General features: G+C 32.8%; 1 protein-coding gene and 1 pseudogene across 1 annotated transcript; one reads left to right on the forward strand and one right to left on the reverse strand.

Moving 5' to 3' along the window:
* The first annotated feature begins 20,929 nt into the window (after positions 1-20,929).
* On the forward strand, positions 20,930-41,840 carry LOC142634391 (F-box protein PP2-B11-like; annotated as a pseudogene).
* Positions 41,841-64,202: 22,362 nt separating this feature from the next.
* LOC142633435 (uncharacterized) lies at positions 64,203-68,856 on the reverse strand. Its single transcript, XM_075807678.1, has 2 exons — positions 68,447-68,856; positions 64,203-64,437 (listed from the first exon to the last, which is right to left on the reverse strand). The coding sequence occupies exons 1-2, from the start codon at positions 68,854-68,856 to the stop codon at positions 64,203-64,205; spliced, it is 645 nt and encodes a 214-aa protein (XP_075663793.1).
* Positions 68,857-72,089: the final 3,233 nt, after the last annotated feature.

The raw sequence follows: 72,089 nt of genomic DNA on the forward strand, positions 1-72,089 counted from the left end.
AGGGTGTTTGGAAAATGCTACAACTGTGTATCAATATTTCTCCATCTCATATCTTATTGTAGATTCATCTCTGGACGAAGCCAACAACTTCGTCCATCTGTATTGATAAGGAGAGAAGAGCAGCACCAAAAGCTATAAAGCTAGAGAAGAACAGCACTACCAGGTTCGTCTCTGGATGAAGCCAATGCCTTTGTCTATCGGTATTGAGGAGGAGTTCAAACTGACGATTTTTCACATCATCAGTTTGGCGCCGTCTATAGGAATTTTTTGCAAAGCCATACAATTTCCCTTTTCTTGACAAAAGAATTCCTCTCAATACTAGGTGGATTCCATAGCCCAACAAATTTGCAGGATCTCACGGCTGCTGTGTTGACATCATCTATCTACACAGACAAAGAACTTAACTAAGGATTTTCAGTATCACCAGTAGGGATTGGGTGATTAGCCATCACTTTACTCCTAAGATAAAAGGTCATATGGTTCAAACTCGATCAATGACATCAGTTAATCTAGAAATTGGAAATTCCCCCACTGCCATAGAGAAGTAGCTATAGACGCTTTCAACTGCCATTGAATGACTTACCCAACGGAATGAAGCCCTAGTGCAATAGAATCAGGTGCTGGAAGTACGAATTGAAAAACTGTGAAAGCCATGACCTGAAGCCAGCAACCACCAAGAGTGCAGCAACCATCACCAGTCGAGGAATGATCGTCGTGAGGAAGACGAGGCTGAGAGCAACACACCTAGTACGCGGACCGGAAGAGGAAATGCACCACCTCGCGAACCAGAAGCTAGCAACACACGATGGGAGGTAGAAGGAACCTAGCCAGCACCATTGAATCCCCAAAGTTACAGCCACCAAAGCTGAAAGCAACCATTGAATCCCAAAACCATAGCCATCAAAACTGAAAGAACCAAAGCCTCCAAATTTCCACAAACCCACATAGGATCCAAAAAGAAAAAAATGAAAAGAAATTAGAGATAGAGAGGATAGGCGGCCACCACCACGATAAAACTTGCATCACCAACAAATACCCACCATCAAACAGCCATTAACACCAAACATTGCAATACCCACAGTACGAGAGAGAGAGAGAGAGAGAGAGAGAGAGAGAGAGAGAGAGAGAGAGAGAGAGAGAGAGAGAGAGAGAGAGAGAGAGGTGAGTGTTGGGCTTTGTAGAGCCTAGTTGTGTTTGATCTAGATTATGACTTGGCCTGAAATAAAATTACGATTTTTAATGCATATTTTTATCTATTTTTGCATCTCACACTAGGAATTTTGTGTTTATTCCCTTCAGTGAGGATTTGAATGAGAGGAGAAAGAGGAGAGATCTGGTGAAAACCACGGAACCACCATCACAAACCATGGCCACCACATTTGTTGCCACCAAATCATGAGTGTTGGTGGAGAGAGAGAGAGAGAGAGAGAGAGAGAGGAAAAATTATTTAAAATAATATAACCACCCGTTATGGTAGGGATGTATATTTACAACCTTATTGTTCACAATTGCTAAAAACCTTTAGCAATACCCACTTGAGTAAAGCATCATTTTGGCTTATGAGGATGTAGAATAGCATGTTAGGGGTGTTACACCCCAATGCTAATGCTCTAATTATGGATTTGCTATCATTTTTTTTTTCCTTTTTATGTCACGTGGACAATATAATTAGACTAATATAATAAACCTAGTTTCAAATATTTTTTTAAGAAGATAGTTTAAATTCTATTGCCTAACATATGCTTTAACCATATGACTCACATACTTATTACATGTCATATCGTGCTTTCACCACGTGGAACATTATAAGTAAATTAAAATTATTGACATTATTTGTCTATGTAATACTCCACTGCTAAAGTTATAGGATGGGTAATAATATTACGCATTACAATTCTAGTACCAAAAAATTCCTAAAAATGTTCATTGAAAAAAAAATTTCTAAAAATATAAAAGAAATTTCATGATTTCTTTGGAATTATTTTAATCAACTACTGTTATTTTTTATTTTAATAATAAAAGTTAGGTTATACATGTTACGCTATAGCATGTGATTCACTGTAAGTGTATAAGTTGTCTATGTGTATCTATTAATAGCACCATGTGCCGAGCTTAGTAACATGAGCTTGTAACTAAGTGGAGCATTAAAGTAGTTGAGCCTAAGGTGTAATTGGTTAAGTGGGAGATGTGGCTCTATTGGTACCTCCTTGAGGTCATGGGATTCCGTATTAGCTTGCCCCCTCGCTCTTGGGTTCAAGGGCACTCCCATCCACCACGAGTGGGTAGCTCTCAATATCAAATCAACAGCATGTGGTTTTCATATTGAGGACTTTGGTACCAATCGTCCTCATCACTTGTTGTATGCAATTAAACCAAAATGAAAAAAAAAGAAGAAAAGAAGTTCAATAGTCTTTTAAGATAACTAGCTCCCTTTTAATACATCATCTATATCTATATATATCTAAAAGCTGAAGCATAGTAGTTATTGTTGCTACATTTCTGTTGAGCCACATCAGCGGCCATATCATCCACTTTTTTTTTTTTTTAATACTTTTTCCCTTCTTTTTTAACTTTTATTCTTCCTATTTTCAATAAAAAAAAAAAAACTCTTCTTCTCCCTATTAGTCACTGTTACACTTTCTCCAACCTTTGCCCTTCCTCTTTGCCTCTTTATATCCCCACTATTCTCTACTTTACACTTCTTTCATTACTATCTCTTTTTTTATATATTTTGACTCTTCTTCTCCTTATTTTATTTTGTATAAATTTGGTACCATTTCTCCCATATAATTCACATTTTCCCCACAAAATAACTGTGAGCACTCTTTCTCTCTTGGTGGATTTTTGTTCTTTCTTATAAATTTTTTTTATGGGTCTTTCTTATAATTTTGATTATGGTTGATTTTTTTTTTGAATATTTTTTTTTGGTTAATACATAGTTTTTTTATTTTTTATTTTTTGAATATTTGGTTTGGGTTAATACATAGTTTTTTTTTTTTTTGGAAATATGAATTTTAGTTTCTATCAAAACACAATCTACATGACTATAGTTCTTTTTCTTTTTCTTTGTCCTTCGTGATGAAAATTTAGATAATTGAGCAGTGTTGCCTTTTCTCTGCATTGTTGAGCACCGCCTAGATGGTGGGGAAATGAAAGAACCAAGCTACTCCACTATAGTAGAGAGTACTTGGAAATGGAAAATTAATGAATGACACGAGAGACTGAAAGAATAGATGAAAGGCTAACCAAATAGAAGATGCTCAAAGCGCAATAATGTTTAGTTTGGTAGAATTTTATATTATTATTACTATTTTCTTAAAAATAAGCTGGAGGACTATCTCTGGTCAATGAAGTCCATCCGGTACATGTTTAGTTCACATTGATCTCTTCTCCACTTTTACCAAGTAATGATCTTTTTTATACGGGAACATACAGCCCAAAAACTCTATTACATACAATTTTACACACGTCCTTAAAATGCAATGAAATCTATTTTTTAGGGTGTGTGTAAAATTGTGTGTAATAGACGCTCCATTTGTTTTGAAGTAAAATATTTTTTCGGATATCAGTAAAACATTGGATTTGAAATGTTGTTTTTGAATTTATTTTTTGTTGTGTACAATTAAAAAAAAATGAATTTATTAGAGAGATTCTACAGCATGCAAACAAAATTAACGTATATACTTGATATAGAGTGAAAAAGAGCTTGGTAAATTCAAGGATCCATATATGCCTAAACAATAGGAGTTTCTAAGTAGGTTTATTTTTTTTATTCTTTTTTCTATGGCTAAGAATACGAGTTCCTTTCCAAAGTAATATTGCTGATCATGGATTGAAAACTTTGATCATTCTTTTTCATTTCCATTTTTCTCTTTCATCTTAATGTAATTACCGTAGTATGTCCAGACTTATCTTTATTTTTGTTATTGAATTAATAATGTTCTATTTTAGGTATCTAGCTATTTACTTTAGTTGTTTTCAGAGTTTAAGCAAAGAACAATTTTCTAACCGTAGTCATGTCAAATTGCTAGAATATATTGGGTAGGACAATGTTAACAGAACCAAAAAAAAAAAAAAAAGTGTTTAAAATGTAAGAGTGTGCTTTTTTATAATAACTAGCAGCAAACTCACGTGATGCATAGGAATATTATTAATGATTATTTTGTGGTTAAACTTATTTTAAAGTAAAAAATTTATAATAATAATAATAATAATAATAATAATAATAATAATTCATTAAAGATCATTTTGTGAATAGGCAAAAGAAAATTCTTTACAAATAAGTTAATAAACTACCATTACTAAAAAAACAAAAAGCCCAAAGATATATAACGTAACGTATTAAATTATTCAAACAAAATCTTTTAAAGAAATCATTTAAATCAACCATCAAATATATGACATACCCTAGAAGCTTTATAATTAAATAATGTAGAGTAAACATGTGTAAAGTTGTAATTTACAACTATGTGTTTTGTTGGCTTTAATTCCGTGCCAAATTTGATTGTAATTTTTATTCAATCTTTTATACCTTGTAATTATTGTGGGATTTAATTGTAAGGGTTGTGTGATAGAGAGAGAGTGTGTGAAGACTTAAGCAATTGAAGACAGAAGAGTTTTCGCGGGTATCTCACGACTAAGCATCCCGCGAAATGATGAATGTGTCTGGCACATGACCGGAATGCGAAGAGTCAGGACAGATGGAGACAGTTGTGTTTCGCGAGTAACTCGCGAGTAAGGTCTTTCCGTGAGACACTCGCGAAACATTCTGTTTTGCTAGTTTGTACTATCTGATACACACTTTTTGTACCCGCACTATATATTGTGAGAGACCGCGCTCTCGGCCCGTTTATGGAGTGTTGGGCCAAACCCACATGAATGGGTGGAGTCGTGTTATTGCCTCTCAAAATGGAGGTTCGACTAGTTATATTTTCCCCTTTAGATTAAGGGTTTTACAATGGAGTCGTTACTTATTTAATTATTGGGAAAAATAAGAAAACCAAAACTGAATTTACATTGATCATAGGAAAATTACATGGCTTTGGTCCTAGATACAATCTAAGATAAAGTACATAGCTTTGTTTCCTAAGTACAATCTAAAAATTGAAAATTACAAGGATAAACATTGGTCTATCAACTCCTGATCTAAGTTTGGAGGCTATGTTACAAGGTGGGAATATGTTAGGCACCCATCTTGCTCGGTGAAACCGGACTTTTAGATTATGGTTGCCAACATTCATATCACATCATCCAATATGTTATCAATCAATTTGCATGTTAAATTTAAAGTGTGTGCATGTGATAAACCCTAATTCAATTTATTAAGCATTTCATTTGGATTGAAAAATAAATTCTAATGAATGCGTGTGGATGGTGATATCCTAGATTCAACAATTTAAAAGAATTATTAAACAAACATATTTTTCATGTTTTTGATGTGGATTTAAGATCGAAAATAATGTTATGCATGAATATGTGATGAACAACTAAGAACATGTGAAGAACATATAAGAACAATTAAAGACATTCAAACATATTCAAATGAATTTAAATGATTATTACCATGCTTTAATCTTAAACTCTCATTATGGCAACACAAAAAAACAATTAGGGAAATGAATTATACTTTCATGCAAGATCCATATGGTGGATGAGGAGACTTTTGAGGGAGGTCCTAGGGTGGAGGAAAAGAATAGTTAGGAGAGAAAGGGTGAGTCTCACTTAATACCTTGAGTCTCAAGAAGACCAAGATATGACAAGACCACTCAAATTCACTAGAACTCAAGAGAGGGAAAGAGTGGATTTTTTTGTTTTTGTTTTTCTTGGAATGAAGGAGAGGGGGGGTTTATATAGTAGCAGTGGAGGAAATATGAATGGAAAGCCATTAATGAGAGTTGACAAAGAATCATGAACCTAAACCTCATTTTAAATTTCGGGGAAATCTAGAGCATTAAATGTAGAGATTGGTGGGAGTGAGGAGCAAGCCAAAATTCGGTTTTCCCGTAGCTGCTGTAACAGCATGTAGAGCCAACTTCGAAAAATCATATCTGACTCAATTCTGATCGGAATTGTCTCGTTCTTGTGCTCAAATTGAAACCCCGGATGTCTAGTTTCTGGGAAAATTAACCTCATTTACAGATTCAAAATATTCTGATAGATATTGATGAAATGGTGAGCAGAGGTCATTTGTTTAAAAATAATTTCAGCACAATTAGCATTAATAGGTCCCAAATTAGTTTCCAATTAACATTAATAGGCTCCAATCACTCCCATTTCAGACTTAATTAGTTCCAAATTTACCCTAAGTAAAAGATAATTGCACAAATTACTCATTGAATAATTAATGTTTAACTATTTTTTTTAATTAGGTGTGTGCAACCCTACCATAAGATGTAGTACTAACCAATCAAATTGTGACACATCATTGATTATACTTATAACCAATTGAAATCAATAATTCATAATCACATATAGTCGTACTCAATTTGTGGTAGTGCATCTTAGCCATTAAAACTTGATTTGATAATAACTTTCAATCTGGTGGTCCGATTAGGGCTTATGACCATTTGATTTGATCGTTACAACATCAAGATCAATTTGGTGAAATGAGATTAAGGATCTAATGACTAGAATCAAGATGCATATTTCCAAGGCAAAATTACCCTTTTACGCCGAGGACTTCGGATTCCTCTTCGATAACACATCGATGTGTTGTCTTTGTGTTTGCATCCTTCTTCCCTACTCTTTTACATTCTATTATACTGCTGTGTTGTTATGATTATGGATTAGAGTAGCTTGTTTGTTTATCCGCTCGCTTTTACACTATTCCGCACTTAGTATTAAGTTAGTGTAAAATCAATTGAGCCGTAATCTTAATTTGGGGGTCTAAATAGCTCTTGTGTTTTCACACATTTTAGAGCTTTCAACATGGTTTTACAAAAACAATGAATTTAAATTGGCATACTATGAATAATAATAAAAAAATAGGAAATGAAAAGCAAACAAATATTTGTGTAAATTGTTGTGCGCTTGAATATTACTCTTATACTTGTGGACTCCATACTATGGTATGTTCATATGTTCACATACATCTAGATGAGTAAGAATGTAACTATTATTTGGGCTACATCATCTACTTATTTTCTACCTCTTTATTTTTTATTTTTTTATTTTTTTTGAACTTTAATTCTACCTATTCTAAAAAAAAAAAAAAAAAAAAAAAAAACTCTTCTTCTCCCTATTAATCACGGTTACACTTCCTCCAACCCTTCCCTTTCCTCTTTGCTTCTTTATCTCCCCACTACTCTCTACTCTACCATTACACTTCCTTCCCTTTCTCTTTCTTATATTTTGACTCTTATTCTCCCCATTTTGTTTTGTATAAATTTAATATCATTTCTTCCATTTAATCCATATTTTTCCCGCAAAATATCTCTCTCTCTCTCTCTGGTGGATTTTTGTTCTTTCTTATAATTCTGATTAAGGCCTTTTTTTTTGAATATTTGTTTTCGTATTGTGCTTTTTAATTTCCCATTAATAGTAATGGTTAAATTTTGGTTTGAGTTAATACATATATATATTTTTTTTCAGAAATAGAAATTTGAGTTTCTATCAAAACACAATCTACATGATTATGAATTTGAATATGCCTACCAATTGTTTGAGAAATAAATTATTATAAAGTCTAACTTTTATTCCTTTAATTTCATTTTAATTTTATTAAGATAGCATTGTAATTTTGTGATGAATTTTTATTATTATGATAATCTCTTTATTCCTTAAGAGATGAAAAATTTGAATAATAAATTTGAAACTTATAAAATTTAGTTGTATATTAGGCAAATATAACACATTACAACATAAGTTAGAAGAATATGGTTCACCTTAAAAAATATTAATCAGACAAAAAAATAATAATAGAATGATATATTTGTAGAGATAAAAAGATAAAATAAAATAAATAAAATAAAAACCTGTAGAAATATTTTTTATAAAAAAATAAATAATATTTGAATTAATTGTTACTCTTGATATATTATAGCCCATTACATAATATTTATATATTCCCACGCATCGTGTGGGTCTGGGGTTTGGGGCTACTTTTAATTAAACTCAAGTGATGTGAAATTAGCAACTAAAAAGTAACATACACTAACAACCAAAAATACTACTACACAAATCACATCATACTTGATATATGCTCTTGTATTACATTATAAGTCTACATAGACAATCAACTTCACAACATTATTCACAACCATTGAGTTGGCAGGTAGTGATTCATGTACATTAAAAAATGTATTTTTATGGACCTATATGCTAGTTATGCACCAAATATAATTTATCACTTTAATAGGTTGTGAGATTTTTTGTGTCTCTATTATTACCCATGTAATTATTAATGTTATTTTCACACAATTGGGGACTACAACTTTGCTATGGACACAACTTATTCCACAATTTTTCCACAACTTGTTAAGATGCCAAGTTGTGAGTGGTGGACAGTTGCTTTGACATGGACTCACCACCATCATCACTTTTATTTTCCACTACTAATTACAACTTATCACTTTAGCAAGTTGTAAAACAAAGTTTGATTTTAAAAGATAAGCATCTCTTAATCACTCATTTTCTTTTCTCTAACTTTTCAACATTTGAGAAATTTATTGTATTCCTGTTTGATTTTCTATGTATATTTTTATTTTGACTAGTGTAAGCTCATCATAGTCTTCTTCTTCTTTTTTTTCTTTTTTTTTTAAAAACTTTTTTATTGTAAGCTCCTTATATTTTGTACTTTAAATTTTGTCTTTTTTACTTTAAAATATTTGAAGATAACTGTTTTGGCGATTAAAAGATAAACCATCAAATTACAGTTAAGTAATTAATATAACACATAAGGACACTATTTGACCTAAAAGTTTAAACCTATAAATTTGTGTCCAACTATGTTATATTAATCATTTAATCTTCTCATTTTTATTCAATATAGGTCTCCACTCACATATGTATACCCAACAACATCATTTTCTATATAATTAAAGTTGGTCTTAGAAATCATAATTACTTCAAGTCACTATATATCTTCAATTTTGAAATAAGTGTTTTACACTTTTATTAATTATTAAAATACTTTTATTGTAGATTAAAATATATTACTACAAATTTACTCTTCATAAAACACTATCATTAAATCCCAAGAGATTTAAAAATATACTTCAACTAAAAATTCTATAAAAAAAATTTCAAGTAATTTAAAATAAATTTAATATAATTTTCATTAGATATCATAATTTTATGTTTTAATATAAAAGAGAATGAGGAGGTCATTGTTTGGATAGAAAAATGCCCATCTTTTCTCTTTCCAATTGTACAACATGATATTCAATGAATAAGATCTACTATCATTGCATTTTAAAATAATAATAATAATAATAATAATAATAATAATAATAATAATAATAATAATAATAATAATAAAAGAGTTTACACAACACATATTGTGCTTGCGTGAAGTAACTTAATTTATGTATGTTTTACACATTGTAAAATTAATATATTTTTGTCATATAACTAATTAATTATTTAGGGAAAATTACAACTTACTCGCCTGTGATTTAGTCTAAATTTAAGTTGTCAACCTGTGATTTGTAATTTGAAACTTTACCCACTTGGGGTTTGACCGAAATTTAAGTTGCCTACCTATGATTTGGAATTCAATGATCCAAGTGTTCCGCTAGATTATTTTTGATCTTATTTGATCTTGTATTTTTTTTTTTTTGGAGGGGAGAGACATAAAAGTGGAGCAAAATTACATATTTAGCCATGTTTTTAATAGATGTGGGTTACAGAACTCTAATTGAGCTAATCTCAGATGGATAAAGTGTCAAATTTTAAACCATAAGTAAACAACTTAAATTTCGACCAAACCACAGGTGGGTAAGTTGTAAATTTCACCCTTTGAGATTAGCCACTTTTGTCAAAGCATCTTTCTATGTTCTCCTTGAAACATTCTTCATGTTTAGCTAAAGCTTGTCCAAAATTATTTGTGTATTTTCGTACATCAGATGGATCCACATTATAAAAAACTGGTAAAACTATCATTCCTATCTTGTTAATGCAACTAATGATATTTGCAAGTTCATCAAAGCACTATGTTGAAGATGCATAGTCTTTTGAGAGAATGACAATAGCAAACCTTGATTCTTCTATTGCTTTCAAGAGTTGTGGTGAAATTAATTTTCCTACTTCAAGTTTATTATCATCATTGAAGGTGTAAATGCCCCTCTCTTCCAAGGCAGCATATAGATGGCTAGTAAAACCCTTGTGGGTATCCTCACCTCTAAAACTGAGGAAGACATCATATTTCCATTGTGGTGTTGAAGAAGATCATGATGGTGAAGATGAGATTTCTTCCGTACTCGTAAAAGCCATTGGAAATACACTGAAAAATCTTGAACCACAATAAAAAAAGTACATTCAATTAAAATTCAATTTTTTTTTTATAGGAGAATAAAATGATTTTATGTAGAATTTTAATTTCAATGACGCGTCCATTTAGTTTTGTCAAAAGAATACAAATTATATCAGATTTACGATTAAAAAGCTTAGCTTCAAATTAATATGTTTGGAATTATATTGTTCTAACCTACTATGTAGTAATTAAAAAGACTATTGATGTGTGGTTTCAGGCACATATTTTTTTTTGATTTAAATAATACACATAAATAATCTTATAAATTGTTACTATTTTTTGAGAAACTTATGAGTTGACATTTAAAGAGTTAAAAAAAAATAGCTCCAAAAATATTTGTAGTCAAGCATTGTTAGCTTTTTATATTATAATAGTAAAAAAAGAAAAAAAAAAAAAACTTATGTTATTCGACAATCACAATTGCTACAGGAAAACACAAACACCCGACAATTTTTTTGTTCCTCCACTTTCCCTATGCATTCTCATCTTTCAAATAGAAATTGAACACAAACTAAATATAATTTTACGTTCCATTTAACCATGTTTGTTTCATGGTAAAATTTAGTTATATACTTAAAAAAAGTTTTCTATTGACTATAAATTTTTTTGTAAAATTTTATAAAACATAGATTTTATAATTTTATAAAACAATTATACTAAAAAAAATATTGGTAAAATATTTTACAAAAACAGAAAGTTGCTCTCCCTCTCATCTGGTGGCTAGGCTGCCGATCTACCGATGGCGGTTTGTAGTTAAAAAATTTATGCCACACTAAACCCTTAAAAATATTTTAACTGAAAATGTTATCAAATGTAAAATGTACAAACCGTTAACAAAGAAAAATTCACACAAGCATTGCATAAGAAGAGAAGAGAGAGGACCTTGGGGATGCCGAGTGGATCACTGTCAAGGTCGAGGAGATCTAGAGACTCAAATGATTGATCGTAAAAAACTTGCTGTACGTACATGTGCTCTTTTAAGAAGAAAAAATAATTATAGAGACAGACTGTATGTTTTTTATTTTTATTTTTTGATATAAGATAGAATTCTACTCTAACCTAATTTAAATGTATATGTGTGTGAAACTCACTTCTGGAGACTTGAACCCCGGCCCTTGCCCCTCACACCCCACAAGTACTTATACTTGTGAAGTGACCATCGATATCGCACTAAGGGTGTGCGGTGGTGAGACAGACTGTATGCTAAAAGGAAACTATGCTGGCATTGAGGAAAAGAGAGAACTTTTAGAGAGTAATGGTGACAACTTTAAATGAAGTCATAGTCCACTTGTTGGATCCGATTAATGATTGAGCTTTCTTTAATATCCCCGCATTTACTCCACTCAAATTTAAAAATATACAACTGTTTTATCGTTTTTCATGATTTCATCACGTTAAAATCTCTGAAAATGACATAAAATCAAATGTTAGGCTTATTTGTATTTAATCTGATTTGTGACCCGACTCCACTTAAAAAGCTTCATAGTTTTAAATAGGAGATTTTTTGAGATTTAATTCATAGAATGGAGGCCATTTTTGGCCTTGTTGTTTAATTTGATGTATTTATTTGGTGAAACTACATTATTGGTCTTTAAAGTTTGCCCTATTGGTTCTTGAAATTTGCCCTATTAGCATAATTGGTCCTTAAAATTTCAAGTAAGTACTATTAATCTTTGAAGTTAAAAAAAATGAGTTTTATTAATCTCTGCATTATCTTCAGTTAGTATTCTTAACAGAAGACTAATGTGTCAATTTTTAAAGTGATGTGACAAATTTTTTTATTATTAAAAAACTAGACATTAGCACCAACTCACCATTTGACTTGTCAAACACTTTCAACTCCTATCAAATTAAACTGCCCAAACAATCCAAATCACTTCAACCGCTGTTGGCTTCCATTCGAAAAACCAAATACCAATCTAAAGACCACTGCAAACACTATTGCAAAATATAATCTTCTTGAACCCATCGCATTTGACAAATAAATTGCCAAAACTGAACAATTTTTATTTCTTTTTAAAAATATCAATCAACAAATTTAGTTTTGATTGATTTGGCACGCAGCTTAGATAGCTGCCAAGAAAACCAAAAATCCAGCCAAACTCCAACGACTCAATCTTGGGCAATTCTCATATCCTTGTTAAGATTAAAGGCCCATAATCCCAAAAGACTCCAGAGGCTTCCAAGTTCGACAAGGGCCCTCTCATTTCTCATGAAGGCAACTTGGCTTGCGAGAACAATTGTCCCATCGTGGTCTCTAATTTTGAGTTCAATGACTCTGACTCCACCAATTTTGATAAGTCAACCGGTTTAAGAAGATTTGGATTTTGTGATGGTATTTGTAGCAGTGTGGAATTTGGTTTTGGTAAGGAGGCAGGCGGAAGATTGTGGTTGAGGGGACTTGGGTTGTTTGACAACTCAGATTGTGATGTGTAAATAATTTAAAAAAAAATTTCAATTAAAAAATGTCTAGTCACTAATTTATTAGCCACATAAGCAACACAACTAATGGTAGTTAACAGATGGATTAGTACTGCTCACTTTTAAAACTTAAGGGATCAATAGCGCTCACTTGAAACTTGATAAATCAATAAAGTAGACTTTAGGAACCAATAATGCATTTTGCTTATTTATTTGTCACTTCAGATTAGGATTTGCTGTATTGAAAAATGTATTACTGTCTTTGTACTTTTTTCTCTTTAACATTGTGAAATTGTTACAACTCTATAGACGTAAGCACATTGCTAAACCAAGTAAATTTTGTATCATGTGATTATTTCTTTGTGAATTTTCTTTCTCTATTTTCCCGTCTCTCACTGATGTAGAATTCATTTTAAATTCCAACATCAATAACTAAATATTATTTTTATATTGAGATAACTTAATGAAGGTGACATTTTAACAAATAAAATTGTTGACCAATTAGGCTCTTTCAATAATGACTACGCGATAGAATGCTTAACAATATATGAGTTTACGGTAAGGTGGTCAGTGGTCACTTTTTTTTGGTTAAGCAAGCACCGAACACAGACACAACAATCCCTTTCTCTTGGACTTTTGTGTTGACCAATTAATGTTGTGAGATGTGATTTATGAGACGACGCATTTTCGGAAAGGGCAAATTAGAACACATGTGAGTGTGAGAGAGTCCATGATGTTTTATGTTAAAGCGATTAGCTATGTTATTTTATGTCCAGCAATGAAGTCCAGCTCAATGTCCATTAAGTTTATCAACAAAAAACAAAAAGCTCAATGTCCACTAAACATTTCAATAAAATCAACGGCCTGCATATTGCAATGTTATTTTATGTTATTTATAGATCTACAATATTGTCATAAAAACAAATCATAGATGACAATATGTTACTCTTTTATTTTTTTTATTTTTTATTTATTATTATTAGAAATCTGGAGAAAAACTTTATTAGACCAAAACATGATACAAATTTGTTACATCTTTGAGCACTTGGTCAGCAATAATGGGCGGAGTATCTTCTACCCATATTTTACAATCCACATAGATTTGGCCATCCTAGCCATCACATGAGCTGCTACATTTCCTTTTCTGCTAATATGGGATGCAGTCCACGCTTTAAAGCAGCTAAGGCTTTGCAAACAGCCCTCAATTATTTTCTGGATAGACCACGGGCAAGCCTCAGGATTTAGCAAGGCTTTGATAACAACTTGGGTGTCTCCTTCAATTATGATCTCCCACAACCCCAGCTCCCATGCTAGCTGGACCCCTTCCTGCATTGCCCTTGCCTCTGTTTCCAAGGCCTTCAGCGGTAGCTCCACCCGTTTGCTCATAGCTCCCATCAACAGCCCCCCTTCATTCCTTATGACCACCCCCACCCCGCAGCTTCCGGACTCCATAAAAACAGCCCCATCCACATTTATTTTATACCAACCACACCTAGGGGGAGACCAGAGAGACTTAGGAGGAAATGAAGGCTTACTTGGGCTGTGATTTTTCTGCCTAAACTCCTTTACATATTCTGAAACTTCTTTTGTAATTCTGCCTGCATCCTTACGCAAACCCCCGTGCTTAAGTGCATTTTTGTGGTTCCAAAGGCTCCAAGCCGTGGCTGCAAAAGTATCCCAATCAATGGCTGGTTTTCTCTCTTTAATTTCCCATACTATGTCTAGGAACTTTTGAGGCTGGTTGGGTATTGCTGGCAGCTTGAGCCTTGAATTACCCCAGACCTCATCAGCAAACTTGCACCCCCACAATACATGCCCTGCTGATTCACCCATCCCACAAAGCTCACAGCCAACCTCAATGTTTATTCCTTTCGCTTTTAGACGTTGCTTTGTTGGGAGGATGTCCCTACACGATCTCCACATAAATTGCTTGATTTTGTTGGGGCATTCTAGCTTCCAAATTAGGTTCCAAAGGGATCTCATCTTATGGTTTTCCGACACACCCCCAGCATCCACTTTGAGACACCTCTCCTTCAATTAAACTAGTGAATTTCCATTAGCTCAATTAGTAAAATCTTTCATCGTCCAATAAGAATTTTAAAGCTCAAATCAAGATTTTGAATTCCATACCCTTCCGGCCAGAATTGCCGGAATATTTCGTTTGGTGTTGCTTCAAATTTTGGACTGTACTGGCCTAAACTGGTGTGCCTGCTGAAATTTCGGCATTCCGGCCGAAATGCTTGTTCCGGACCGAAATAAGGAGCTGGCCTTATTTACTGCTCCTACGCACTTGATCTCATCAATGGAGGTGAAGAATTGATCAACTCTTGACTTGCAGAGAGAAGATTTGCATGATATGGTGAGAAGGTAGACGCTAAAGAAGTTGAAATAGAGGAGAAGAGAGTTGTGTGAGAGTGTACTGTAAATGTCATTGTGAAAAATAAAAAGAAGACGATGAAGTTAAGGTAAGGTCAGAGAAGGAACAAATGAGAAGCGGAAAGTAAATTAAAAACAAAAAAGTAGGGGAGATCCAGGGAGTCACGTGGGAGGAAATTTCTTGGAAGGAGCATGCTTTACAAAAACCATTACACGCTTGCATTTTTACAGAAGTACCGCTATTTTCTTTATAGAACCAAAAAGTTTGGAATAAACAAACATCCCGAAGCAGTTTGAAATACGAATTTGTGGGTCTTTATGGTTGGGAGATCTTTTAGATTTTATACGGCACTCTACAAAATATATTTCTTTAAATATTAATTATTTTTTAATAATTTAATAGTTTAAATTTTGCCATGTCAGCATTTTACTAAGCCTTAAATCATTAAAGTGTGGTTAAAATTTAAAAAAATCTATTGATAGAGTACTAATCTAAAGGATTTAAATCATTATAGTTGATGGTTAATACTCAATAGAGTTATGCTAGTGCCACAACTTGTGCCACCACTCGCTCACATGGTGAGTTGTGGGTGGTGGAGGGTTGTTCCCACATGGACCCACCATCACCTCTCTACTAACTCGCCACGTGGGTGAGTTGTGGCATAAGTTGTAGCACAAGTTGTGCCACCAGCATAACTCTACTCAATACCTCTTTCCATAGAAGGTAAGAAATCCAAGTGATGCTATTGAAGTTTAAGAATGAAAATTTTTCAAAATGGGTTTGCCAAAGACACCAAAAAATTCAAAGATTTGAAGAGATTTTAAAGATGATGGTAAAAATAAAGTTTAGAAGTCAAGAGAAGTAATTTTCTAAGCAAAAAAATTGGTCGAAATTCCTCAATTTGCAAAAAATCCCAAAAATTCCTCACAATGATAAAAATTGATTTATTTGGCAAAGAAAGAATAAAAAAATTCTTCACTTTGCTAAAATTGTTCATTTTGATAAAAATTGAGCGGATAAAGTTCTCAGTCATCAAAATTCTAATTTGACTTTTCTCTTGTTTGTTGCAGAAAAATTCTAGACTTGAATGAAAGATTGATTAAGTGGATAAAGTTTTCAATCATCAAAATTCTAATTTGCCTTTTTCCTTGTCTGTTGTAGTAAAATTCCAGACTTGAAATACTGATTGAATGGATAAGGGCCTATTTGGTAAGAGTATTTAAATACATATTTTTGTTTTGCAATCCATAAAATGGTGGGTTCCACGCTTGAATTTTGTTTGGCTAATATTTTCTAAATACAGTTTTTTAAAAAATGTATCCTATTTTCCTAGTTTAGAACATGATTTTGAAAACGACTAAGGGGGTGTTTTCAAGATGCAAAAAATGTTTTTAATGACATAATTGTAAATAAATTGAAAACAATGGACCCCACATATTTGTCCAAACTCTTTTATCTCCTAAATTAAGGAGCTTATCTTTATTACACAAAGAATTTTCATACTTCAAATTTGAAAAATATCATTAAAAAAAAAAAAATTACACGATGAGCTTTATTCCCTTATCATTATCCACACATAAAAAAAGCAATCTACAAATTCTACATGTTACTTTTTGTAAATATATATTTTTTAAATCTCAAAAATAGAAATGGTCTCCCAAACAATTATTTTTTGTTTTTAGTATTTTGAAATTGTTCTTAAAAGTGGGAGACAAACACGTATAATATAAAAATTATTATCTGAAAACTAGTTTGAAGTTCAATTTTTTGAAAATTGTTTGGGATAATTACACTTTACCCACCTGTGGTTTGCCTCTAATTCGACTAGCCTACCCGTGGTTTCAATTTTGACACTTTACCCACCTATGATTCCCTCTGTTACAACCTGTAACCCACCTCTGTTAAAATTAAGGGTAAAGAGGTATTTTTGCTCAAGTTTTATGTCTCTCTCCTCTCAAAACAAAAAATAGCACAAAAATGCAAGAGAAAGAAGATCAAAAAGTGGTATTTGTCTTTCTCTCCATTCACACAAATCTTGAACATGAAGAACATACCAAAAAAAAAAAAAAACCCAGATTAACCTACACAAGATCAACCCTAAATCTCCAAGGCGCATGATTAGATTGTTTTGTTACAGAACTCTGCCTTGTATAAATTTCTTAACACATTGTAGAAAATCCAACGCTTGGATATACTTCTCACAACGTTATTTCTCAGCCCAAGTGGCCCAATTGACCCAGCAATGCACTTGTATGGAGCTTCCAAGCTCAGAGTTCAACTCTCACGCATACGCCACTGTGCTTCAAGATTGTGTCCAAAACGGTGACCCAACTTCAGGGAAGGCTCTCCACTCTGAGATTCTGAAAAGAGTTGGCTGTTTAGAATTGTTTGGATACAACATTCTTCTCAACATGTATGTGAAATCCGAGTTATCTTGTGTAGGTTGATCTGGGTTTATTTATTTATTTTTGGGTATGTTCTTCATGTTCAAGATTTGTGTGAATGGAGAGAGAGACAAATACCACTTTTTGATCTTCTTTTTCTTGCATTTTTGTGCTATTTTTTGTTTTGGGAGAAGAGAGACATAAAACTTGAGCAAAAATACCTATTTACCCTTGATTTTAATAGAGGTGGGTTACGGATAAGTAACGGAGAGAATCACAGGTGGGTAAAGTGTCAAAATTGAAGCCACGGGTAGGCAAGTCAAATTAGAGGCAAACCACAAGTAGGTAAAGTGTAATTATCCCAATTTTTTTTTATAATGTTTTGAAAACATAAACAAAAACCCTCCTACCAATCAAGCCCTAAAGTTCTTAATCATCAAAATTCTAATTCGCCTTTTTTTTTTTCTTGTCTGTTGTAGAAAAATTCTAGACTTGAAATACTGATTGAACAAATAAAGTTCTCAATCATCAAAATTCTAATTTGCCTTTTTTCTTGTCTGTTGTAGAAAAATTCTAGATTTGAAAGACTGATTGAGTGAATATAGTTCTCAATCACCATCCATCAGACTTACATACCGGTTGAATATCATTCGAACCTACGCACTTGCTCAACATATCATTCAAACCTATGCACTGTCTCAATATCATTTGGACCAACGCATTGGCTCAACATATCATCGGACCTACACACGAGCTAAATATCATTCGAACCTACTCATCGGCTCAATATCATTCAGACCTATGCACTGGCTCATCATCATTTGAACCTACGTACCGACACAATATCATTTGGACCTACGTACTAGTTCAATATACTTGGATTTACGCACCAACTTATCGTCATTTGGAGTTGCACACCGGATTAGTATCATTTAGGTCTACGTACCGACTTATTATCTCCCGAAATTCTGTATAGGCTCAATATCATTGTGGGTTTAAATTTGCTCGGTATTCTATTCATCTGCGTTCATATGAGAGCAAGCTGAAATGAAAAATAAATAAATAAATATTTTATTTTATTAAATTTTAAGAGTTATTTTTTAATTTTCTAAAGCTTTTTTAGTTATTTAATTATATATAATAAACTAATTTAGTTGGCGCAATTTGATTGGTCCATCTAGCATAATTTGATTGGTCCATCTAGCATACATGATCAGCTTATGTGTCACTTAATGGACACATCAGCACATCACTATCAGAGGGGCTAACTATCCAAATGATCTATAATTTTAGAGGGTAAAATCTAAATTTTGAAACTTCAGGTGTAAAATTTAAAGACCCTCAAACTTTAGGGATATACTTTGTAATTTAGCCAAAAACTTAACATGATTAAATATTTCAAAAATCTAATTGTTGGATTATATATGTTCTTAACATGCATATCAAATTTGGTGCCAACTGGATGTTATTTACTATTCTATCCATAAGATTATTTTTTATTAATAATTTTAGACTATAAAAGTTTGAAATTTAAAATTTTAATTGATGACATTGTTATTGATATGCAATCTTTTGAAAAATTTTCAAACATGAAGGATATAAGAAGAAAATATAATCCAAGAATAGATTTTTTTATTGAGTGGAATTGTAGCCATTGATTACAAATAAGTTTATAGCCATTGATTACAAATTTATTTGATAATAAATTATATTTTTACATGCATAATTATTATGGGTATATTTCATTGTTTAAATGTGGCATGTGATGTCACCTCTATAGGAAAATCATGTTAATGGTTAAGGAACCAAAGACAGGGAGTAATGATTTTTCATAGATTATTAAATTGTTCTAGGCTGTAGATATTAATTGAATATCATCTCTGAATCCTACACTTGTTGTGCTATTATATGATAGGATGATTTACCCTTTCATTGAGGTAGTGACTTTAAGCAGACAAGTGGGTATAATGTAACAAGTACATACATTGAATTGGATCTGAGTGATCATTGAAAGTTAAAAGTTTGTTTAGTCAAAATTTTCCTATTGTCCTCAAACATGAGAGGTTTGTGTATATTTATTTATTATGCACATCACTTTGACAATGTCAACTGGTAATGCTCTTTTTAAAGGCTATATACAGACATATTAGGTTATGTGTGTAATGAGTAAAATATGTAAATGCTCAACAATGAATCCACCAGTCTCTAAAGAAAATAGTATATTCAGTTGATTTTCATATTGAAGTTGGACTAAAAAAAAAAACCAGCCGGTGACTTTTTTTCAAAAGTGTTTTTCATATATGTAATATTGTGTGTGTATATATATATATTAAAAGAGTTTTTCAAAGATATTTTGGAGTTCAATAGAAATTATGAAATCAAGAAATTAAGGGTTACATAAGCTAAGGACATGAAAGTGATATTAATCTAGTAGTGGCTTGTGGGAATATAGTGTGTGGTGGAAGGACATAGATATAAAATTGTAAGTAATGGGACCTCATATGTAATTCTCTAATCTTCAGAGGTTAATTGCAATGTGTTGATGGACATTATTGCAATCTGTAGAAGTTCAAATATTTTCTTGATATGGTTGAGAAAATTAAGGAATAATTTTGAAAGAGTCTTAAGATAAGTCAATAACATTCAAAAAGTTATTGATTGATCCTACAACTGAAGATTAGGATCCCTAAGAGCACTAGCATTGGGGGAGGGGGGGGGGGGTGTAAACACCCCCTAGTTGCTATTTTACAACCTAAAGCCACCCAAAACTCACTCCATCCGAATTTGTAAACTTAAAAAAATTTGCAACCTATGAATAGTAAGGTTGCATATTCATAGGTTGCATATATGCAACCTTACTGTTCATAGGTTGTAAAAAAAAAAATTATTTTAATATGTGGTTGTGTGTGAAGAGAAAAAGTGAGTGGCGAAAAAGAGAGAATAATAATTGTTATTATTTTATTAGGTAGTTTATATTATTTTATTGGGTTGAATGTAAAAATAAAAACTGGGATGTAACGTGAGTTGTAAAATGAGTTGGTAAAATAGATAAAGTAGTGTTTGAGGATGCAAAATAGGTTTTTTTTGCATCCCCGGATGCTAATACTCTAAGGATCCCACATCCAAATTCTCTCTTGGGTTTTACAAGTCTTAGAACAAAAACTACGGTCATAGAGGATAGATAATATTGAATAGAACAAAAACTAGCAATATTCATCTATTAAAGCCAGTGGAATTTATGTGAGGGAGAGAAAGAGAGGCAGAGGAGAAAAGAAAATGATGGAAAAAGAGAAAGAAGGAAAAAGGAATGGTACTCCCAGCGGTGTGGACATTTCAGTATTACCAGAGGAACGCATATCGAACATAATAGCATTGACGAGCCTTAAGGATGTGTGCAGAGCTTGTGCGGCTTCTCCTAAATTCCATGCGGCTGTTGAGTCCAACGCTGTTTGGGACAGATTTTTGCCGTCCGATTATCAAGCCATCATTGCTCGATCATCATCATCATCGGATTTGTTAGGTTCTAAGGATTTATGATCTAAATATTTTAGAACTTCAATGTGTAATGTTGGCAAACCATGATCAAAACTTAGAGTCTAGATTTAGACTACTCAAAGTATGTTTATTGTAAAGTTGGAATCGAGTAATTGCAAAAAATTACTATTCACTTTCTGCAAGGCTTGATCGATGGAAAATTAGACTCGATTGATCGAACCTCGTGCAGAATGTTTTTCTGCAGAATTTTCCAACTTAGCTCAAGCCCATATGACGTTTAGGATTTTATGTTTTTCCTTAAGTATAAAAGGAAAAACCCTAGCCACGTTTTTAGGTGGTTGATATGATGTGTGTGTGTGAATCTTTTGTGAGATCTAGAGGTGTTTGCCTTCATACACATTTAGGGTTATCAAGATCAAGATTGATGTCGAGAGCTTGGTGATCGCTTCAGTTGCTGTTTCAAGAGCTTAAAGAAAAACACAAGTAGGAGTACTTGTGGTTGTTGTGAATCAAGGAAAGAAGTAGTCCGTGGACTCGGAGCTGTCACGTGGTCGTGATAGTAAGGGGTTGTTTGGATGCTTTTTTTTCATCACTCAATTTCTGTCACTCATCACTCATCACTTATCATTCATCACTCATCACTTATCATTCATCACTCATCACTCATCACTTAAAACACCCCACCCCGTTTGGCACCATCACTCACTCGTCATCACTCAATATTTTTCACACTGTTTGTGGGCCCCATACCTGTCACTTGGTCAGAGATATCTTGTTTTGTACCCGCGAAAAAACCTTTCATCCCCATCTTTTTCTCTTTTCTCATTTCCCCTTCCCCCTTCGGCCCTGTCACTCTCCCAAAGCACAAACCCGAACCCAACTAAGATAGAAGACGGGGCCAATCTCCTCCGACATGTAGCGGCGGTGCCGATCTTCCACCTTTTCAACCCACCGTCACCAAGGCTTGATTTTTCATTGATCCCTTAAGTTTTATCGGTGAAATTTGTAAAGATTTTTTGTGGGTATCGTTCTGTTTGAATGGGTATATCAGTTGAATGGGTATTGTTGGTGTTGATCTGTTGAATGGGTATATCGGTTGAATTGGTTTGAATGGGTATTGTTGGTGCCAATCTGTGGGTATATCAGTTGAATGGGTTTGGTGCCTGTAATCTGTGGGTACAAAGACCAAACCCAGAAACCAACGTGAAAAGGAAAGAAAAGAAGGAAAAAAAAAAAAAGGATAAACCAAGCCTAGAAACCCAGTGAAAAGGAATGGAAAAAGAAAAAATGAAAACAATTGCAACTCATCAAAAGCCATTGAAGAAAACCCAGTGAATGGAGATAAGATTTGAGAGTGTGATCTGTGGGAGTGAAGAGCCGTTGTAGAAGACCCATAAAAATGTGTTATGATGAGTTATGGAAACTGAAAACACCTAAAATGTGTTTTCAGTTTCCATAACTCATAACTCAAAAATCAAAGAATTGAGTGATGGAAACAAAAAACTGGAAACAAAGTTATGGTGCTCCCAAATGGATTTCTCGCTATGGGTCCCACCATTTTTGAGTTATGAGTTATGGAAACCGAGTTATGAGTTATGGAAATTGGACATCCAAACAGCCTCTAAGTTTTCTACTTGAGGTAGTAATAGGATGTTAGTGGTCTAAGTCACTACTGTAAAACTTTAATTCTTTCATAGTGGATCTGTTTTACCTTGATGATAGCTAGGTTAAATCCTCCCAAGGTGTTTTACAGATTTGGTTTTCTTGGGTTATCATATCATTGTGTTCTTTATTTTCTGCATTATCTACATGATATGATTTACTTGTGTTGACCTAGATTTGAATAATTTACCTAAGTAATCATTTAGCTAAATAACTAGGTTAATCAACTTGTGTTTTAAGGGGTCTAAAAACGTATAGGATTGCTAGAATTTGTCTTCTAAGAAATAGCTCTACCTCACTCTCTCCGATAACCCCATCCTAATCGATGACTCTAACAAGGTACTATTAACGATCCCATAATATTAATAACTAATCGTTTTATCATTTCAATGTTTGATTTGTCAATGCTATTATTTTTGCTTTAGTAAATTATATATGGGTGATCAATTCAATTTCAAACATGTTAGGTTCTTCATTTTAAGGTTGAAGCAGTCACACTAAATTTATTAAAAAAACAAAAAGACAGTTTCTTCTGTTTTCCACTTCTAGAACTCTTGTTTCTGAATACGTTTAAGGAAAATAAGCATTGTACCCTCCATTTTTTCCCCCGGGAGAATCAAGAGAGGAAAAAAGGTCAGTTCTTAAATATTGGTCCTTGGGAATAGACAACCTGTATAATCATACATATCAACACCAAGAGTTATAGCCTTGTACCTAGGAAACACGGACACTTCATTTATGTGCCACGTTCGTCAGAGACAGAACCAGGATTCGAACTTATTTATGTGCCATATTCGTCAGAGATAAAACTAGGATTTGAACTTAGGAGGGACCGGCCAAAGTCTTTTAGTTGAGAATTTTTACAAATTGGGATATCGACACTAGAGGAGGCAAGGTAACAAGTGACAACATCATTATTAGTTTTCGAATTTTTTTTTTCTTTTACTTTCCCATAATCTACAAATCAACTAAAAGTCCTAGTAATTATAGGAAGTTATTATAGTTTTTAAAAATTGAATTTAACAAAGAATTGAAAAAGAGTAGTTCTTGGTTTTTTGTTCCAAAAGAGATGGAATAGATAGAAATGGTGGCATCATAACTATTATAATTATGTAATTAATATTAGGAAAAATTACAATATACCCACATGTGGTTTGACCAAAATTTAAGTTGCCTACCTATGGTTTGAAATTTGACACTTTACCCACCTAAGGTTTAGCCAAAATTTAAGTTGTCTACCAGTGGTTTGAAATTCCATGATGCAAGTGTTGCACTGGATTTTATTTTTTATTTTTTATTTTTTTATCTTATTTGATCTTGTATTTTTATGTTTTTTGTATTTTTGGAGGAGAGAGATATAAAAGTGGAGCAAAATTACATATTTAGCCATTTTTTTAATAGAGGTGTGTTACCAAACTCTAACTGAGCTAACCTTAGGTGTGTAAAGTGTTAAATTTAAAACCATAGGTAGATAACTTAAATTTTGGCCAAACCACAAATGAGTAAGTTGTAATTTGCCCTTAATATTATAAATACATAAAAATTCGGTTTTATTCTTGTAACATTATTCTATACTCAACCTTTTTTATGCTATATATTAATAACTATAGTTCAAAGTTTAAACCCATGTCAACCACTAAATCAATACACCCAGTAAAATATTAGCTAATTAATAGCAAAAGATATTTTATACATGTAACTGATGCTTGACAGCTTCTCGATAGATAGGGTATCTGTCAAGGTTTATGAAAATAAGTTTTTCAGATCTGATTTCACTCCAATCCATGAATGGATGTTTGGGCTTTCTTTTCTCACAACCCTAAGCATATATAAGGATTGTTTTAAGGGCTGTCATAGCTGATGCAACTCAATGCAAAAGTTTTCATAAGCATATTGTGAACTGAAGACATATGCCCTAGTTCATCTTTTTCTTCAAGAAGTTGTTGTGTTTGTACACCGTAGGGTTTTGTAATCAAGGAGTTTTGTGATCTTCATCGTGTTGATGAACTGAAGAACTTTGCAGCCAACATTTTTCTCAAGTTGGTGAGAAAGCTGCGTACTGAGATTTGCGCATCAAATTGGTTAGTCACGTACTGGGAGCCGTGCATTGAAAATGAGAGATTATCACTACAGAACAAGTCCAATTAGGTATTGGGGTAAGGGTTCAACTGTAGGTTGGTATAAGGTATTGGGATTCCTTTACTTGTAACCGCTTATTGTGATAATAGTGGATTCTCAAGAGTTGTGACCTTAAAATCACTTGGTGGGGTTTTGCCGTGTAGGTTTTCCCCATTCGAAAACAAATCACCATGTCAACTTTATTTTCCGTTGCATATTAACTTAGTTGGTGATTTGTTTGTGCTACCACGCGTATTGCATACAAATTGAATTAATTAATTGACTTGGCTAATTAATTGGTTAATTCTGTTAGGACATATGTGTTTCACATGTTAGGAACATGTCACTATTTTATGTAATTGGCTAATCCTTTAACGCACTTTACTTGTATTTAGGTAGATCTAGAATGTGTTTAATACTTCAAGAAACAAAGTTTCAAGATCAAGTGTTAAAGCCATGCAAGTCTATCCAAGATTCAAGCTAAAAAAGTGTGTCGTTAAAGCTCGACAGCTAGTATCTATTGAGCTTGAAGAGTTGCTCCAGTCCCGTGGCTCGACAGATAGGTTTCTGTCGAGGTTTAAGAAAAACAGATTTTTCTGCTCTGTTTTCTTCCAATTTGTGATTATGTGTTTGAGCTTTCTTTTCTCACAACCCTAGACATATAAAAGAATTATTTTAAAGGCCATCAAAGGTGACACAAGTTGCACAAGTGTTGAGCAAAGTTTGTTCAAGCAAATTGTGGTCGGAGATAGAATTTGCCCTAGTTCATCTTTCTTATGAAGAAGCTGCTGTGTTTGTGCACCGTAAGGTTTTGTAACTGCTTATCTTCTCAATGTTCATCGTGTGATGCACTAAAGAACTTTGCAGCCAACAACCTTCAGTTGTTGATTGAAGTCGCATACTGGATCCGTGCAATTGGTTAGTCACGTACTTGGAGCCGTGCATTGAAAATGAGAGATTTTCAATACAGAACAAGTCCAATTGAGTATTGGGGTAAGAGTTCAACTATAGGTTGGTATAAGGTACTGAGATTCCTTTACTTGTAACTGCTTGTTTTGATAATAGTGGATTCTCGGGAGTGGTGACCTTAAAATCACCCGGTGGGGTTTTTGCCGTGTTGGTTTTCCCCATTCGTAAACAAATCACTGTGTCAATTTTATTTCTGCTGCATTTAGTTTAATTGGTAATTTGTTTGTGCTGCCACGCATATTGTATGTTAATCTGATTAATTAATCAACTTGGCTAATTAATTGGTTAATCTATCACAAGGGGTCAATACGTTTTTGGCCTATCAAATTCATCACAAGGGGTCAACATATTCTTGGCCTATCAAAATTAATACACCCTGGTTGTATTCATAAATTGTATAAATACATATAATTAATACACGGGTGTATTGATTAGCCAATACATGTAATTAATACATGTAACTAATACGAAATTAAAAAAAATACATGTAACTAATACATGTAATCTATATATCATATCATATACTATATATAATAGCAGAAGCTGAGAGAAAGCTGATTCCTTCAATTAAGGAGGTTTGCCATGTAGGTAAAATGCTCATCTAAATTCAGCCACGTATAAGTTAAAAAGTGATAAATTATATTGTTTGGTAACGCTACAACACTGTTTAAGAGCGATACATTATATTGTTTCATTGTCTTAAAACACTGTTAGCCTTTCAGTATAAAAGTAAAATAACTAGTTAAAATACAAAGAAGCCGGGGACACTGAGAGAAACAGAGAAAGAGGCGATGAGGCTTGGGACACGGAGATGAATTAGAGAATAGAGAAGGAGGTAGAATTTAGCAAGATAGAGAGACATCTCAGGCCAGCACCACTGTCGGACTTTGACCACCAAAAATCTTGCTTCCCTCAACTGGCGGTACTCTGTTACAGGGTGAGTTTTCTTTTTTTGCTTTCTTTGATTTTTGATTTTTTAAATAAATTTTTAAAAGAAAAAACCAAAATCATGCCATAATTATGATTTATGTTTACTGCAGTTTGGGTCCCTCGCCACACTTGGACATCCAAAAGTATTGGTATCGGTAGATTTTTTTTTTTTTTTTTCTATTTTTTAGATTTGGGTATGAATTGTTACTTTTGATTGAGCTTTTTTGTTGGATAGGTTTAGATTTGATTCATTTTTGTTTTGGGTTTTTGGATTCTCTATCAAAATTTTTTTTCCTCAATTTTAAATATGATTTAGGCTTTTGAAAGACTTGATTTTGTTTTAGGGTTACATTTTTGGTCCAGCACCACCCATCTTCGGCTCCATTCAATCATAGCCTTGACGGTGATTTTGGTTTTGGGTTATGTTTCTTTGCTCTGTTTGTTGTCTGCCCCCATGACTTCTCTTCAACGGTGTATTCAGAAGGTACGCATGATTTTCTTGGAATTTCTCACTTGCACTTTTTATATATATGTTTCCTTAAATTTTAAGTTAATTAGTTTATTTAGTCCAACTCAAGTTTGGAATAACTTTTTATTTATTTATTGTTATTGTTACAAGGATAGATTTTGTAGTTATTTGAATTCTGGGCTGTACATGAACCACTAACAAATGCAAAATCAAGGTTTGATTCATCGTGGTCCAAACCTTCATTTTTCAGATTTAAATTTTCACTGAACTACTGCATTACCTTTTACAATTCAACCCATATTTTCAGTGTTTTCTTAGGCCTCGTTTGTAGTATTTCTTTTATCTTTCTCTGCTGCAATTTAAAATTGCTATGATCTTTTTTTTTTTTTTTGAGCAATTAGAAATAATGGCTGCAATTATATGTATTGTCCTCTTTGCAGTTTCACTAAGAATAGTTAGGTATACAAAAGTTCTCACCATAGCCAAGAAAGAGAACTAAAAATCCATAAACTAATACCAAAGCAGTAGTAAAAGTGTTAAACTTGAAACTAAAATCTTATGAATAGTGGCGCTAAGGAAGATGTTTTGCACAGATCATGCACCTGTAGAGCAGTAAAAGATAGAGCACACCAATTACACATCACGCGCATGATACAATGCACTTGAAATTACACTAGACATGAATTGGATCTTACCTTCTGCTGTAGGACTTTAAAAGTAGAAAGTAAGGCAACAGCATTTGATGCAACAAGAAAAATAGCTTGCAATCTCTGCTCTAATGGTTAAGAGATGTCATTTTTTGGTTTCACATGCTGTGCAAACCAAAAACCAGCTTAGCTAGATGATTTCATTATTTGGTTTCAATTGAAATCTTTGAACAATGGAAGGACATTCTTAAGTACGTAAAAAAAAATTGTTCCAATAAATCATTGAGGATGACTTTGAGATGAGAAAAGTTGCATAGATCACTATTATCCATAGAAACATCATGCCAAGGTAAATTAAGTTAAAGGGAGTAGATATATCATAGTCTCTAAAGAGAATAATTGCACAGATCACTATTACCCATAGAAATCCTTGTCATGCATGTTAAATCAAATTAAAAGGACAAGGAATATCATAAAACCAAAATGAACTCCTTCCAACAAAAAGATGACTCAATTTTACATTTCTTTGGAGAATGTGAGAAGGGCTAGAGTATTTCTAATTGTAACATCTTTAGTGGATGGACAATCCCCATCTCTTCTTCTACCTAAAGAAAGGAAGAATTTACATAGATATACAAAATTGTCACTACTGTTTCATCTTAGAGGCACCATATCACAATTCATGTAAGCGAGAAGTGAGATCAATGAAGATGTCTTCATTGCATGGAATTGTGAGACCACCCATTGGATGATCATACTCGAATTCTTCCTCAGCCTTACCTAGCAATTCTAGAAATGAAGGCTGGTTCAAGAATGATATAGGAATTACAAAGCGCCTCATTTCGCTCTCTTTAACATAAACTACAATGTAGCCTTTTGGAACATCTATAGATGTTGAAGCTAATTGCTTTCTGAATGAGTTGGAGCATCGAAGAATGTGCTTATTGCAACAGATTAGGCAAACTGATTAGAAAGCATAGTAAAAACAAAAGAACAAAAAAGAGAGAATCCAAATAGTATATTTTATTACTGTAAAACTAACGTATTAAATTGCTTTAGATAGTGTAGAAATTGACCAAAAACCAAAAGCAGAATCATTATATACAAAATAGAACATAAAATATTACTTTATATATGTTGTTAAATTTGAGTTTGGTATTGATTCAAAATTTGTAATGTTTCATATATATAAAACTGCCATGTTTTCTGAATTTTAGATAATTATAATTAATTATATGACACACAATCACATGTTTTTTAGGATCTTAGTTTCTAGCACCTCATGTATATTGACTCTTATCAGGAATTTTGTATTTATAATGACATATTTTCCCTCACACGTTAATTCAGATCAGTCATCCTTGACATATGAGACTTTTGGCTACTATTTGAGAAGAACTACTGAATTAAATTGAAAGGTTAGGAAAGCCTAATTTTCCTTTGTAGTTATTATTTAGTTTATAACTCTTTGTCCTTTGTTAATGCTTGAATAAAAAAAGGTAGAACTAAAATAGTTTTAAATATTATCAAATATGGACTCTTTGATTCTAAAAATAAATGCTAAAGCTTATTTCTTTCCTTTACCATGATATGATAGCAAAAAGAAAAAAAAAAAGAAAGGAAAATGCAAGAGAAGCACGCCTAAAAAGACAAACGCTAATGTTTGAGAAACGATCAAAAAGAAAATGGCATGAAAGAAAAAATAGTTTACAAAATAAACCTACCCAGGCTAGGAAATTCAGGGGAATGGTCATTGCTGAACTGAAAAAAAAGAAAAAAGAAAAAGAAAGAGGGATAGAATGGCATTAACTCATGTTTGCTTTTTGTTGCATTCACGTGGTACAAGTATGAACTTTTATGCCTCAAGAGGTTCGCTTCTCTTTCTACCACACTGTACTTTTTGGTTCTTTAAACATTCTTTTTAAAAAATTTGAAAATAAAACTTTCAATTCACATTTGATTATCAGATATCGATGTTGACATGGGCCATTCCTTTGGAGAAACTAGGTTGAACGTGAGTACAGATGATGCTTTGGTAGAAGATGGGTCTAATTGTTGTGATGCTCCTCAAGGAATCCATGAATTAGAAAATGAGTGGTTGTGAAGAATTTCCAAGTAAATGACTTAACTTAAATTTACAAGAAAAAAAGAAGAAGAAAACTTGGCTTCCATTTTTGTTCATGTTATTAATGTTGTTCCCATATTTTAAAATTCATATAGGAAAATTGACTGAACCTTGGATTTTTGGCTCACCTTCTTATGTATGCATGTATTGCGGTTCAATTTTATGGCATGAAGAGAGAACAGTAAAATCTAAGAGGCCTAGGAATTCAAAATTCTCTCTCTGTTGTATCTATTTAATTGTTAGTCTCTATCTTTCATACTATTGAATACTTTGTTTTGTAGAGTTATTTTGGAACTCTGTGCATCCATCTTAATTTCACTAATTTTTGCATATAGGCTCAGGTTGTTGTTTTTCCTATTAAATAAGTAATTTTGTACTCAAAGTTGTTGGTTTGTAAGTGAATGGAATTCAAGTGCTAATTTGAAGATTTCATTGATTAAGGTAGATCAAGATCTTTTTTTCATATCTAGGTGTGGGTAGACTCATTGCATGAATTTGAGTGTCTATGTGCTGAATTAGCAACATGTGGAGGATTTTTATATTATTTTTAAAATGTATTTGAACACCATCTGTTTAGTGCACATTTTTATAACCTGGGTTTTTTTCTTTTCTTGCACTCTTACTTTTTATTTCCTTTAAAAAGTTTGATGGAATGCCATGTTGTCTTTGGCATGATGCTATATGGGATGGATGTCGTGTTCAAGAGTGACGAAGAAGGATATATTTAGTTATTGTTTTGGGATGTTATTCTATTTGGTCAAAGAGAACTTTTAAATCCTCTATTATTGTTGAGATTTGCAGATTGTACATATTTGTTTTACTGTGGTTAAAAAAAGGTTAATTGATGCATTTATTAGAGATTATTATTATGGTAGATGTTTAAATGAAGCAGAGCATGAACACTGACTAAACCCTATTGAATTGTTATAGTAATGTTAACTATTGTCTGTCCAATTTTATAAGTAGTCTCTAATTTCAATGTTTTCTCTAATTTCAATTTTATATGTAGATTTTATTGTATTCAACAAGTGAATATGTGTTAAGTGATTTATGACTTCTCTCATATGTTCATTTGTTTGTTGTGGTTTTGTCATGGATTGCCAAAGGGGGAGATTGATAGGACATATGTGATTCATGTTTAGAACATATGTCAATATTTATGTAGTTGAATAATCCTTTGACAAAACGCACTTTACTTGTAATTGGGTAGATCTAGAATGTTTTTAATACTTCAAGAAACATGTTGTTCAAGTCTAGTATTAAAGCCATGAATATTGGACCAAGAAACAAGTGAAGAAGGGCTATTCATTAAAGCTGGATAGATAGCTCGACACCAGCGGACAGATAGCTCGACAGCTGCTTGATAGATAGCTATCTATCGAGATTTAATGAATGAGCTCGATAGATTCTCGATCGGTCAAGGTATCTATCGAGGTTACGGGAATTCAGATTTCTAGATCTGATTTTCGGCCCAAGCTTATGTATTTGTGTAGGGTTTCTTTTCTCACAACCCTAGACATATATAAGCCTTATTTTAGAGGCCGTCACATAAGAGAATACAAGGAGAACATATGCAAAAGGGGATCGATGCCTTATTCTCTCTGAAAGATGCTACTACGTCTTTGCGCCTTAGGGTTTTGTAGCCAAGTGCTTCTTGATCTTCATTACTAATGAAGTGAAGAATTTTGCAGCCAACAATCTTCTTCTAGTTGGTGATTAAGTTGCGTACTGAGATCCGCACAATTGGTTAGTCACGTACTAGGATTCATGCATCAAAGGGTGGCGTTCATATATTAAAGAGTTCAGAGGTTCTGAAGCGGTAGAAGGTTTTTGCTATGAGTTCATCTATGGGGATTGTAGAGTTTAGGGACAAATGTTTTGTACTAGATCTGAAACTTCTCTTTACTATAGTGGATTGCTTCTCGGGAAGGTTTCCCCCCAGGTTTTTTACTGTGAAACTAGTTTGTTTCATTGGTTTTCCTGGGTCATCATATCTTGTCTTATTTACTTTTCTACAGCATTCATTATTGACATGATATTGATGTTTGTTTGTTTTAACAAGTTTTATTCATAATAAATCTAATTAACAACTTGGGTGAAAAACTTGTTAATTATATCAATTGGGGTCTAAATTTCCCAACAAGTAGTATCGGAGCAGGTACACTTTGATTGGATTAATTTCTTGAGTGTGATCCTTGATCCCCGTTGTCATGGAATCTCTTGATTGTTTTGATGTGCATGATCTTATGTTAAATGATGATGATGATATTCAAGATGCCTATTGCAAACTTTATAATTTTTGTATGAAATCTCTTGAATATTCTACAAAATTAAAAGCTAAATTTAAAAAAGTAAAACTTGAAAAAGATTATTTGATTTCAAAATTGGATGAAGCCAATAATTTGAATAAAATTATAAAATCAAATTTCATCTTAGTTGGACAAAATTAAAAGTTTGGAAGAGCAACTAGTTGAATCTAAAACTGAAGCTAAAAAATTAAGTAGTGCCAAACTTGTTGTTGAGCCTAACTCAAAAGAAAAGGATTTTTATATTCCTCCATTTATAAGGAATAATCAAGAGTTGAAGGCTAATATTGCTAGGATAGACAAATGTAAACAATCTAATGTTAATGCTGAAGTTTCTAAACCTATGTCTAAAACTCCTCCTAGGTTGAATGATAAATCTAAATTTGTCCCTATTTTTCATCATTGTCATATTGTTGGTCATATTAGGCCAAATTGTCCTAAGTTGAGGTCTCTATCAACCTCTAAGGTTAGACCTCCTTCTAGGAAGCCAAATAGCAATTGTCATAAGCAATTGTCCAAACGGTCACAGGTTTCCTCTCAAGGACCTATACCTTTGTTTGGAGAGCTATTAAAAGTTTTGAGTTTTTTACCTCAATTTCAGGAGAATTTTAATTCTTCTATGTCCTTTAGTAGACATACTAGGACACGTGCCTTTTCATCTTCACGGCCAAATACTCGTGCTGTGTGGGTGAGAAAGGAGCCTAAGACTTAATTGTCTTTTTTGTTTGTCCTCTACTTTAATTCTTTTTATCTAAAGTAGGACTCTCTTTGCTTGATTTCTTATTTGCTTTTGGAATCATGCTTTCATACATCTGCAGCTTTCTATCATGCCTTCATGCATATGCATCTTTCTTTCATACTTTCATGTTGTTTGTCTGTTTTTGTTTGGTTGTTTAGTCTTTATTTTGTTTGTTTTTCAAAATAAAAAGAGAAAAATCAGAAAAATACAAAAACAGTGTGTGTTTGTGTACATTGGTACTTGTGTACCTTGGATGGCCATTGAAACAAAGTTTTTCAAACTTTGTATCTTTTGTAGCTTAGAAGAGCATCTCTCTGCACAACTAAGTATGTGACCTTTGTGGCTCGTGTTTGTGATGAGTAAGATTAAGTAATCTCTTGTACTTAACACTCGTATCACTCTTTTTGACGAGAAGGACTAGAAAATCCTAAGAGAAAGGCATAAATAACCATCTCACCACTGTTGCCTGGCAATCATGAAATGATATCTGTATGCTTCGACATAAAAAAAGTGCAATGTCAAAAGCTTAACATCATTGGGTATTTCTTTTCTCTCTACTATATGCCCATGCATGATTTGCTTAAAAGAAAAATATGCAAAGGAAAATAAAAAGCAAAAAGAATCAAAATGCTTTTAAATATGATTGCAAACGTGTATTCTAGGAGATGTGGGAGTTATAGGATGTACCCCGAAGGTGATAGTCTCCATCAAACAGTTATGATTGTGTGTGGGTTAAAGTGATTTTCTCATATCTCAAATCGTCATAACATGTATACACTTATGCAATCTTGCGATGTCTTTCTCACATAACACACAATATTCTTTGCTACTTTTGATACATGTGCAGGTACAATGTGATTTGGCCATCACAAGATTTACATGTGTTAATGTATGCTCACTAAACTGTCTTGACTTATTTTTGAAATATAAAATTATTTAGACTTGTTTAGTGTGTGTGTGTGTGTGTTTTGGATCTAAATCCTTTACATTTTTCTTGTTGAGAGATGTTTTTGAAAGCTTAAAAAGTTGTTTGGATCCTTGGTTGAGTTGGATACTTGATTGCATTCATATATGTGTTTTTCCCTTCTTGAAAAACTGTTTTTAAGCAATTTCGACACCTCCTCGACACCTCTCGATACTTGGCTTAACTGTCGAGCCCTTCAATTGCTTTTTATCGCAATCTCAACACCTCTCGATAGCTAGGTCGATCGATCGAGCATCTTTCTGTCTCCTCGATAGTTTCTCGATAGCTGTTCGATCCATCGAGGTCTTCTCGATAGCTTCTTGACACCTCTCAATTGATCGAGATCCTCTTGCATGCATTGTTTTTCACGTGTTTTGCATCTTTCTTTTATCTTGTCATCCATAGCATCTTGTTTCATTACATTCATGCATTTTTATGGATTCTTTGTACCCCTTTGATCATCTTTATACTTCTCGGGTGAAGCTTTCTAGCTTCTTGTACCCTTTGTCAATCATGATAAAAAGGGGAAGAAATTGTGGAGAATATGTGGTTTCTTTTTAAGATTCTACATGTTAGGGGGAGAAATACATGCCTTTGTAAGGGGGAGTGCTTACCTCCTTCTTCTTGTACACCGGTCTTGTGACCATGTTTACATACGTTGTGATTATCTTTGATATATATATATATATATATATATATATATATATATATATATAATGATGTATGTTTTCTTCACCTACCTCTACATGTGTTGTTTCTTTTCCTTTTTTATACACATGTTTCTTGTATCTTGTATGCAATCTATTATTTCTGTTTCACACCAAGATGCCTTGATGAGTTTTGTTTAAAGTGTTTCAGAAATACAGGTTGTCAAAGTCTTTTTAGCCATGAACTCTCTTCTTGCAAAGTTTTTCAAAAGTTTGTATTAGGATAAATTTTATTGTATTCAACAAATGAATATGTGTTAACTGATTTATGACTTCTCCCATATGTTCATTTGTTTGTTGTGGTTTTGTCACGGATTGCCAAAGGGGGAGATTGATAGGACATATGTGATTCATGTTAGGAACATATGTCAATATTTATGTAGTTGACTAATCCTTTGACAAAACGCACCTTACTTGTAATTGGGTAGATCTAGGATGTGTTTAATACTTCAAGAAACATGTTGTTCAAGTCTAGTATTAAAGCTATGAAGATTGGACCAAAAAACAAGTGAAAAAGGGTTATTCATTAAAGCTAGACAGATAGCTCGACACCTGCGGACAGATAGCTCAACAGCTGCTTGACGGATAGCTATCTATCAAGATTTAATGAATGAGCTCGACAGATTCTCGATCGATCGAGGTATCTATCGAGGTTACGGGAATTCAGATTTCCAGATCTGATTTTCGGCCCAAGCTTATGTATTTGTGTAGGGTTTCTTTTCTCACAACCCTAGACATATATAAGTCTTATTTTAGAGGCTGTCACATAAGAGAATACAAGGAGAACATATGCAAAAGGTGACCGATGCCTTATTCTCTCTGAAAGAAGCTACTGCATCTTTGGGCCTTAGGGTTTTGTAACCAAGTGCTTCTTGATCTTCATTATTGATGAAGTGAAGAACTTTGCAGCCAACAATCTTCTTCTAGTTGGTGATTAAGTTGCGTATTGCGATCCGCGCAACTAGTTAGTCACGTACTGGGATTCGTGCATCAAAGAGTGGCGTTCATATATTGAAGAGTTCAGAGGTTCTGAAGCGGTAGAAGGTTTCTGTTGTGAGTTCATCTAAGGGGATTGTAGAGTCTACGGACAAAATTTTTGTACTAGATTTGAAACTTCTCTTTACTATAGTGGATTGCTTTTCGGGAAGGTTTCCCCTCAGGTTTTTTACTGTGAAACTAGTTTGTTTCATTGGTTTTCCTAGGTCATCATATCTTGTCTTATTTACTTTTCCACTGCATTCATTATTGACATGATATTGATGTTTGTTTGTTTGTTTTAACAAGTTTTATTCATAATAAATGTAATTAACAACTTGGATTTAAAACTTGTTAATTATATCAACCGGGGTCTAAATTTTCCAACAAAGTGAATTAATTAGATTCAATTACATGTAATGAGCATGGTAGCACAAACAAATCACCAACTAAGTTAAATGCAATGGAAAATAAATTTGACACAGGTGATTTGTTTACAAATGGGGAAAACCACAGAGGCAAAACTCCATTGGGTGAATTTAAGGTCACCACCCTTGAGAATCCACTATTATTAAAACAAACGGTTACAAGTACAGGAATCCCAGTACCTTATACCAACCTATAGTTGAACCCTTACCCCCATACCCAATTGGACTTGTTCTGTAGTGACAATCTCTCATTTTTAATGCACGGCTCTCAGTACGTTACTAACTAATTGCGCGGATCCCAGTATGCGACTTCAATCACCAACTAGAGAAGGTTGTTAGCTGCAAAGTTCTTCAGTTCATCACATGATGAAGATTGAGAAGCTCCTTGGTCACAAAACCCTACGGTATATAAACACAGCAACTTCTTCACAAGAAAGATGAACTAGGGAAAACTTTGTCTCCGGTCACAATTTGCATGAACAAACTTTTCTTAACACTTGTGCAACTTGTGTCACCTTTGATGACCCTTAAAATAATCCTTTTATATGTCTAGGGTTGTGAGAAAAGAAAGCATAAACACATAATCACGGATTGGAAGAAAATAGAACTGAAAAATCTGTTTTTCATATACTTCGACAGATACCCTATCTATCGAGCTGCTGTTGAGCCACGGGCTGAAACAGCTCTTCAATGCTCGATAGATGCTAGCTGTCGAGCTTTAATGATAGGCACTTTTCAGCTTGAATCTTGGACAGACTTGCATGGCTTTAACACTTGATCTTGAAACCTTGTTTCTTGAAGTATTAAACACATCCTAGATCTACCCAAATATAAGTAAAGTGTGTTTTGTCAAAGGATTAGCCAATTACATAAAATAGTGACATATATTCCTAACATGTGAAACACATATGTCCTAAAAACCCGATCAACTCTTTCTCCTCCCATCTTCCTCTGTATCACAAGTGCAGCATAATCCAAAACCAAACCAAAACAGTAAACATGAGCACAAACCCAAACCAAAAGTTTCTCCACAAAAAAAAAAAAAAAAAAAAACCAAAATAATCCCATCTCCCTCTTTGTCATCTTCCTCCTTATTCCATAAATTTCTTCAAACACAGTACATGATCAATTTTTTAAATACCGTTCTGTTTCAATTGGAATTTTTCGTTCTGGTATAGGTAACCCCACTATTCTATTCCGTTCCAAAATTCAGCCTGTACCGGCATTCCGGTTGAAATTTCATCATTCCAAACAGAATATGAATTTTTGAGCTAAATTGAAGAATGTGTTTTCATTGAGTAGCTTCTTTTGGATTTGATGGTGAACACGTTAGAAAAGAAAACCGATTTAAAAAAAAAAGTTGAGCGAAGAAGATGAGACAAAGGAGGAGTGTTATAGATTTGCAGACGCTTGAGTAGTCTGAGAAGAGGAATGAAAAGTGTTTAAAAAAAAATGAGATGACATTTATGACACTTGGGAGGGGTAGAAAGGAAGTTTCTAGGAAGGTGCTTCCTTTACAATGCCATCACATGCCTTTTTATTCACAAAACTACCATTACATCATTTTATAAAAATATTTCTTTTAAATAAATAATCAGATAATCATTTTTCAATATTTTAGCTTAACAATAACAGTAAATAAATTCCGACATAAAAAAAATAGTAAACAAATAACTTTATTTCAATTCAAGAAAAAAAAACTTATTTAAGCCCAAAAATAGTAGAAGTAATAAACATATTATTATTGTCTAAAGTCTAACTGAAATGCACAAAAAAAAAAAAAAAAAAAAATTGCATAGGTGATAGCTTAAACTCTTCATTCATTGTTTTTTTTTTTTTTTTTAAATAGCTTAAATTCTTCATTCATTATTGAATTTTTTTTCATAACCAATAGCTTTCAGCGACTTGTTAATAGTAAAAGAGATTATCAATACACCAGGTAAAATTATAAATTGTATATAGTTTTATATTGTTTTTATTTATAAATTGGTATCTATATGTTGTGATAAAAATAACTATATTAGTATTTTAGGAAATTTGACAAAAATATAATGACATTCCACTATTTTAACATAGATCGAGGCTTCCATTACAATGTTATCACCAAACAAATGAATAGGAATAGTTATGTCATTCCAACTTCTTGTATTACTTGTAATACTTATTCCTATTACAATGTAATAACTATTACAGTGTACCAAATGTTCCCTAATAAAATAAAGAGAACTCATCAAAGCAAATAATACATGTCTAAAGACAATAATCGCGCGCGCGCACACACACACACACACACACACAGACTATACTTCGGCTGATTGTGGAGTCACCAATGGACCCAAGGAAGAAGGGTGGAAGGTTGGGAGAGACGGAGAGCTCTTAATTGAGAGAATTTTTTGGTAAATTTTTTTGGGGTTTTGTGATTTATTTGGTTAGGGATTTGTGATTTGTAATTGTTTTATTAGTATTTTTTGTTATTGTTATAGACCAAATAAGTTATTTGTTTGTTGGTAATTTGGGTTTGTCTAGAGGTTTTCATTATTATCCAAATTTGTGAATTATGAAGGTTTATCTTGGTATTCTTGGAGCAACTGGGCAAAAGGAACGGTCAGCTAATTTTTTTTTTCATGGTTCAATTTGCAAAACTTTTGTGGGAGGGGGGGGGGGGTTGGGGAAGAATAGATACCAAGGGTCAAGATCTTAAATTTTGTGTAAATTTATATACTAATATATATTTTTTCAAAAATTGAAGGGGGCCATACGCCCCCTCCCCAACCCTAAGGTAGGTCCGTCTCTGGTATCCATGTCATACTAGTGTTGTACTGGCTATTTTATGTTGTGATAATTTTTTAGAAATTGCTTGTGTCGTACCCATACTCGTGCCCGTGTTTGTGTCTATCCTTCCTAGCTTATACCCATTTACTTGTCTCTCTCTTTAGAAACAGTTATGTCCAAAGCAACACCATCCACTAAGTGGAGTTATGTCATATGTGAGGATGCACCGTATTATGGTGTGATCCCCAATCATAACCACACACTAACATTGAACATTTGATATTGGTTAGTTTTCTATAAAATCTAAAGGATAATGCTAAAATTATAACAAATTTATACGAGTTAGCATACTTATTGTTATTGTGTGAGGCTTTCTCAAACTTTGTGTGAGGCTTTGGTTCACATACTCATTGTTATTGTATTCTATGCTAGCACCCTTGAAACTCAATAGTTAATCTTCATATGGCTAACAGATTTGAAAATTAATAACCTGGTAAGTCTGATCCACATGGAAGCAGCAACATTGGGTGGATTGGTTTCACTATGGACTCTTGAAATTACTTTTGGTTTAAATTAGTTATGTGATCATGCATGAATTTAGTTATAGCACAATCTGCGAATAGAAAAATAGAATAAAACTGTTAGAAATCAACACTAAACTATAGAAAAAAATAAGCTAGAACCTAGAATAATGTAGAACCGAAACTATAGAGACAAAAGGAAGAAGAGTCTAGAAGTTTGCTGGGAAAATAGGTGAAAATGGCCAAATACCACCATTTTCAGAAATTTGAAGCAAAAAAGCACTGTTTTGGAACTTATGAGAGAAATACCACTTTTATGTGGTACTCGAGCTCGGTATACTCAAGTACCATGCAACACAATACTCGAGTACCTTTTATAAATAAAATGCTATTTATTTTATTTCTACGGTACTCGAGCTCACCAAGCTTGAGTACCTTGTAATTTTTTTTTTTTTTTGGATTATCGACAAATAAACATAAACAAAAAATGTTGTTTATTTTATTTCTACAGTACTTTAGCTCACTAAGCTCGAGTACCCAACTTTTCACTAGGTGTTTTATTTCTACAATAAAAACTTAAGTCTTTGATAAACTTGAAAACAAACTGCTGTCTTTGATACAAGCTTGAAAATAAAATTGTCTGAAGAGAAAGGTTACAAGATTACAAGATGGGGAGAGAGTACAAAAATAAATAAAAACATAAAAAAAACTACTTATTTTTATGTTTATGTTTATTTGTCGATAATCCAAAAAAAGAAAAGAAAAGTTACAAGATACTCGAGCATTTTATGTTTATGTTTATTTGTTGATAATCCCCCCCAAAAAAAAAAGTTACAGGGTACTCGAGCTTAGTGAGCTCGACTACCGTAGAAATAAAATAAACAGCATTTTATTTATAAAAGGTACTCAAGCATGTTATACTTGAGTATTGTGTTGCATGGTACTCGAGAATACCAAGCTCGAGTACCACATTATTTTTTTTAATCTCCCAATTTCCACCTTAGCAGTGCCATGGTGGCAAAACTTCTAGGAACTCGAGTGTCTTAAACTCGAGTTCCAAATGGTACTCGAGTTTGCCAAACTCGAGTACCACAAAAGTGGTTTTTTCCTAATAAGTTCCGAAACAATTTTTTTTGCTACAAATTTCTAAAAATGATGGTATTTGACCACTTTCACCAGAAAAATACTTAATTGTTTAGTAAAAAGAATGGCCTAGAGATTTCAAAGTCGGTTTCTTAACCGACATAAAACTAGTAAAAAAAAAATGTGATGGTGCCCATGCCGTGTGACTTGTGTGAAGTGTGTCATAAGCACCAAGTTTTGTAGAGTGAAAAGTGACGCAAAGTCAAAAGAAGTGTCCTAGTGTCAGTAGGTGTCTAAAGAAGTGCATGCAAGTGTATTTAGTGAGTGAGTGTATCTTATAAAAGGTCAAGTGGTTGTCGTGTGTGTCTAATAAATAAGTGTATGTGACTTGTGTCTTTGTAAGAGTGTACTGTCAACTTGTCAATAAAAGTTTGTTCTCTTCTTCAATATGTATTGTCCTCTTTTGTTCAACAATTTGGTATCAAAGCTTCCGCTAACTCAATAAAAACACAAAAGGATCTGAGTTCAAATTATGAAAGATTTGGTTGTATCTATGCTTTTGGCCAGTGAAAGCAGCACCGTGCTGAATAGAACCATCTCTGTGCTCATCTTCTTTCTTTCTAGCAGAGCTTTTTCTTGGACAAATCGAGCGGTAAGCAATGTTACCTTCTTGCGGCAAGGGACCTGTGCATTATATGGAGTAGCACCCCTCAGTATTGGAGATGGATTTCTCTACCTGAATTCAGGTGTGTCCCTACTCTATTTTAGTACTCCTTTATTAATTTTAGGCTTTTCATTTAGTTTTTAATTATGTACATGTAAAAATCAAACAGGTTCCTAGAGGTAGCTGAACTTAAAAGTATGCGGTGGTTTGACATCTGTGGCAAGATACCGACTACCATGCTGTCTCCGAAAACAAACTATGCCACTTACCTTGTGTTCAAGTTGAGGAGGGGAGCCCATGGACACAAACCTCCTCCAAAGGCTTCAGTTGGAACTAATGGAGAAGGTGAAGTCTTTAAACAAACTGTTTGTTTGGGCCAGCCTGCCGGCCGGGGAGCCAAGGCAGCAAGACCAGATTGTACAGCCGCAGCAGCAACGCATTTCACATACCGAAACTAAGAAAAGATGGGTGGTTTGAGATTGAGTTAGGTGAGATTTTCAATGAGGGAGGAGAAGACGATGAATTGAAGATTAGACTTTTGGAGGTAGACACTAATATCGTGAAGACTGGCCTCATTGTTGAAGGAATCGAGATCAGACCAACAAAGGGTTGATAAAAGTAAAAACCGTTCTCTTTTACCGCTAAGTGGCGTTGATCGATATTGCAATACTTTCAAACTTATATTGTTTTTTTTTTTTTTTTTTTTGCTTTATTGACAAAATTCTGCATTGGTTCCTATATTTTGGTAATAATCAATTTAGTTTTTATTATATTGAACTTGCAGCTTGATGCCATGAAATATACATAATAAAGTTCTTTCATATTTGCATATTTAGCCATATTCCTATGTTAATTTGTGATTGATTATAAACTATTTTTGTTTTATAGGCTATAAAGGCTTCACATGCTGATGTGAATTAGTGGAAGACAAAGAAAGAAAAAAAGAGCAGTTATGCAAGAAGAAAGAAAATTAAAGAAAGGAGTCCAGGATGCAGGCGTGAAAAGCAAAAGAAAAAGAAATAAAAAATAAGAATGGAAGTGCTTTCATGGGACTAAGGGTCCGTTTGGATACAGTTGAAAACTGAAAAACACTGTAGCAAAATAATTTTTTAATGGGTAAAAAATACTGTTCACGCCTAAAATTACTGTTTATTGGCCTAAATTCACGGTTCATGGCCAATGAACGGTAAACAGTGCGCGTCCCAGCCAAAAAAAGAAAAAGGAAAAAAAAAAGAAAAGAAAAGGCTGAAATGCAGACGTGAGGAGATTCAGCCCAATCCAAACGTATTCTAAGAGACGTACAGTGTGCTTGTGGTCAATATACCAATGCCTTCATCCAAGTAATCGCTGGTTGCCCCACAATCGATGCTTATGAAACCTACAAATTTTATGCCAAAGAAGAAAGAGATAAAATTTTATAGATGCCATTCAATATGATAAAGTCCAGTGGAATTCAAATCAAAATTCAACACAATTAAAAAAATAAAAATAAAAAGCTGGACCATATTAAGCACCTACCATTCCTTTGAAAAACCCCAACTCTAACCAAGCACTAAACCACCGCCAAAAATCCAGTTCGTTTTATGGCCCATGCATGCAAGAGGGTGGATCTGTGGATGATATGAGGTAAAACTTAGAAAGAGAGAAGGAGTTGGAATTTTGAAATAGGGCAAAACTGAGATAGAGTATCTTGGGTGTTATTTCTTAAGTTCCTTAATTAAATTATTTCAGGTAATCATTTAATCCACATCAGGGCTAGCGGTGTCAAACCATTTTAACAGATGAGATAGTGGTCAAATTAGAAAAAAAAAAAAAAAAAAAAAAAAAAAAAAAAAAAAAAAAAAAAAAAAAAAAAACCAGCGCTCTAGGAATTTTTCCTAGGGTAGTTATTACAAAACTTAAAGAATACAAAATCTAATAGAAAGAAAACTTGAATATATCGACATAAAAAATATGTAAATACATAAATTTTTATAATTTTCTTCGACTAAGAAAATGAAAAAAAGAAGAAGAAAATGGACTAATAATAGATAAAATGAGAACAAAGAATGTTGAGATGCTAAGTTGCACAAGTACCGACACGAGTACAAGTATGATATAGGTAAAGGTACGGGAGTTTGGCTCAACAATGAATTGAATGCTCCTCTTTATTGATTTTTTTGGCTCGGCAGCACCCTTTTAACACAAAATGCTCTGCTCTGATTTCACAGCTCCAAAAGCTCAAGAAGACCGAACCATCTGTGTTTGCTTCCATGAATAAAAGTCCAGCCTTAAAAGGAAAAAAAAATCATCCTCAGTTCAGTGACTATGAAAGCCCCAAAAAAGTACTCTCATCTCCATTAAGCTCAGCTTGGGTCAAGACTTCAAGTTGTTAATCTGGTATATAATATAACCAAATATGTAATGTTTAATCGTGTAGGATTTAATATCACTCAAATAACACCCTAAAATTCAAGATCAAATATACAGAAAGCGATAATGTAATTTCTTATTTTTAAAAAATGAAGCAGTAAGAATAAAACTTTCAATTCATGAATGTAACAAGTACATGCAAGACTCCCATATTGGAAATTCAGGGGCTTCGATGTCTGAACAGTGAAATCTGAAGCACTAGAGAGGTTATATAACACAAATGCTGAAATCAAGCCATGTTCAACACTTATAAAGTAGGCTGCAACATAACTCTCCCCTCCCCTTAACTAATTTAATGTGAATAGCATGTAAATAAAGTATATGAGAAAAAGTCTTGACTCAAACTCTTTAGAAGTGTCTATAAATGGCATACTTCATTCCCAGATGCCAAAAGCAGTTACTTCAAAAATATCAAATACTTAATTTAATTCGATCATAATAGCCTTCGTGCCAAACTCAAAATTATCCATCCCTTGAAAATAATATACAAGCCAAACCACGAGTAACTACAAAATATTGCCAGTAGGTAAGTGTCCAAAATAATCTTACAAAACATTCATCTCTACAAAATTCATTTTAATGGAAGAGTCAATTAGTGAAACCTTCTAAGATTTCTGCATTCTCTAAAGATACCTCTTTGAGATCTTTGTATATGCATGTCCTCGCAAGTTCTCAATCAGGACACTCTTCAAAAAAACTCCACCAACACGGAAGTCGAAGTCTACCAAGCTTTTGGCATTCACAAAAAAATATTTATATAGAATTTCTCTATCTGCAAATCCTTTAAGGTTGTCGATCTCAACAAACTTCAAGCAATGCCACCAACATGGAAATGATAGGAATTTGCAACAACTAGAATTGTCCCCTTCATAAGTAGTCTTTTCATAGAAGAACTGAAATCCAAGCAACCCATTAGCAACATAGAAATTCTAGCAAACAATGTATCTTCATCTCTCAATTATCCAATTAAAAAATTTGACACAAAAGTGAAAAGTCTTAATAACATTGAATTAATCTACTCTAGACCCAAAAGAGATGAAGATGTTGATTCAAAATCAACTTATGATAGCAGTTCCAATCATTGTTGACGCAAGACAACCAGAACAAAATTAAACAATAGGTGAATAAATAGATATGACCTAAGAGTCAATACCTAAGCTTGGCTTGGAGCCGGTGCCAAGCGGGAAAATCAGTAGGAGTCAGCACTAGATCAAAGAAACCAAAATGCCATTTTTTCATTTATCAAAATATCATCTCTAAAAAGATTACAATAGTTTGCTTATAAAGGATTGCTAAATCCTAGTTCTAAATGACGTAAGAAACCCTAATTGCCTTATTACAAAAATAACATTTCTTCCAAATATTAAAATACTAATAGCTTAATTAATAAACTACTAGGAGACCTAAAACATAAAAATACAACTGACCGGTGAACATAAATAATACTAAATAAAAATCTTCTTGCATCTCCCTCATCACAATAACTTTCACAAAGTCAACCTAACTGGCTTGAGAATTCCTGATCAAGGTAAGTAGTGTAAGTTTATTGGAGGAACATTTTCCTATTATCGATGTCAAGCCAACAATATACTTTTTCTTGTCACTTAGAATGCAGATCACTACAATATACAGGATAGGAACTGGTCCAAAAGTGGAAAAGTGGGTTTACACTTTACATACAACTATTTGAAGTTGTTTCTATATAAATTAGAATGTAATCAGTAAGATATACGCTAAAACCTTCAAATTAAAACAGCAATTATTGGAAAGATTATGATCCATATAAGATTTTTATAAGATTGTCATCATTCGTTTTGAAAAAGTGAAGTAAAGAAAGAGGAGAAAGTTCCTTTTTTTATCTGTAAGAAAGAGTAAGAAAGTTTGGACTAGCAATATAGTGTTTTGGAAAGGAAGTGAGCATTGTATAAAGAGGGGGGGTCCTTGTCATGGTTCACCAAGGTAATAATGAATTATAGTAATTCTAATCATAGCACATAGTTAGTTGATTGGATTTTAAAACTCATAAACGCAATAAAAACTAAAATATAAATGCAGTGAAGTCAGATTTTGATATAATGATCTATTTCTTCTTTTCTTTTTTTTTTTCTTTTTTTTTTTTGGGGTGTAGAGGGTTTAAGGGGGGAGTCTTACAAGATGAAATTGTCACCTTCTTGTTGGGCTTTGTGGAGCCTAGTTTATGTTTGATCCGGTTGACGACTCGACTTGACTTGAATAATGTTGCGTGGTTTTTTAATGGGAGATTTTTTGAGGCTTAGTTCATGGAGTGGAGGCTTGGGCCAACAGGCCCAAGCCGGAGCGCTCATGGACAAGCCTCCTGGGGGTCCGAGGGCAACACCTTGGCCCGTTTTGTAGCCCATTGTGAATTCTGTGTGCAGGATGTAGAAAACAAGTTTTTGTGATTAGGGTTTTTGGTGTAGTCGGTTTTGAGAGAGAAAAAAAAAAAAAAAAACTGTAGCCGCACTTTATATTTTTCCCTGATAATAGTGAAATCCTTGCAACTCTGTGGACGTAGGCAAATTGCTGAACCACGTAAATACTGTCTTGTGCATGCGATTATATTTCTTTGGCGTGTGTTTTTCTCTATTTTTTGTTTCTCACAGGTTTAGGAATTCGTGGTAATCCCCTATACTCCCCCCTCCTGAAATTGGCATCAAATATCAAAATCATGAGCATTTGAACAATGAGGACTTCCCAAACTGTGAACTACACACGCACACACACACAAAAGAAATTTATTCTTACATTATTAACAAGAAACATCTAGAATATCAACCACATCATAAGTAATCTCACCTAGCATTAGAAGCCAAAACATGTAACAAGAATGGTGTTAAATGATAAAAACTTTGTTTGAAGAACTAAAGCATTATTTTATTACTCTCACCAATCACCAATCAAATCAAAACATAAGGAGCTAGTTTATAGAATCTAGGAAATAAATCTGTCTGGACGAGGAGAAATCCAAAGCAGGCTATCTACAAGTTCATCGATATCCTGTCTTGTAAATGATTGCAATATTTTTAGCTTTTAATCCTTGACATAATATTATGGTAATAGTGGGTTTCTCTCAATTCTTTTGGAATAATCAAATCCTTCAAAAAAAAAAAAAAACCAAAAGCTATTAGAGGTGACATAGAAAAAAAAAACTAAAACAAGAAATAAATTGAGATAATCAAAAGAAATGAATAAATAAATAAAAACCAGAAATACCTGGGCTGAATAAAACATCATTTGCAAGAATTTTGAATTAGTCAGAGATTTGGGAGGAATTTGATCTTCTCAGGGCTACGAGTCTCACATAAAGATTTTGTTTCGACAATTCAAATGAAGGAGCATTCGTTGTCATATTGTAGAGAGCTTGTGATAGTGCCAAAGCATTAGATGAAAAGTACTTCAAATAAACACCAGCATATAGCAATTTACATATTTTGGGAGCATCAATCTTGAGTTCATCTAGATGCTGGCAATCTGTTAATTCCAACGACTTAAGATGATGATTTGAAATCGTTATTCTTTCCCACTCCAAGCATTGCGATAGTTGTAAGTCCTCGAGTAGTGGAAGTCCTGGAAGATGGTCATGAAGCCACTTGTCTGTTATGTTTGATGCCCGTATACTTAACATTTTTAGATTTCTAAAAGGAAGCAGGTGGAGCTTGGATGTTAGCCTCTGGTTTCTTATACATAAAGAATGAAGATTTGATGCTTCAATCTCAAGCCTCTCAAAGTTCCCAGTTGACTTCTAGTATAAATGCCATGAGTCTAGGAACACCGGACAACTTCATACTTTCAAACCCATTACAATGCACAATTATATCATGTACTCTATCATAGGACATCCAGCAACTAGGTTTTGAATAATTTGATCATCTGCATCAATTAAATCCAGAGACAGTTCTTTCAAAGAGGGTAAGTAAGGTGATTCCAACTTCGAAGAACGTAGACTCAAGCAACATAGAGTCAACACAGTTAAGGATTTAACTAGCAACCAAAACATTGTGAGACAAGTAATAATATCCTAAATTATCATTATATAAGGACAATCCAAAGTCAAGATTGAGCTGTTGGACATCACTATCAAGCACAAAGCCAATCCAGCGGTCAACACAAGATACTGATTTCTTCTCAATCTCAAACCAACAGTCAGTACGTATCTTGTGTAAATTTGTTCATACGAACACCCTGTCTTCTGTGGCATTGTAAATTTTTTTCAATAAAACCTATCCTTTTCTTCCTATCTGAACCTTCAAACCTTCGCGATTAACTTTGATGACATTAAATTTTCACGTTCAAGCTTTCGTGATAACATTAAATCAAAGTAATTAAAGTAATATTTATCAAATCTCAGAACTGGGAATGTAGTCCACATATGTCTCCATTTGGTGCACAATATAATAGATTGAATTATTTGTTTAGTAGACAGAAATGAAAGGATGTGTTGCAAAACAACTTACGGTAAGTCAGATATAGGATCTGTTTCTTCTGTAATTATTCTCGTTTCTATCCTGATAGGCTGATAGACTATACTCTTTTTATTGTGATTGGGTTTAATTTAAATTAACTAGCTGCAGATCCACGCAATGCGTGAGAAATAAATATTATGAAATAATGTGTAATATATAAAAAGCAACAATTACTTTTAAGTATTGTATATTTTTTTTTTAAAGATTTTTACAAGTATTTTTTTAATCTTTTTATCTCTACAAATGTATTATTTTATTATTTTAGCAAAAAATACATTTTAGTCCTTACATTTTCAGGCTATTCCCATTTTAGTCCCTACATTTTATTTTTACTATTTTTAGTCCCTATCCTGAAAAACACTTCCTGTTTTGGTCCCTGCTGTTACATCAAAAATGGAGAAAGCTGACGTGGCAAACTGCAGGAATAAATAATACTAAATTAATGTCCATGTGGCCTAAATTAATAATAAAAAATGTTTTTTGGCATTTAAAAATGCCACGTCAACATCTAAATTAAAAAAAAATTATTAATTTTAACTAAATAAAAAAATATTAAAAACAGAATTAAAAACTACAAATCATATGAATTGAGATCTAAGTGTGTCTTGAACAAGAACAATAAGAACACAAACCTAGATCCAAGAACACAATCCCAGAAATTAGAAAAAAAGAAAAAAAACCCAAACTCAAAATTCTAAACAAATCAAACTTAAATTCTCTAATTTCAGTCAAAGCACAGCCATGAATCAAAGCAGAAATTAAAAAAAAAAAAAAAAAAAAAAAAAAAAAAAAAACATTTTGTAGCCTAGCCAGTCACTCACCCTTGGGCTCATCATCTTCCATCTCTTGGTTCTTCTCTCCCCCTCCATATTTCGTTGGCGCGACTCATCATTGGCTCCACCATTGTCGCCACAACCAATTCTTAGGTTTGATTTCTTAGTTTGCAGCGTCAATCGAGTCCACCAATCTCACTGCCGATCTAGTTTTGTCTCCTCAATATGGGTTTTGGGATTGTTTGTGGATGCTAATCTCAGTTTCTGCCACCGGGTTTCTATGTCGATCTGGGTTCTACCACTGGGTTTTAGTCGCATGGTTTGTTTTGCTAAAAACTGTGAAAGACCACCTGAGTTTGCTAGGTTTCAATCTTGCTGGGGTTTTAATGCCTCCCCGGTGAGGCGAGGCAAAACTCCAACGCCGCCGAGGAGGAACTCGTCGAAAACGGAAGGGTATTTGCGGATGAAATCAATGGGGCGGAATGGGATTTAGAGGGAGTCACGTTTCTGGGTGGTGATGGAGATGGGTGCAGACTTTGAAGGCTCGGTTACGAGCAAGTTCTTAAGGTTGAGAAGGGGTTTAATTTAGATGCTGAGGTGGCATTTTTAAATGCCAAAAAATATTTTTTATTATTAATTTAGGCCACGTGGACATTAATTTAGTATTATTTATTCCTGCCATTTGCCACGTCAACTTTCTCCATTTCTGATGTAACGGCAGGGACCAAAACGGGAAGCGTTTTATAGGTTAAGGATTAAAAGCGGTAAAAATAAAATGTAGGAACTAAAATGGGAATAACCTGAAAATGTAGGGACTAAAATGTGCTTTCCTCCTATTATTTTTTTATATGTTTTATTAATATTTTTTAAAGGTGAACTATATTCTTCTAACTTCTATTGTAGTGTATTATATTTGCCTAATATGCAACTAAACTTTATAAGTTTCAAATTTATTATTCAAATTTCTCATCTCTTAAGGAATAAGGAAATCTATATATATATATAAAAGCAGAGACTTCATGTGAGAGTACATGAGGTCCTGTCACGTGGCACTCTAATATTACATTTAATTTGTTACCTTTTCATTAAGCTTTTTTAACCGTTACCCAATAGATTATAGTAACTTCTTTTTACTGCTCTGCCATGTGGCATTATAATATTGCATTTAACATTTTTTTACCTTTTTTCGTTAAGTTTTTTAACCGTTACCCAATAGATCATAGTAACTTATTTTTACTATTATATAAATTTAGCATTTTTTACCTCTTTTTATTAAGTTTTTTTACTGTTACTCCATAAATCATAGTAACTTCTTTTTACTATATTATATAAAATATGGGCTGTTATTGACAATTAGACCCATTAGACCAAAATTAATTCACCATAAAATAAACTACCTTTTAAAAGTAGATCAAACCTTATGAAAAACTCAAGTCAGTTCTTACTTTACATATTATGACCCAAGTTTGACCATTCCCACGTGTAAATCAAAGCAAAACCTCTTACTCTCTTACAAACTCTCTTCTTCCTTCCCCACATATAGGTGATACTTCTAGAAAATCTCATCCTCATGAAATCATGTTTTTATTTTTCCCCAATTTCAATTCAATATGCGTTTGTCTATTAATAATGTTCCATGCAATTTATGCAGACAAATTCTTTGTTATCGACCAGTGCAACAAAAATATATATAAATCTTAAGATCCTTGAGGTTGTTGAAATAATTGACAAGTGCATATTTCTAAAATTTATAATAACAAAAAAGTCTAATAAATATCATATACTATCTCACAAAATGCCATTAACTTAATATTTTCTTTTAAAAAAATTCAATGATAGAAGTGGTAAAAAAACATGATCCTATACAAGAAATACCAAAAATACATGCAAAAAAAAAATCATAGGAGGATTTATCTTTAAATATTATGAAGAAAATAGTAAAGATAAAATGCATTGAATGAGATCTTATGAAACAGGTTTGTTAATCATTTCAATTTATACTCATCATTTGCGTAAAAAAATAATCATACATCATATTATTTACATTAAAAAAATAATACATATTAATTTCAAAGTTCATTGCAAGATGTAAACTGCTAGGGTATTGTAATAATAAGTAATATTGATACAACAATAGGTTGGTATTACATTTTATGCATACTTTGTGAAAGGAATGTCAAACCATAAGCAAAATCATTTTGGTATGCAAAATGTGTAACAAAAATAAATCTTTCTATCCTAAAGTTAGAGGCACTCACATTAACTACATACCCTCCAAATATTTATAATATATTTATCTCACTATAACTACTATATATATACAAATGCAAACTACTTCAAATACATGATACAAATTAAAGTTTTTGATGCAACTATCAAAACAAATTTTGTGATATTTGATTGAGATGCCGAGAAAATTCTAATTGAATCTACAAGATATTTTGCTGAAAAATAAACTGAGGTATAAATTATTTAAATTATTGTAAAAATATTGATATTAGGGAACGAATTCCACGTGATTTGAAAAAAAAAAAACTTAGGAAAAAAATGGATTTCTCTACTTCATTTGAATGAATTCAATCTAAAGGGTGCTTTTCAAAATAACATAGTTGCTAAGATTTTTGATGCACCTTCAAATGATAAAAAGGTATGGAAGAAAAAAAAAATACACAATTCAATATGCAATATTAATTCTTTTTGCTGCACTATTCCAAACTTAACAATATATATATATATATATATATATATATATATATATATATTTACAAAAAACTGTAACATCATTAAAATTTAATATAAATGTAAATACTATGAAAAATCTTAGTGAAAAAATCCAAACTTTGTAAGATTCAATTAAGAATCTCTCAATGCCAATTCATTAGTGATTAACACAAATGATGCAACAAAAGGAAAAAAATGATGAAAGCTCAAAAATTGAACAAATATGGACAGACTAAACTTCAAACGTTGAAGATAGAAAAATTGATGATGATAACAAGCATCATCATACCTTAATAACAAAGATTGAAGGAAAAAAAAAAAAAGATTTCCTAGTGAAGCTTTTTATTACATTATATAATAAAAATCAATAATATAGAATGAATTAATATGCTTTTATCAACTTTTATTATACAATATTACTCCAAGTGGTTTTAATTATTGCTCATTACTTGAACAAAATAATTATAATAGATATATGTGAGTAATTTATAATTGTTACTTTTTATGATGAACTCATTACTAACAAAGTTTTATAATAAATATGCTATAATATATGTCTAATATTTTCCAAAAACAAATTTACATAAAACATTACAACTGTATCCGTGCATTGCACGAGAAACTTACTAGTTATCATAATAATCAAAACTCATCACAAAATTCCCATGTTATCTTAGCCAAAATTAAAATGAAACTAAAGGAATAAAATAATAGACTTTATAATAATTTATTACTCAAAAAATTGGTAGGCATATTCAAATTTCTATTTCCAAAAGAAACTAAGTATTAACCCAAACCAAAATTCAATCAAAACTACAAAAAGGAAAGAGAAGACTTTCTAATGAAAAAAAAAAAAAAAAAAACACACACACACACACACAATACCAAAACGCATATTAAAAAAGAAAGAAAAAAAACCATCAACCTTAATTAGAGGTATAAGGAAGAACAAAAATTCACAGAGAGAGAGAGAGAGAGAGAGAGAGAGAGAGAGAGAGAGAGAGAGAGAGAGAGAGAGAGAGAGAGAGTACTCACACTTTTGTGGGGGGAAAATATGGACTAAATGAGGAAAATGATATCAAATTTATACAAAATGAAATGGAGTGAAGAAGATTGGAAAAAATGTAACAGTAAGTGTGAATTAATAGGAAGAAGAAGAGTTTTTTTTTTAAAGAATAGAAGAGAAGAAAAGATTAAATAAAGAAAAGAAAATATAGAAAATAGAGGATAATGTGACTGTTGATGTGGCTCAACAAGAGCGTAGTAATATTTATCAATTTCAGAACTGGGAATGTAGTCCACATATATCTCCATTTGGTGCACAATATAATAGATTGAACTACTTGTTTAGTAAATAGAAATGAAAGGATGTGTTGCAAAACAACTTCAGGTAAGTCACATGGCTGGCCCAAACGTTTTGGAGGTTTAAGGCGAAATCTTCAAATAGGGCATTTATTTCATTACTTAAATAATATTTAATTAGCATTTTATATATAATAAATTTTAAAAAAATCCTATTTTTTTTTTTACTTTTTAATATATATATATATATATATTTTTTTTTTTTTTTTGTGGAGAAAATGCTAAAGTTGTTATAAATTTTACTTCAAACTGATGTTGTAACATATGTGAACAGTGACATGAGGGTTACAAAAATGCTAGAGATATTATAAAATTTACAACATGAGAATTACAAAGATATATCACCAAACACAAAAATTCATTCAAAAATACAATTAATAGTTTGTTGAAGTCTACCTATCATATTCATTGCCGCATCAAATTATAAAAGTTATGTAGTAAAGTTTATAGTATTTTTAACATTTTCTATTTGAATTACTTGTGATTAGTAACATGTCTATTTGTAAGACCTGTTTATTTAAATTTGACTTATTTCTATCTCTAGCATTATTTAGGGTCTGTTTAGAAACAACTTATTTACCTGAAATTAAAAACTTTTTACTGAAAGTGTAGAAAAAAAAAAAAGTTAAAAGCTAGTCGAATAGTACAATAGGATTCATGAATAGTAAAAAAAGAAGCTAAAAATTCTAAAATAAGCTGAAACTTTAATTAGCTCCTAGACACAAACAGACACTTAATTCTTGGGGCCATCTTAATAGTGAAAAAAAATTGTAAACTAAATATTTTTTAATATCTCCCAAAATATATATTTTTAAAACAATTTTTGCCCACTAAATTTGGGGCTTTTCTCTAGTAGGGGGCCCTAGGCAATGGCCTAATTGCCCTAGGCCTAAGGTCGGCCCTGGTAAGTCAAATATAGGATCTATTTCTTTTGTAATTATTCTCGTTTCTATCCTAATAGGCTGATAGACTATACTCTTTTTGTTGTGATTGGGTTTAATTTAAATGAGGCATTCCTTCTAATCTTAGATAAAAATCCTACGTATATGTATGTAAAACTCCATTATGAAAATTTGAATTTTCATGTATGTATTGTCGACCAAGTAGGGTTTGGATGGAGGGATGTGATTGGTTGGCTAATTGGAACATCTAAAATTGGTTGACAGGCCTAAAAATCTTATTTAATAGTAACCTATAATAATTTGGACAATTTTGTTGTTTGGTTGTGTTTTCGGGGAATACCAATTTGGAACATTATTTCTATTGGCGCTTGCAACATTTTTTTAGCCAAATTCAGCAGAATTTTCTATTAAAAAAAAAAACAGAATTATCAGAATTTTCCCTCGTTACAAATTCATGTTTTTGAGGTTCAAAAGCTCCACGTCAATTCAGGCTTCCATGCTGCTGGAATGGACCATGAAATACATTCTAAAGAAAATAGGATAGAACAAACGCTACTCTCATATTATATAGGCAATATACATGTATTAAGAAGGTTATGATCACAAAAATTTCCTCTTATATAATTATATTTGTAGACAATAAAAATGAACCGCATTTCTTTTTTCTTGATATTTTTACAGGATAGAATTGAATCCTGGTATAAGAGGGGTACAAAGGGACCAAGCTGCCACTAGGCCTAAAGGGCATTAGCAAGCCAACCAGATTTTTTATTGGACTTTATTGTTTCTCGAAAAAGATATATGCTACAAAGAAAAAAAAACCTTGGGAAACATAACTTAATTACAAAGGTCCAGTATGATTTATTATTTATATAATATATTGCATACAATATCCTCCCACATGAATGTGTGTACCCCACAAGTGTGAGAGTTACTCTGATGTGAGTGAATGTTACATACAACATGCCACACATAATACCACCTCGCATCTATAAGAGACCACCAAGAGACCAGTTCACATGCTATCTGTATAGATCCTGGTAGGGCAAAGCTTTAGGCCAAGTATATCTTTGATTGATCACTTAGTCCACCAATAAAAAAGTCCCTCCTCCTGTTAATCTTCTTCTGTAACTGGAGTAGTGAATAGATTAGGGCCTCAGCTGATGGAGGAAATCCAGGAACATATATGTTAACCGAGACAATCTTGTCACAACCTCGAACAACGGAGTATGAGTAGTGGTAATAGCCACCCCCAGTTGCACAGCTTCCCATAGAGATGACCTAACGTGGCTTTGGCATTTGATCATAGATCCAGATCCTGCAATTTTTTTCCCCCATCAAAATAAAAAAAAAAATTCAAATTCCAATCAAATTACTAAGGGTCCAGTTAACGGTTGCCCTTTAGGCATTTGTTAATGAACCATTTTAGTAAAATTTTAATACTACTTTCATGTTTTCAATACGTTACTGTACTGGTTGGTATGACTAGTATTTGTCGTATTTATATATAAAAAAGATAAAATTATGGGTAGTTAAGCACAAGTTTTTGTGTTCGATTCTTGAGACGGTTTAAATATTAAGGTATAGAACTACATATGATTCATCATTCTTAATCTCCCAATTAAATGAGACCACATTGGGTAATGACGTTTGGACAAAAGACCAATACGATCCCCCAAACAAAATGAAACACAATTTCATCAAATAACAGAACTTTTCATACCTGCCGGCCCGGTGTGTATCATCTCAACCGCACAACAGGCCAGCCCAAAAGTCACGGACCACATGGACCCTGTTCGGGCCCAATTCATGAGTGAATCAACCTTTGATATTGCGTACTCTGCCACCTTGATCAAGCCTGTATTGACCGGAAGAGGAGTTGAGCTTCTATGGTTTGGAGGAGCCGATGAGTGAGACTGAGGCTGAGAGGAGGACATGTGTGATAAAGGAGTTGTGGGGAGCAAGGTGGAACTTTGGGATGATAGCCAGGCTAGCTTTGAAGTTGTATGTCTCGGTATAAGAGCAGCCATTTGATCACACCAACTAAGAGAGAGCTTATATTTTTTTATGAGAGAAAGAACTTGAAGCTTTGAGAGAGAGAGAAAGAGAGGTTTTAAGATATTTATAGTTGAGGGATAGAAAGAGAGGACCCAAGTTTTATTTTTGAGTGAGAGAGAAAGTGTGTGTTAAGATTTTTATTTTTTATTTTTTATTTAAAGGATAGACGGCATAATTTTATTTAAAGAAAAGAGTAAGTCTATAAAAAATGAGCGAAAAAACTTGTTATGTTACAGAGACTTTCAAACCAAAATCAACTGAAACAACGTCTCAAACTAACAGGGCCAGCTCTAGATTAGCTACAAAACTTTCTCATCCCCTCACTAGTAATTAACAAGATTTTATCTTGGAGAGAGAGAGAGGTTTTTTTTTTTTTTAATTTTTTTTTAACAACTCATCGATGTTAATTTTAGGCAAAAATACCATTTTAATTCCTATATTTTGGAGTCATGATCAATTTTGTTAATACATTTTGGTAGCAGTTAATTATGCCTCTACTGTTAACTTACTAACAAAATTTGATTGTAAATTGAAAATAATATAAACCAAACTAATTGCTATCAAAATAAGAGGATCAAATTAATAGTAATCCCAACATGTAGAGGGGCTAAAAAGGTATTTTTGTCTATATCTAACGGACATGTTAATAATGTCATTTGTTAAATTTGAACATATTAAAAAAAAAGTGAAAAATACGTGCAAAATGTAAATATTGTATATACGGAATGTGCATTAAAAATGGTGTAAGAATATTTTCTTGAAAGAGACATGTAGAACCAAGGAGCTACCATATCCAAAGGAATTATCCACCGTATCCACACTGGTGGATTTTGGTGGGATTCTAGAGTTGTGTTATTTTCTAATGGATGAGTATTTCCTCATTGATGTAGACTATGGAAGTTCGGAGATTTGAAGTTTCTTTTTCTTTTTTTTTAGACAGAATTAGATTTATTATGTGTAAATGCACAAAAACATATACATGAAATTAATTAATTAATTATATATATATAAGTAGGTTATGATGACAAAAATTTCATTCTCTCATACTTGCAGACTATAAAAATGTTCCACATTTTTCCCTTGATAATTGTTGGTATAAGAGGTTACAAAGGAACCGAGGTGTCACTTGGCCTAAAGCCGTTGGCAAACCAACCAAATCCTTTATTGGCGTTTATTATTTCATAATATGCTACAAAGAAAAAACTCCATGAGAAACACAACTTACAAAGTTCCACTAAGATTTATTATTCTTCTAATATGTTGTATACAATATCCTCCCACATGAGTGTATACCCCACAAGTGTGAGATTTACTCCCATGTGAGAGAATGTTATATACAATATGTCACACATAATAACAAATCTGCATCTAATTAAAAGAGGCCATCAAGAGACAAGTTCATATGCTACATACATAGATCATGGGATGGCTAAGCTTCCATCCAAGTATATGTTTGATTTATCATAGTCCACAATTGAAGAAAACCCCTCCTCCTATTTATCTTCTTCTTCAACTGGAGGAGGACTTCCAGGAACATAAATGTTAACGGGGACAATTCTGTCACAACCTCGAACAACGGAGTATGAGTAGTGGCAATAGCCACCCCCATTTGCACAGCTTCCCATAGAGATGACTCAACATGGTTTTGGCATTTGATCATAAATTCTGCAAAAAATTATGACCAATATAAATGCAATATAAAGTTTCACGTTTCAATCGAATTATAAAATCCGGTTAATAAGTGCCCTTAGGAAAATTGTTAATAAACTATTTTAAAAAAAATTTGACATCATATTTATGGGAAATATAAAAAGCCATTGATTTTTTTTTTTTTCCTTTTCTCATAAAACATTTCTAAAAATATATTTTAACTAATGGTCTTAGTGCATCTTAACTTTTCCCATATGTTTCTAAGAAAAAAAAAAACTTTTCCCTTGTCAAAATGTGCAGTTTGCACAGTATAGAAATCAATTTTTAATATTATGATGGATATATTTAGATCTAAACAAAAAAACACTATTGTTGGGGGGACATTACCTTGTGCAATGGTAAAGTCAATGGGTGGTCACAGGGGCGGCACCAAGTGAAGATTAGGGGGTTCAAAACTTCAAAAGAACCATCTGAGCTGGCCAAAAAAAAAAAGAAAAAAAGAGCTGAATTAAAACAAGAATAATGTATAATTTTTTTCACCCTTTAAAATAAAATTTTGAACTCCTGATCCCAATTTTTTTTAAGTCCAACTGAAATGAGCTTAAATATGATCATCTTGACAATATATTTGCATTTTTTAAACATTAAAAAAAAAACCAAACAAAAATCAATTTAATCTAAAATCTAGGGAAAAAAAATAGTAAGCCCAACATCAAAAGTAGAATATTTGTTGACCTTAAATTTCAAGAAAAGTTTGTTTAGATCTTAATAAATTTGACAAAAAAAAATATTTACGTCTTACTTACTTGACTTCTAAATTTGATTAATCTATTATTGCAAATAATGTTAATTTATACTCTTGACAGAATTTGTGAGTAAAGTGGCTGAATCTGAATGTTCTTTTAATTTGTTATTTGTTGAGTGGAGACAGGGTCGTGGGCATGTCAGTTACTAGGTAGTAAATGTTAATACTGTAAGACAGTTAAACAATTAAACAAGGGTGATTCTAAAAATAATAATAATAGACAAGGAGCATGGGACATGAGAGTGATTGAGTGAAGATAATGTTAATGCAACAAAAAATTTCTTAATACAATTATAAAAACCAATTGTTATCAAAGTTGAGTTGAATTGGTAAATAAAATAATTGTAAGGAGTAAAGACATAAGATAGGAGTATTCTTAACAATAATAAGATTTTTGTGAGTTTTTGGTGTAAAATACTAAAATACCTTCCAAGCGTTTTAGAAAATTTTTGTTTTCTTTCTTTGAAAATGGTGAAACCGTGAAGCCTTTTATTATGGAGAAGATGGAGAACCTTCCATACCACCTATGGAGGAGGCATGAAGATTCATACACATCCAACCCAACCCAACCCAAGCTTTGTATTTTTTTCAACCGGGTTCCCTACCTCTAGAATAGTCTCTACGCTTTCTATTTCTCCCTGAACTGAAGCTTATGGCTCACATGGCCGAGCTTCAAACTTGCATCACCACCACCTCCTATGGTGATTGCATCTGTGAACCCAGCCCGTTTTCTCTCTTCTTCTCTAATCTTGATCTCACTTTCTCTCTCTCTCTCGGCCTCCATAGCCGGAGCTTCAAGCTCTGTAGATCGAAATCCCAGACGGAATGCTCGTGGGATTGTTTTTGTGCATAAAGGTGTATAGGTTGAACGTTAATTTGGCTACTGTGGTTTTTATTTGTGGATTGAATGGTAAGTCGGGGCAGATGCTTGGGCAAAATTTGTATGAGTGGCTTTGAAATTGTTTGTGCTTGGTGTGAAAATCTGGTGTCTCAGTGAGCATTGTAACAGTGAGAATGATGTAGAATTCAAATTTGTGTGTGTGTGAATAGAATATAGAACTATTTTCAGGAAGTGATAATGCACACACAGAACAGATGAAAATGCAAGTATAGAGATAAATACGAGTGATTTGGATACTACATGAGTTGTTGTCTCCTTGATGGCCGTTAATTGCTTGCTTCAAACTTTCTTTTTCTTCTTCCGGAATTTGATCTCCTTTATTTCTTTATTTCCATGTTCTGTTACTGCTCTGCTTCCATATCCTGTTTGGCTAAAAAGGTATACAGAAATCAAAAACGAAAATCATGTTGGTAAGGAAGAAATAATGAGTGAGAGAGAAATAAAACAGAGAGAGAGAGAGAGAGAGAGAGAGAGAGAGAGAGAGGCTCATTGGGATTTTCTGTATGGTTCTCTGCTTTTGAATTTCTTCTTTCCTTCTTTGTATTTTGCTTTCATGTCTTGGTATTTAGCTTATGCTTCCGCTCCTTTAATCTTTCATTGTTTTTTATGCTCTGTTGATGGTGTTTTCAAATGGGTTTTCTGGTTGGTTTGGATGAAGGGGTTTTTCTTGGTATCTGATGGAGTTTTTCAGTGTTGGGTTTATAGTGACTATTTTTGGGTTTTGCTGAGAATTGTTAAGGATTTGACAGTGGGGTTTTGGTTGTTTTTCCGGTGGGATTTTCTTGGCTTTTTCTAGGATATTTGCAGTGAGAGTTTTGGAGGATTTGCTGGGTTGTTTTCAGTGGGGCTTGAGAGTGTAGATTTTGGGGTTGATTTTATGGGTTAACACGGATTTTTATGGTTCTATTTTGGTTTGCAAGGGCATTGTTTCTTGGCTGGGAATTTGGGTGTTTCTCTATAAAGTTTGTAGGGGTTTAGAGCTGGGTTTTTGGTTGGATTTCTATATGATTGAGGGATTTTTGCAGGTTTTGTTTGTGAGAAGTTTTTTTTGTGTATTTTTTGGGTTTTTGATTGTTTTTGTAGTGTTTTTCTGGGAGTTTGGGTGTTTCTCTGTGGAGAGGGTAGAGACGTGTGCGGAAAATATTAAGGGTGATGAAACTTGCTTTGCATGGGAGGCCCTATTTTATAGTAAAAGATGGTGAGGTCGCATGGGATGGGAGACAGCTTTTTCTTTGGCATTTGACTAGCTTGCAATTTGTTGAGGGTATGGAAAATATTTGGCTGCGTAAGGGAACCAAATTGGCTGTGCAAACTTGGGGGTAAGGACAAAATTTGTTAAGTCTTCTCCTATATGGGTTCTAGAAGATGTGAGATTTAGGCAAGTGATCCAATTAAGTACCACCACTTGGCATAATTAGGGACCAAACCGATTTCAAAGGTGCACTTCTTTAAGCAATTAATAAAAAGCAAAGAATAGTAAGATGGTGATGACTTGATTTAATAGAATTTGGACGTGTTCCTTGGAAAAGTAAATGAATTTCTAAGGAACACGAACTCCAATAAAATTGGACTCAATAAATATAGTGACACACATTCCATGCAAAATCAAATAATATTAAGAATAAGGGTAAATTCTACTAAACCACTTTAGGGTTTGAGTTAATACCAACTAAGTTCAAGGCTTTTAAAAACAACCAACTCGATTCTTAAAAGATAATTTTATCCCTTACTCTGTTTAGCATAGTTACTTTTTTCTTACTTTCTATTCACTCTTCTCTTTCTCATCTTAGACCCTCTCTTCACTCTCTTCTCTCATATTTTCTCTTCGCTAGTAAATATTTCTTACATACTAAGATATTTGAGTTCTATTCATTGTGATTACACTAGCCAGCTGCACCATGTCATAGAACACAAACATACACACATAGTTATAAAAATTTCAAATCCTGAAACCCCCAAAAATCATCCCAGATTACCAATCATACACACAGATTCACATGCACACACTAAGAAAATCACCATATTAGAACCATTTTGAGACAAACCCTAAATAAAAAAATACCCATAAATCTGCAAATGACCATACCCAAACTCCTTTTTAAACCCAAATAAAAAATCATCAAATCCTTATATCACATAAGAAAACCCAATCCCTAAATTGACCAAGACCCAAACCAACAAAGAACCAAATCAAGAGAGAGAGAGAGAGAGAGAGAGAGAGAGAGAAGAACAGAGAAAGAGGATAGAGATCGGCAGCCACCAGTGGTGGCGTCAATGATGGTGGTGGCGGAGCTCATGGGTCTATGTCAAACGTTTCCTTGATGTTTGGCACATAAACCCAAACACAAACAAAGACCCAAACCCAAAAATAGAGATGCAAACCCAAAAACAAAGACCCAAACACCTTTAGCACCAAATCAAAGCTGTTGGCATGGAACAATTGCAGTGGTGGTGATGTGAAGCTCGAAAATCCCTAGCCAAATGTCTCCATAGCATTGATTTGAGAAGAGAGTGGAAGATGGTAGTGGAAAAACATGGGTTTCGGCCATGAAAAAGGGAGTCTTCAGCGGCCATGTGTATGGGTTAAAGAGAGGGAGCCGCTGTGGGGGTGGGTGAGAGAGAGAGGGAACTGCCATGGGTGAAAGTGAAAAAAAAAAAAAAAAAAAAAAAAAAAAGAGCCAGAGGTTTGAGAGAGAGAGAGAGGAGAAGGTTTGGGTCTGAGATGAGGAGAAGAGAAGGGTTTAGGCTAAAGTAATCGTGCTAACGGAGTCAGGGACAAATTTGTCTTTCAAGAATCAAGTAGATCATTTTTTAAAAGTTTTGGACGTAGTTGGTATTAGCCCAAACCTTAAGGTGGTTTAATGGAATTTACCCTAAGAATTAAAATATGACTTTCAAGAATGTGCCCAAATCACAAGTTTTAATGCAAAATTGCACATTTTCTAGGAAAGATTCAAAATTAGACAATTTTCATAATCTCACAATAATTTTTCCAATTCAAGCATGGCTTTTGTTCAAGGATAGTCAATTTGAAGGAAATTTTATGGTATTTAATTTAAGCTTTGTTAGCCCATAAAATTTACCAAAATCAATAAAAATAGGATTTAATCATTAAATTCACAAAATCCCTTGATTTAAGAGCTCAGTTCTCCATCAAAATGTAGGGCTGGAAAAAATTCGGCATCGACACTCATTAGTGTATATCTTATGTAAAAACACCATTTTGATTCCTACATTTTGTTAGCAATCAATTTAATCTCTATCTTCAACTACAAGTTGAAAATAGAATAGACCAAATTAACTGCAATCAAAATATAAAGGGACCAAAATGGTATTTTGGCATATATCTTACATACATGTTAAACATGTCATTTGTCAAATGTTAACATATTCAAACAAAAATGTGGAAAACACTTGCAAAATATAAATATTGTGTATATGGAGTTTGCATTAAAAATTGTGTAAGAATATTTTCTTGAAAGAGACATGGAGAACCAAGGAACCACCATATCCAAAGTAAATACTATCACTCCGTTTGTTTCGATGGAAAACCTTGTGTAAAGATTGTTTTCCTTGTTTTCCAATATTTGGTAGCATAAAAATAGATGAGTCAAAGGAAAACAAGGGAAGCATTTTCTATTACATAGCATGACTATGATAATTTGGTGTTTATTACTACATCTTTTAACTCTTTTCTTCTCATCTAATTTTTTCTAAAATTGTTATTATCTCTCACATTCTCTCCTAAAAAAATGATTATTCTCTCTCTCGATCTCCCTCTCAAATTTTTATATTATTTCTTGCAACTCCATTTTAGGTTGATTAATCATTGTATTTTTTTATAACTATGTTTTGGATTAATACGTTTTGGTGTTGTATTTTTGAGTTCCCCAACTCAAGTAGTCTCTCTCACTCTTATAACTTTGGTTTGATTTTTTGTTTGAGTTAATACTTAATTATTTTGGAAGTGAGAATTTGAATTTATGTTAAACCACAATATTGGCTATGCATTTGAATTTATGCCTTTGTTATGAGTTTTGATTTTCATGATAATCTCCTTTATGAGAATGAGAAATTTGAATAATTCATTTGAAACTTAAAAAGTTTAGTTGTAGAGAAAAAAATTGGAAAAATATAGCATACTATAACATAATTTCAAAGAATATAAACCAGCCTATAAATGAATTATATCTGTCAAACACTACATTAAAAATAATAGAATGATATATTGGTAGAGACTGAAAGATGCAAATTAAAATTAGAAATTGTTTAATTTTTGGAGAAAACAAATTATCTACAACAAATTAGAGAACAAATTGTATATTGTACCACAATTATAAATTAATTATGTATTCCCATGCGATGTGTGAATCTGCGACTAGTTTGATATAATAAAAAATTAAATTAAAATACAAAAACGCATGGCGATTGTATAATTCTTTTCAAGTTTCTTTCTTTAATAAAGAAGGTTATGATTACAAAATTTTCATTCTCTCATACTTGTAGACTATAAAAATAATCCACATCTTTTTTTTTCCTTTGATAATTGTTGGTATAAGAGGCTACAAGGGAACTGAGGTGCCACTTGCCAATTGGCAAACCAACCAAATCATTTATTGGTGTTTATTATTTCATAAGATGCTACAAAGAAAAAACTCGATGAGAAACACAACTTCCAAAGTTCCAGTAAGATTTATTATTCTTATAATATGTTGTATATAACATCCTCCCACATGTCTATACCCCACAAGTGTGAGATCTACTCCAATGTGAGAGAATGTTATATGCAACACGTCACACATAATACCACATTTACATCTAATTAAAAGAGGCCATCAAGGGACAAGTTCATATGCTACATATATGGATCATGGAAGGGCTAAGCTTTAGTCCAAGTAATGTTTGATTAATCACTTAGTCCACCAGTAAAAAAAATCCCTCCTCCTCTTTATCTTCTTCTTCAACTGGAGTATTGTATAGATTAGGGCCTCAGCTATTGGAGGACACCCAGGAACATAAAAGTCAACCGGGACAATCCTGTCACAACCTCGAACAACAGCGTATGAGTAGTGGTAATAGCCACCTCCATTTGCACAGCTTCCCATAGAGATGACATACCGTGGATCTGGCATTTGATCATAGACCCTACAAAAAAATACCTTAAAAACTAATGAAATATAAAGTTTCGAATCCAATCGAATTATATTAATACCAGATGGCAAAGTGTGTAGTTTTCATCGTATAGAAATCAATGATTGATATTATGGTGGAGACATCAGAACTAGACTAAAAAACACCATTTTTTGGGGTTGGAGCTTGGGGTTCAGTGCAGTTTGAAATGAAGAAGTATTGGGTTGGTCAGTGAGTTTTGGTTCAAATATGTGGTTCCTTGTAACAAAATTCAAAGATTTCGATATTGTACTGTAATGGTTGGTATGGTCAATATTTGTTGTGCCTATAGATGAATCAATAACCTCTCCCTCAATCAAAACAAATCATAAAGCATACTACATAAAATACCACCCGGCATACTGGTGGATATCAATTATTTTGGCTTGAAAATGGAAATTGGTTGACTAAAAAATACAAAAAAAAAAAAAAAAAAATCCTGAAGTCAACAATAGTAGCAGACACGCTTAAATGGAAGGTGAGTTCAAAGAATCAAAAGTATTGGGTGCATGTATAATCTCGACACACAAAAAAAAAAAGGTAACATTTTGGGCAATTAAGCACAAATTTTTGATTTCGAGTCTTGCGAAGGTCTAAGATTAGACAAAAATATCAGAGGATAGAATCATAATTGATTCATCATTCTCATTCTCATTCTCCTAATTTGTTTCTCAAAAGAAAAAAAATTCTCAATCTCCCATTTATGAGACTCGGGCGACACTACAGTTTATTCGGGGTTCAAATGAACCCCCTGATTTCAAAAAATAAATAATATGATATGCATAAAATATTTTTTTTAGTTTAATACTTTAATTTATTCTTAAAAATATTTTTTTTTTCACACCTTGACCTAAATCTTGTACACCCTTATTACAAGTATTTCAAACTCTAAGAGTAAAGAGTAAGTCTTTGTAAATTGTAAGTGTCACTCTTTATTATAAATTTATATTATATGTGTGTGAGTATGTCTAACATTGATTGTGTACATTACTTTTCATTATAATGTTATTTGTGTGAATTATGATGTGTGTGGATGTTTGTGTGTACAGTATATATATGATATAACTTTATATAACTTAATAATTAGGAAATAGAGAGGGTCTTTTTTTTACACGTTTGTGTATTGTTATCATATTTTAATAAATTTTTTTATAAAGCTAGTAAAATTCAAGAATAAAAATTGTAAAGTTAGTGATTGTTTAAGTATTTGATTAGTTAAGTAGATACGTAATGCATAATTTTATATAATATGAATATATGTGGTTGTCTGTGTCAATAATTAATACAAAACCAATGAGTTGAGATTAGTCATTTAGTTTAAAATATTTTAATAGAAATAAAGACAAATAGATAATAACAACTGCATAAAGATAAAAATGTTTGGCAAACTTAACAAAATAAAATGGTACTAGGCTTATAGCTACCACATTGGCAATAGATGCCTATAATGAACTATTATGTAACAATTAAAAATTTAAAAACTTGTAAAAAGAAATTGTAAAACTTCATGTTTTATTATTATTATTATTATTTTGTTGATAACTCGATATATTCAAATTCTCTTTTATTATTATTTTTTTAATTTAACTTTCTTAATAACCCCCTAAACAAAATTCTTAGAGCTGCCACTAAATGAGACTACATTTGGTAATGACCTTTAGACAAAAGACCAATACAATCCCTCAAACAAAATGAAACACAATTTACATCTATCATTTAGAGTCATGCCTTAGTGGTGGTTTTTGAATTTACATTTGGTGGGACTGATACTATGTTTTTCAGTTTGTAAAGAAAGGGAAAGGAATGAAATGGATAGAATAGAAAGGAAAGGAAATGAATTAAATGTTGATCACTCTCTTATTTGGATGTTTAAAAGAGAATTAGTGGAATAACAAGTAAATTTGGGAATTTTTTTTTTTTAGAAAGAATGCAAAGAAATCCTTATATAACATTTCAGCTCTTTAATTAAAGTGGGGGTGTAGACATTTAAGAAAAGAAAATTAGAATCACGGGGATGTAAGTAAAATTAATTTAAAACATACTCTATCCCTTCCAATTTCTCCCATTTTTCGAGGGAGTTAAAAATTGACCTAAACACTTTGGAATTCTTTGAGCCGGATATTCTAGATTAGGTTAAGTTTTGGATTAAGGCTCAACTTGCTTGACCATTCAGTCATTAATTTCTCAATGGGCAGTAATATTATTATGACCATAATTGGATGGGGTAGTCACGGCTAGCCCTCTTTCACCTTTTGTTCATAAAATAAAAAAAGTCTTATATATTCTTCACTTAGATAATTCGAGTTCATAAGGAAATAAAGAAATCAAAGGGCTTTCAACAAATTTGTCATTGAACTCATATAAATCACCCATTACATGATGCCAACCACAATTGATTACAAAAGATTCACAGGGTTATTTCTGCTAAGATATTTCTTCCAAAATATTGATGAATATTTAACAATTAGTCAAGAACTCATGCAACATATGAAAAATTTGAACTCTCTCTCTCTTTTATTTTATTTTTTCTAGGAAATTTAATAATTATTGATTGATATTTACAACTATTATGTTTGTCAATGTAACTATCCATTCTATCATTTAAAGAAAAATTAAGAAAATTTTATATGAAAAGATTTTAATGAAGAGTTAAAATATAATAATAATAATAATAATAATAATAATAATAATAATAATAATAATAATAATAATGTGTAAAATTGTGTGGCCTTCAAAGTTTATGTGACCTAATATTAAGAGAATGATCAGAAGTTAAATTGTTTTGATTGTGACTCCTTCGTACGATTTAGATCTAGTACAATAACTAGGACTATTACAGTATGCAACTACCACTTCTTGTAAGATTTAAAAGCTAAGATGTTAAAAAGGTAATGAAAAGGTTTTACAAAAAAAAAAAAGATTAAAAAAAACCATTTTAACTAGTGGTAATTTCTAGGTAGCATCATATCCAAATCCCCTTAGCAGTAGGAGTGGCAATTTGTGTTCGCATATCGAATTCGTGTCATATCAACTTATGAGTATTCGACTTTATGGATTGACAATAGCCCGACATATTTATTAAATAGATTAAGATTCATCAACCTTAACACGTTATTAAACGAGTTAGTTGTGCTGATCAGTTTATTAGTTCTTTTTTAAAAAGCAAAAAATACAAATTTTAGTACAAATAAAGGACGACGATGACCTGAATTCAAGTGATAAAGAGAAATGAAGGACGGGGGCAATGGCAGATTGGCACTGCAATGACAGATGTGTGATAGTGACTAAAATAATAAGGTGAGATTGAGGTTTGAGAGTAATAGGTGGTCATGTGGCTTGGAGAAATGCAACGAAGAAAGAAAATAATTTTATACACCCAGGGTTTTGAATGCTATATTGGTTAAATGATCTTTAGTTAAACGAGTCAAACAGATTCCATAAGTTGGACACAAACCCTACATGTTGCTTAAATGCGTCAGTCATGACAGCATAAATATGACACAAACCCATTAATCCTCAAAACATAACTTGTTAACTTTGTGTCATGCTCACAGATTGTATTGAATTTTGTCACCCTTACTTGGCAATAGTGTTTGGCAACTAAGAGCATTTGCATTAACTCGTATGAAAATCGTTGTCTATTTTAGCATAGGAATTTTTTTTTTTTGAAATAATTACAACATGCTGTTAACTCCGCAGCTTGAACCCTTTACCTCCTAGAACCCCCAAGCACTTAATTTTTCTATTATACTTAATTTTCAAAACACATCACGTCATATTTTATATTTTACACTACAATTTATTAAAATATTATTACCTCAACATTGCACAATCATATTTAAAAAATTTTAAATTCTTCTAAAATATTTAAAATTTAAAAAACCAAAAAAGAGTTCAAATTTTAAAATTGAAGGATAAAACATATACAATTAAAAAAAAAAAAAAAAAAGCTGATAACAAAATAATCAATATCATCAAAACTTACTTCCGAAGTACAGGAGCCATCTTATTGGTAAGAGTGCCAGCCACAATCATCAAATCGGACTGTCGTGGGGAGGGCCTGAAAAAGGTGCCCATGCGGTCCAGATCATACCTGGGGGCGCTGGCGTGCATCATCTCAACAGCGCAGCAGGCCAGCCCTAAAGTCACGGGCCATATGGACGATGATATGGCCCAGTTCGCGAGAGCATCCACCTTTAACACTAAGTACTCTCCCGTCTTGCTCAAGCCTGAAGTAGGGGATCTGGATGGAAGGGTAGTTCGTGGGCCATTTTGAGTAGCATGCAAGTGAGAGGAGGACATGAGTGATGAAGGGGTTGTGTGGAGCAAGGTGGACCTTTGGGATGAGAGCAAGGCTAGCTTTGTAGCTGTATGTCTTGGTATAAGAGCAGCCATTTGATCACACCAACAAAGAGAGAGAGAGAGTATATAGTTTTTTTATCAGAGAAAGAGCTTGATGCTTTGAGAAAGATAGAGAACCCAAAAGAGTCAAAGTTTTATATTTGAGACGAAGATTAAATTAAGAAAGCTTCTTTTAGAGAGAAAAAGAGTCAAAAGAAGAAAGAAAATGTCTATAAAATAGGAGCAAAACGCTCGTTACGCTACAAATGAGATTCATCCAACCAAAACGGCAAAACCAACCGAAGTAGCATTTGATACCAACAAGGCTAGTGCTAGATTAGCCATATAACTTTCTCTTCCCCTAACTAACAAGATTTTCTCTTAGAGATAGATAGAAGAAGAGGTTGACAACTCATTATTAAACTTGGAAATAATGTCCAAATGCATCTAATCAACCTCCTACGTGTAAGGAGTTTCTTCGCCGTGACGTGTGATCCAAGTGTGTGATTTATTTCCTACACTAGAGTGATGTGGGTGCAAGTGAACATATTCATTATCTTTGCATTTTTGTAAAATTGCCACTAGCTATTGGGTTTTCTAGGTGTAATTGGTCACTTATTTCTAATCTATTTTATACATATTTAACTAAGATTTGACCAAAGAATCGAAAGTTCTATTACATTTTGGGAGGTTGTTAGTTACCTTATAATGCCTATCCTAAAATAGTACATTGTTTTGGATTAATCTTGATTTCTATCCTTTGAAATGTGACTCTACTGACTCATTCATTTGGCATTTGGCTTTCAAAGAAACATGTGGGGATGCATTTATATGTGAGTATTCATGAGCATGTCAGCATGTGAAGATGTGTGTGCATGTGAGAATGCATGGCATGTTAGCGTTAGATAATATGTACTAGCATGTAAGGAATACTATGTACTAGTATACGAGGAAATGCAATTAGGCATGCATAGAGAAATTATTCTTAGTGCAAGAAATTTACCCCACTTCATTAGCAATTTATCACTTAGCTCTTCTTGTGATTATTCCATTCAAAATAAACAAATGTAAAGAAAATTTTAGTGCAAAATACCCTCCAAGGGTATTTGAAAATGGTGCAAACATCAACCTATTTATTGTGGTATGGAGAACCTTCAATACCAGTATGGAGGAGGCATGAAGATTGACACAAACCTGACCCAAGCTTCATATATCTTCAACCGGGTTCCCTACCTCTCTCTCTCTCTCTCTCTCTCTCTCATGGCCTCCATGGCAAAGCTTCGAACTTGCATCACCACCACTTCCTACGGTTGTCTTCTACAAGTTTTTTTTTTTTTTTGAAATCATTGCATGATAGTCTCATTGTTAGGATTACAAGCTACATCTCTTTCAAAATTTTAATTTAATAACATTTTTCTTAGGCTTTTCCTTTCTGCTTGTAAAGGCCTAATATATTGTTAAAGTGACTAAGTTTAAGGACAAAATTTAGTTATAAAATTAGTTGTAACTTAATGCTACAACTCTCACTAAACAAATTAGCATAACTACATATTTTGAAAATTTAACAGTTGAATTGCATGTTTTTTTTTTTTTTTTAAACACATATCAAATTTCATGCCAATCGAATGTTATTCAATATTTGATCCATAAACTTAATTTTTTATATATAATTTTATACTCCAAAAACTCAAACTTTTAACATTTGATTGATGACATAGATATTGATCTTTGATTTTATTGATATTTTGCAAGCATGGAAGATATGAAATGAAAATGTGATCCAACGGTAGATTTGTCAAAATTTACATTTAATAAAAAAATATTAAGTAGAATTGTAGCCTTAATATACAACCAAGTTTGTTACCAAATTTTATCCAAAATTTATTTATGTTGGGCCTAGAAAATTTTAGGGTGGTCACAAATTTTTTTTTTATAAAGGTAAAAAATCATAAATTTTTAAAATTTATGTATAATAATTATTATTTTTCCAGGTAGGGTGATCCTGTGACCACCCTAACACCAATGTAGAGCCGCCCATGCCCTCCTCTCGGATTTCCACAAATTTCATGCTCCAAAAATGAAAAAACTTCGAGATTGAAATATTAAGTAGAAACCCCTTGGCAATCTAGCTTTTAAAACAAATTTTGATGGGGCCTTTTTTAAAGAGACTAATGAAGCTAGTATCAGTGTGGTGGTTCGCAACTCCCATGGTAAAATGGCTTCCCTTTCAGAATTAATACCAAAACCCTCCTAAGTGTTTTTCCTAGGACTATTAGCAGCTAGACGTGCTATACAGTTTGTTCAAGAAATTGGTATTAGCCAATCTATCTTTGAGGGTGACTTTGAAATAGCCATAAAATTCCTCAAACGGGGGGATACTTTACAATCTGCTTATAGTCACTTGATTAAAGATACCCTTGTTCAAGTAAACTCTTCATAGAATTATTCTTTCTCTCATGTTTATCGGCAATGTAATGCTTTAGCAAAATGTCTTAGTTAGGAGAGCAAGATTTTCTTCCTTTTTACTAGATTGAATGGAAGATGTTTCTTCCTATTGTTTTTCTCCTGTATTGGTTGATTTACACGCAGAGTAAACAATATCTCGATGTTCTTCTTCTCAAATAATAATAATAATCGGAGTTAAATAAATAAATCAAGGGGCTCTCAACAAATTTGTCACTGAACTTATTTCATGAGGCCAACCACAATTGATTACAGAGAATTATCAAAAGTTAAATTGTTTCAAATGCATCTCCTTGGTACAATTAAAATTTGATACAATAACTAGGACTATTACATGATAATTGCTTAAAATTACATTACTATCTTAGTTTTGGTAGTTGGTATCACATCAACTAAATGTTCAATTACACATAAATATGAGAGTTTGAAACTATACACATTACGTATCTCTTGTAGGAGATTAAAACTAATCAACTGATCATGATGACATGCAACTAAGAGAATCCAAAGGTCAAGATAAATTAGGGCATGCTTTTTGAAGTGTTAAATAAGTAAAAAAAAATGCTTGAAAAAAAAAAAGGAATAAAAAGATTCATTGAAGCCAAAATTGGAAAAATCTTGATATGGAAACATTCTACACTACCTTAGTATTTTTGCCATAAACAAATGTCTGATTGACCTAATTTTTTGATGATCATTTTGAAGGTCAAACGAGGGTTGGAAGCTAACAGTGAAAAAAAAGTAAAAAATTAAGGGTTTCATTTGCTAAATTTGAGGGATTTTCTCTTTTTATTATGGAGGAGATTGAGGTTATAGTGGAGGAA

Source organism: Castanea sativa, chromosome 5 (assembly GCF_040712315.1).
Source record: "Castanea sativa cultivar Marrone di Chiusa Pesio chromosome 5, ASM4071231v1".
NCBI classification, from domain to species: Eukaryota; Viridiplantae; Streptophyta; class Magnoliopsida; order Fagales; family Fagaceae; genus Castanea; species Castanea sativa.

Coding starts and splice junctions, on each gene's coding strand:
- LOC142633435 (XM_075807678.1), bottom strand. CDS start 68,856: ATGGCTGCTCTTATACCAAGACATACAGCTACAAAGCTAGCCTTGCTC. Junction 64,438..68,446: donor ATGGCTCCTGTACTTCGGAA/GTAAGTTTTGAT, acceptor ATTTTTTTGTAG/GGTCTATGATCAAATGCCAG.